Source organism: Aethalodelphis obliquidens, unplaced genomic scaffold (assembly GCF_003676395.1).
Source record: "Aethalodelphis obliquidens isolate GAN/ISIS:26980383/991018 unplaced genomic scaffold, ASM367639v1 scaffold42, whole genome shotgun sequence".
NCBI classification, from domain to species: domain Eukaryota; kingdom Metazoa; phylum Chordata; class Mammalia; order Artiodactyla; family Delphinidae; genus Aethalodelphis; species Aethalodelphis obliquidens.
The window spans coordinates 1,832,574-1,901,167 of record NW_020837986.1 but is presented as its reverse complement, the minus strand read 5'-3'; the positions used below and the strand labels follow the sequence as shown (position 1 = coordinate 1,901,167).

Genomic DNA, 68,594 nt, shown 5'->3' with positions numbered 1-68,594 from the left:
CTGCAACGGGAGAAGCCACAACAGTGAGAGGCCCGCGTACCGCAAAAAAAAAAGTTTGATCTCTTTGAGAATCGGTGGACAAGTTTACCTTAATTCTGAGATCTGCTCCCACCCTTTGTAAAAGATAGTTTCATGTTCTCCTTATCCCCTGAATATCCTCCTTACAGTGTGTATTTGTGTGTGTGAGTGTGGGGGGGGGAGGGGTTTGGTAAAATTCTCTGAGGCCCCAAGTACAAGTACTGTTGGAATTATTGGGGGGGGAGTATTCTATGACAATCAATCAGTGCCCAAAGTGCCTAGACTTGGGCACTGATTGATTGTATATATATATGTATATCTATATATATATATATATATACACACACACAACACACACACACCTGTATATATACCATAAAGATATGTGTACATATAATACATATATATATCTATCTTTCTAAGGCTGAAGCATGGCTTCAGAACTGGGGTATTTGGCCTCTGTTGGCACATTATGAATTCATACACAAAGTGGAGACTTGGGAGTAACTTTCCCTCTTCCATACCTTAATTATTATCAAAGGATGAAAATCTTTTTTTTTTTTTTTTGCAGTACACGGGCCTCTCACTGCTGTGGCCTCTCCCATTGCGGAGCACAGGCTCCGGACGCGCAGGCCCAGCCGCTCCGCGGCATGTGGGATCTTCCTGGACCGAGGCACGAACCCGTGTCCCCTGCATCGGCAGGCAGACTCTCAACCACTGCGCCACCAGGGAAGCCCCAAAGGATGAAACTCTTTTGAGGCAGAGAGCCTTGACAGTAAAGCAAGCTTCCAACCCTGATCATGTTTTTCCCTACAGGTTTAAAGGTGAGCAATCAATTTCAGCTTTTCTCAATACTCTTCCTTAGGATTTGGAAATAAACTGAGAAAATAAATGAATTTCAGGTCAGAATAAGAAATCCTTTTGCAAGTCAGATGGTTTTTGCAATCCTTGATTTCCACAGAATGGAAGTAAGGTCTAATCCAGTTGTCAGTATATAGATCATTAAAAATAATTTTTGATGATAGGTCACTATGCAATTTCAGGTATCTGTCATCACATCACTGTAACAACACTCCTTTTGTTCCCACCAACTTCATTAACTGAAGAAGGTTTCTCAGCACTTACCAGCCCTGTGCTGGTAAATGTGTAACAATAGGTTGGGAGAGGCGGGTAGTGCTAATTTGTACCATTGGCCAATTTCTGTGGTGTAAATACTCCCCCAGGGCTGATTTCAAGCTACCAATGTGATGTCACTGAACACAGAGTTGGTTAGAGATAAGCAGTATTTCTACCGCACAGACACAATAGTTGCAGATAATATCAAGAGCATAGATAACAGTAAAATGTAGGGAAATAATTAGTAAGTGATGAGTTTTGAGTACTTATTTCCTTTGTTTTAAATACAGTTCATTTAACTGTAAGTTTATATAATTTAATTTTTTGTAATCATTATGTGTTACAACTACCCACAAAATTTCCCCAAATTGAACCAGTACAAGCTGGCTTTGGCACACCATTGTTTGACCGCAAGAAAAAAAGAAAAATGGGCATAAAATTTTTGCTAAAGGGATTCCCTGGTGGCGCAGTGGTTGAGAGTCCGCCTGCCGATGCAGGGGACACAGGTTCGTGCCTCAGTCCGGGAAGATCCCACATGCCGCGGAGCGGCGCGTCCGGAGCCTGTGCTCCGCAACGGGAGAGACCACAACAGACAGAGGCCCGCGTGCCGCAAAAAAAAAAAAAAAAAAAAAAAAAATTTTTGCTAAAAACCTATCTCATTCTAGCACAAGCAATATTCATTCAGGGATATGTGACTCATGGAGCGGGGAACCTCACTTTTTCTGCTTAATAATTATCTAAGTTTGTAAGACAGGTTTCCCAAGTGTATACAGATGTCAAACGGTATGCTTTAAATACATGTCATTTATTTTATGTCAATTATACCTCTATAAGCAGTTAAAATTTTTGTAAAACCTTTTTTTGAATTGTATTTTATTTATTTTTTATACAGCAGGTTCTTATTAGTTATCCATTTTATACATATTAGTGTATACATGTCAATCCCAATCTCCCAATTCATCACACCACCACCACCACCCCCCTCCCCCGCCACTTTTCCCCCTTGGTGTCCATACGTTTGTTCCCTACATCTATGTCTCAATTTCTGCCCTGCACGCTGGTTCATCTGTACCATTTTTCTAGGTTCCACATATATGCATTAATATACAATATTTGTTTTTCTCTTTCTGACTTACTTCACTCTGTATGACAGTCTCTAGATCCATCCATGTCTCTACAAATGACCCAATTTCATTCCTTTTTATGGCTGAGTAATATTCCATTGTATATATGTACCACATCTTCTTTATCCATTCGTCTGTCAATGGGCATTTAGGTTGCTTCCATGACCTGGCTATTGTAAATAGTGCTGCAATGAACATTGTGGTGCCTGTGTCTTTTTGAATTATGGTTTTCTCAGGGTAGTATGCCCAGTAGTGGGATTGCTGGGTCATATGGTAATTCTGTTTTTAGTTTTTTAAGGAACCTCCATATTATTCTCCATAGTGGCTGTATCAATTTACATTCCCACCAACAGTGCAAGAGGGTTCCCTTTTCTCCACATCCTTTCCAGCATTTGTTGTTTGTAGATTTTCTGATGATGCCCATTCTACATAGTTTTTCAATAATCATTAGCGAGTAACTAGCAGAAAGGATTGAAGAGTGCTAAGTTGAGACAGTTAGTGAAAGCTCTTCTATAAATCTATCCTAACCTGAAATTAAGAAATTAATCTCAGCTAACCATCAAAAAAAAAAAAAAAAGAAAGAAAGAAATTAATCTCTGCTTGTCCAAGTTCTGAGAATCTCTCTGAAGGCATCCAACATGTTTGAATGTAGTTATTTGTGAATTTGTGGGATTTTAAACTGTGCTCCTTGGATTGGGGATAAAAGTATGTGGATGGTCCCTACTTCTGTTGGGTATGTGTCTCTATGTAAAGTTTTCTGGGGCATAAAATTTGAGTCTCTCTTCAGATCCACAAAGTCCTGACCCCGGAAGAGTTAAAAACAATTTGACCGGACCCTGGGCCCCTTTAAAAAGTTCTAATCGGTTTTTTCTTGGCTCTCACAAAACAAAATGCAGTAGTCCAAGGTTTGTAGAACTGGACTGAAGTCCCCAATTCCCTGCACCAGACTGAGACACCAAGCTCAAGAAGCTACAACCAATCCTGTGCTTAATGACCCACCTCCAAGGCCTCCTCCTCCAGGAAGCCTTTGAAAATCCCTCATTCTTTCCTTCTACCTCTCATCTCTCCTTCCCCTGAGATAACTTGTATTTCATTTGTCCCTCTCCTTTGGCATACATCCCTTTCTCACTCGTGTTAGAGTTAGAAATTAAGATCCCAGTCTTCAGGGTCAGAAAGATCTGGGCTGTAATCCTGGCTGTGTGACCTGGGGCAGGATACTTTACCTCTCTGTGTCACAGTTTCCTCATTTGTAACTTGGGAGTGGTCATAGTTCCCATATCATGAGTGTTGAGAGTATGGTTCTTAGCACATACCTTGCACATAGATGTTACCCGTTGTTATGATAACAGAGGTCTACCTGTGACAGTCTCGAGTTGGGAAGCTCCCTCCCCAACAGGTCTTCACACACAGTAAACAACAGGGAATCATGTCACTATTTTCAGAACATCTGAGAGAGTGAGTCCTGGGGCCTTCTCTCTCCCAGAATGGCACCAGCCCTCTCTGGTCTTCTTCGCTCCGTGCAAATCTCTCTTCAGCTCCAGATAATGACAACCTGGGGTTTCCAGAGGCTGTGGAATGTCCAGCCGCTGCCTTGCATAGCCACAGAAACTGGGAACACTGGGCTCAGAAGGATTCTCCCAGCCCATTCAATCCAACAGCACTCCCATTGAGACAGGCAAACCAAGGCCCACACAGTGAGTCAGCACCCACAAGGTATGTTAAAGAATTCTCCAAACAGCCCTCCCCTCTTTCAGTCACTCTTTTTCCTTGCTTTGCTTTACTTTTTTTGTCATAACACTTCTCTTACCTGACATCATATATTGATCCTTTTTCTTGTTTATCATCCACTTCAACTTCAGACATAAGCTTCACGAGAGCAGGGATATTGTCTTGTCCACGGAGAGATTCCTGGCACCTTGTCCAAGATCTGGCGCAAGTGGATATTCGGTGACTCTTTGCTCTTTGCTCTGTGGATAAATGGATAAATGCCATTTGAATGTTTTTCCATAGGGGCTCAGACACAGAAATTCACTCATTTGGTCATTTATGTAATAAACTTTTTTTTCTTTTCTTTTCTTTTTTTGGCTGCGTTGGGTCTTCGTTGCTGTGCGCAGGCGTTCTCTAGTTGTGGCGAGCGGGGGCTATTCTTCGCTGTGGTGCGTGGCCTTCTCATTGAGGTGGCTTCTCTTGTTGTGGAGCACAGGCTCTAGGGGCGTGGGCTTCAGTAGTTGTGGCACGCAGGCTTAGCTGCTCCGTGGCGTGTGGGATCTTCCCGGACCAGAGCTCGAACCCCTGTCCCCTGCATTGGCAGGCAGATTCTTAACCACTGCGCCACCAGAGAAGTCCTGTAATAAACATTTGATGAACATCTTCCATGTGAGAGGCCTTTTGAAAAACCATGGTGGATGAGACCCCATCCCTGCTCTTAAGCAGCTCCTTGATTAGTGAACAGTAGCTACCAGGGGCCAAGAACATAGTATATGCCAAGCTCAGGGCTAGCAACTTTATATGCATCTTCTCCGTGTTAGTGCAATGCTTCCAAGTGCAGGGAGCAATGTCTCACTCAGGACTCTTTAAGAAAAAAGGGTTTGGGGGTTATTAGAGGGATATAGGGGGGCCAAAGACTGAAACTGAAAGGAAGATATCAATAGCTGAGGTGATTCCAGGGGCTGGCAGACTTATCTTCAGCTCTTGAAGCCTGCCTCATCTTTATTTGAGGGTATCTCCTCTTCCTGGATGTGTGCCTCTGTCTCTTTTACTGACTTACTGGCTCTCTATTCTAGTCTGAATTTGGGGGACAGCCAGTCTGATTGGCTTGGCCAGTAGCCTTCATTGTCTCCTAGAGTGAGAGCTTTCAGGTCAGACCACTTCTTGGATTACTAGTGGGTCTAGAGGGTGAACGTCATCTAGCTTCTAACATATCCTGAACAGAGGGTTTGTTTAGTTAAAAGGGAAGGTTGAACATCATCCTCACTCTGACCCTGTAAAGTAGTATTACTTCTATTTTACAGATGAGAAAACAGGCTCAGAGAGGAGAAATGACAGCAAAGCTGTAACAAAGCTGCCCTGGCTGACCTACAAACCCACCATTGAGAAATACATGCTGATTGCCCCTGAGATTTGGGGGTTGTTTGTTATGCAGCAACAGCTGACTAATACAGGATTGAAATCCGGTTTCATTGATTCTGTCTCACTGTGTTGTCCCACTGAGTTCGCAGCTCTCATTCCTGTTCTCCCCTCAAAAACATCTTTGAAGTATACTGTCCCCAAGGGAGCAGAGAGGAAGATGCTAGAAAAGAGGTTGAGAGATTGGTCCCTGAGAACCTCCTGCATACTGCTTCCCCTGCAGTCCCCTACTCTGACAGCTAGAGAAAGGCATAGATATTAGTAATTCCAACCATTCACAGAGTACTATGTAGTTCTACAAAGAGATTTCATCTAGGTTATTGCATCTATACACCCCAAACAGTCCTAGAGGGTAGCCAGGGCTGGTGTTACTATAACCATTTAAAAACGAAAGCTCAGAGAGATGAAGTGAGTTTCCCAGGTTACGAAGCTTTCATCTAAACCCAGATCCCTTGGTTTCTAGCCCTGGGCTCTTCCCACAACACCCTATTGCTTCTGAGTCCCTGATAGAGAGCATCCTCTGAGCACTTAGATGTGGTTGGCTTAGTGCCATGTGATTCACACCCGGCAGCACCAAGGGCTGGAGTGCAGCGCACAGAGCAGGGCACTTCCATCCTCAGCCCATCACCTCCCTTCACCAATCATTCAGCTCAACTTACAATTTTCTCCCATCTTTCCTTGTTTCCATGAGGTCTTTTTCCCCTGCCTCTAGCCACGTCTAGTCAAGGCAGAGATAGCACAATTATTTTCTAGATGCCACAGCCATCAGAATCTGCTCTTCGCAAACAGCAAAAGCTATTGGTGCAACAGAAGGTAACAGGGCGGGGAGGTAAAGAACCTCGGTGGAAGCCTGGCTTGGCCATTTGATTTATCACATGGGCGATTGACATCCCATGTCTCAAGACTGTTTTCTCCTTTAATAAACGAGAATCATTGTGTGATGACATAGGGACTGGTATAAATGCGCTGACACATCCTTGTCCTGGCTAACTCCACTCATCTTTCAGGGCTACTCCTTTCATACTACTTCCTCAAACAGACCTACCCCTGAGGCCAAATTATGTTCCTGCCCAAATTCTTTTACGTGGCTTCTTTTATCACATCTACTGCGATTTATCTTTATTCAATTATTTCTTGATTTTCCTGCTTCATTGTGTATCTCCCCCGCTAGATCAGAAGATCCCTGAAGGGAGGAGCTATGTCTGTTTTGGATACCTATAGGCTAACACAGCGCTTGCTACCTAGTAAGCACTCAATAAATATTTGTGGGGACTTCCCCGGCAGTCCAGTGGTTAGGACTCCACGCTTCTACTGCAGGGGGCCTGGGTTTGATCCCTGGTCAGCAAACTAAGTTCCCGCAATTTGTGTGGCACGGCCCACCCCCCAATTTTTTTGTTATTAAAAAAATAATAAATAAATAAATATTTGTGAACGAGTGAATCTGCCCCCTCTTCCCATCCCTCCCACCTACCCCCACCCAGCTACCCCACTCACCTCCCAGGGGTGTTGTAAGTTGAAAATAAACTGTAAGCTGTCCATTCTTGGTCAAGGGTGATGGGGTAACCTCCGTTCCTCCCTCTGTTCACTCAGATCCTGCCACACTGGCCTCCTTGCTCTACCGTGAATATGCCAATCTCATTCCTGCCTGAGGGCTTTGCCCTTGAGTTCCCTCTATCTGGAATATTCTCCCCAGATATCCAGTTGGCTTCATCCTTTGCTTCAGTCAGATCTCTGCTTCAATGCCACCTCTTCTGGGAAGGCTTTGCTGACTGCCATTTCTGAAGTGACAGCTCTCACCCTCCATCCTCTACTGCCTCTGTCCCCTGACCCTCATTTTTACTCATAGTGCTTCTCACTGCTTGATGTTCAATTTTACATTGTTGGTTGACTTGTTTATTGTCTCTCTCCTCCATGAGAAAATAAATTCTACGAGGGCAGAGATTTTTCTCTTTATTCTTTTTTGGCTGCGCCGTACGGCTTGCGAGATCTTAGTTCCCCAACCAGGGATTGAACACACGCCCTCAGCAGTGAAATGGCAGAGTCCTAACTGCTGGACCGCCAGGGAAGTCCCCACTTTATTCATCTCTATCTGTATACTCGGACCGGTTCTTGGCACATAGTAAATGCTCAATGAATATTTATCAAATGAATGATTGCATGACTGACTGAGTGAATGAAGACGAAAAGGAAAGTGAAGAAAACATCTTTTCTTCTTAAAATAAAGCCCTGAATCCTTCAACGTCAGAGTAAGGAGTAATTTCTAGGGAGGGGCAGAGTATAGTACACGGTGGGGTCAGAAAACCTGAGGGGCTGGGGTAACTGTTTCAGAAAATCTCACTTATCTCCAGGGTGTCTTTGGCCTGGGTAACCAATCCCTGGAAAAGAGTTCTTGATTCAAGAGAAACACCCTCTGCTCGGAGGCCCAGCCACCCACTGGAATGCTTGGCATCGTCCATCCTCCACAGAGAGGTGATTTGTAGAAACCACTGACCACTGAGCACAGAACACAGAAAACCAGTTCCTCGACCCCCTCTGGTGTAAGGAAGTGGGAGGCTGGAGTGGAAAGATTAAAGCTCCAGAGGCTTCTTAACCCTGATCATTCCAACCGACAAGACCAACCGCACCTCAGCTGTATACTGAGCTGAGTCACTTCTTTCTCTGAGCCTCAGTTTCTTCATCTGTAAAATGGGGAAAGTGTATATACCCACCTCCCCAGAGCTGTTGGGATGATAAGATCATGTAGTTGAAAGCTCTATGTAAACTGTAAAGTCCAGTGCACTTTCTATTGTGCACTGGGAAGAGGTATGTGTGGAGTCAGGCTGACCTGGGTTGGAGTTCAAGCTCTACCAGTGTGGTCTTGGGTAAACTGTCCTTTTCCTCAGCCGAGGTTCTTCATCTGTTAAGTAGCACCATTCGTTATACCTACAATTCACAGGCTCGTTTTGGAAATTAAATAAAGATTAAATGGGGACTTCCCTGGCGGTCCAGTGTTTAAGACGCGGGCTCCCAATGCAGGGGGCATGGGTTCCACCCCTGGTCGGGCTGCGCAGCGTGGCCAAAAAAAAAAAAGAAAAGATTCAATGTGATAATATGTGTCTGGCACACAGTAGGTGCTCAGCAAATATCCTTCCCCAGAAACAGAGGCACACGCAGCCCTTAAAACAGTGGAGGTAACAAAGGGTTCTCAGTCCAGAGGAAAAAACAAGCAGGCAATGAATGAACTCTCTCTGGTTTTCCTTCTAAGAGAGTGACTCACTGGCCAGAGCCCAGGATGATCACCAATGCAGAGGACAGGCAGCCAAACACTAGCCTCCCACGTGGAGTTTCCAAAAAATGTAAGCACAGAGTTGCATAACCTGAGACATGTGTCTCCCTTAAGTGTTTTCCTGCAAACCTTCCCTGAAAAAGATCACGGAGCGGAGGCTGTAGGGCAGCCTTGGGAGGGAAGAAGGGAGAAGTTGGGGGGTGGGGGTTGGAGAACTCAGGGGTGGGATGGGATTAGGAAGAGAAGGTACCACATTTACTGAGCTCCTATTATGTGCCAGGTAATAGGAGCTCACTCTGTCTGTTATCTACTTAGATCCTTGCCATAAATCTGAGAGAACAGCTATTACCACTCCCACATTCCAAGGGAAGAAATAATAACAGTAATTAATTTGCTAATGTTTATATAATGCTGACCACATATCCCGCAGTGAGACAATGCCCGGCACACATTTGATTCTCAGGAAAGCCCAGGACATGGGTAATATTCTGACCCCCATTTCATAGAGGAGGAAACTGAGACTCAGATAAAGTAACTTCCCTAAGGTCACCCAGTAAGACAGTAGTAGAGCCAGTGTTCAAAGACAAGAAGGGTTCCAAAGTCCATAGACCTCTAAGAGGGCATTTCCCAAGGGATTTACAGCGGTGGATCTAGAAAGTGCCCCTAGCAGGAGTTGTCTTTATGTGCTCACAGTGGGAGCCCAATGTGAGAGTGACGTCAATGACCAAGTGACCAGAGGCAGTCTCTTCTTCTGCGCCCAGAGGACAGTTTGTCCCAGCTTGTGGCTTTTTGTCATTCTGCCTCTGACCCAAAGTTTAAAGTTTCATTCATAAGTTTGAAAACTACAAACTTGGCAGCGTGGGAAAGGCCCTTGGAGATCAGCTATTTTAGTCCAACCCACTCATATTACAGACAGGGGAAGAAAACCCTGAGGCCCAAAGAGAGCCGTGGACATGGCAAGGTCACAGCACAATTTTCTGTTAGCAGCAGAGTTAGTTTGAGGTCAATTACAGATCATCTTGTTCTGTAATTATCAAAGGTGGATGTTCCTCTGAATCACTTGGGAAGCTCTTTACAGATTTCTGTACTCTGCTCCTGGAGATTCAGACTTCGGTTTGCAGCAAGGCTTGAGAATCTGACTGTATATGTTCCTCAGGTGACTCAGATGGCTCAGGGCCATGGACTGCGTTTGGAAGTTGGAGTCCAACGAACCTCTTTGATTTTATAGTTTGGGATACTAAGATCCAGCATGGGACTTGCCCAAGGTCACATGGCAAGTTGGCGGGGCCCTAGCACAGGCTTTGTGGTCTGAACCCAAAGTTCATTTTCCTTTTCCAGGCCACCTGTAGTCAAATTCTCAAAATGGGTCACGAAGACTGGCCAAGAGTATTTACCGTGGTTTTCCTCAGCTTAGTTTCCTTCTCGTAGCCAAATTAAGACTTGGGACACTGCCCATTTCCGGGGCTTGGAAAGGTAGGAATTCAAGAGCTGAAATTCTACAGGGAAAAGGAAACTGCTGTCTGGCAGGCCCATGGGGGTTTCCCAAAGGCAAGCTCCAGGATCCAGGGATGACTCAGACACCAGCTATCCACCAGTCCCAACGCCTCAGGGCTACCTGCATTTTCCAGGAAGGAAGGTGTTCCCTCCCCTTTCTTCTGTGGGAGAGATGGGGTGGAGAAGGCCCAGATGTGACTTGAGGGGGCCCAACTCAGGAAGAGACACACCATCTAGCACCTGGAAGAAAGGAAGCTGCCTGCCGAAACTAAGTTGAACCTCTAGAGCACTTTTCCTGAGCCTCTCTTCCAACCTCTCCGTAATCCCTCACCCTGAACCACTTAAGCCTAGAGATTCACTGCTCCTTCCCCACTTCCCACTATCCCACACATATTTCACTGTCTTCTTCCTTTCTTTCTTTTTTCTTTTTTAAAATTCTGGAATGGTATCTTGGTGTTTGGAGTCAGGTGTCCTGGGTTTGAATCCCAGCTCAGCTTCCTATGAGCTCTCTGACCTAGGTAGAGTCACGCCCCACTCTCAGAGCCTCAGTTTCCTCACCTTTAAAGTGGGGGATAATATCTATCTTCTCTGATGATGATGATGATTTTGGCCACTGTGGGATCTTAGTTCCCCGACCAGGGATCGAACCCAGGCCCTCGGCAGTGAAAGTGCAGAGTCCTAACCATTGGACCGCCAGGGAGTTCCCATACCTTCTCTGATTATGAGGATGAAACAAGATCACATAGACACTTAATAAACAGAAGATGTTTTCTCAGAAGCACTAGATCATGTAAGTCATTAATACACCAGAGAGATTTGGTGAGCTGAAATGAGGTGCCTAAAAGAATAGTCGAACTGGAAATCACCTCAGAAATCTTTGAGCCTTAATGACTTCCAAGCTGGAGTCCAAGTGAACTGTTTACAATATTTCCAAACGATAAGGGAAATCACACACTTACTCTTGATAGCGTCTCAGGTTTCTTTACCTTTGTCTGGAATTGTAACAACTCAAGGTGATAACATGGTTAACGCATGCTGTTCAGAAGTTCTGACTGGCAAGTTACATAGATCTTTGATAAGCTTTTTTTAATGGGAAAATAATTAGTGGAGGGCAGATTAAATGATGGAAAACATTAATCTTGTCTAACTCCTCATTTCATAAACAGGGAAGCTGAGGTTTAAAGAAGAAAGTGGCTTGCTAATCACACAGCTAGTAGAGCAGGCTAGAAAACCTGGACTCTTCCTGGAACCAGTTACTTCCCTTCTTTCCATTCCGGAGAAGGAGAACCTAGGATCAAGGAAATCGATGGGTTTCGGTCGGCTGAGGCAGGAGTGAAATGACTCATCAATTTGCTGTTGCCCTTTCTCTATTCTTGACTCATCCAGCACGTATTTACTGACTGTCCACACTATTTGGACTCAGAAGAGAAGGCAGAGAGAAATAGCTATGGCGGCAGGCAGCATCGGGATCTGCTTCCAGGTATGACTTCAGAACCTGGGCTTTTTTCCCCCATTTTAAATATATATATATATATATATATATATATATATATGGATATCCACATTATAAAACACCCACTACTCTGCCTTCTAATACAGTTAGGTTGTGTCTGAGGGCAGGGGCTGTCTCATTCGAACGTGTGCAAATTTTCCTGGCACTCAGTAGGGCACGAAATCAGTGCTGTGGTATTGGAAATACTTGAACTCTAATTCTGACTGCCACTAATTCTATGTCTTTGAGACAGTATATTCCTTTCCCTCTCTGGCCCTTAGTTTTACCATCTGTAACCCAGAAACAGTGGCAAAATCATGTGTGGAATTGCCGGCAAGTTCAAGTTATCCCAGGATTTAACTAGGAGAAAGAAAACGTTGGGAATCTAGGCTGAAAACAGAGTCGACGTTATCACCTCGTTAATTCCCAAACATCTTTCCCTCGCCCTTGACCCCTCCTCTTACCTTCTACCCTAGCCTTCCTCCTTTTCTTCAAGATTTCCCTCTAGAGGGCACGCTAGCTCTACCGTTCTGGTGCCCCACTTCCGTTCGCCTTCATTTTTTTCTTCTGCGCATGTGCACACTTCGCTTCCGGGCTTCCCTACTCTCGTTTAGGTGGCTCAACCGAAGACTGCACCCGCTACGCCTGCGCAATGTCAGCCCCGCCCCTCCACCGCTGTCCCCGGAAACGCTTCCTTCCTACGCAGCGGCTACAGTCGCAGCAGCAGCTGGAGCTTTGCCTCTCTAGGCCGGTAGGGCCTCTCCTCCATGGTCCTGCCTGTCAGCACCGTTCCGGGGGCCAGTCGTTGAGGCTGGGCTGCGCTCGAAAGCTTCGATCCTCGAGTCCGTCACCCGGTGAGTGAACCCCACAGGAGCTCGAGTACGAGCGGGGCCCGAGCAGCTGCTGGAACGGGCAGGATTTCCCCTCACTCCGGGAATGGGTCTGTCCGCCCCGGCCTCCCCCCCAACTCCCGGAATGGGCTCGCCCCCTCGGTCCCAGTCCCTCCTCCCGACTGGGCGACGTTGCCATGGTGACGGCCGGCGGGCTGAGGCCCGGCGTGTGTCCTCTCAGGTGCTGGGGCGGCCCGGGGCCCATGGCGCGGCGGTGGCGCTGACCCAGGCCCGGGCGGCGGCCGGGCCCCGCGGGCCGGCATGGCGGGCCAGTTCCGCAGCTACGTGTGGGACCCGTTGCTGATCCTGTCGCAGATCGTCCTCATGCAGACCGTGTATTACGGCTCGCTGGGCCTGTGGCTGGCGCTGGTGGACGGGCTGGTGCGCAGCAGCCCCTCGCTGGACCAGATGTTCGACGCCGAGGTATGGTCCCCGGGCCGGCGCGGGCGGCGTCTCGGCCTCACCGGGTGGTCTGACAATACTGGGCTCTAGACCTGGCTGGGCCACCTTCTCGTTTTGTGGCCCTGGGAAAGGGATATCACCTTTCTGAGCCTCGGCTGTCCTATCCATAAAATGGAATGACAGAGAGGCAGATTAGTACAAAGGAAGGGGCCTGCGTTCCAGGCAACCTGATACATCTCCTTTCTGACACTGAAAAAGTGACTTCACTTCTCTGAGCCCCAGATTCTCGGGTGCCAAATTGGGGACGGGGGGATGGATAAAAGAGCATTCACGGAGTATAATGGGAACTTCCTGGACTTTGGAGTCAGGTCTCTAAGTTCCATGTACTAGCTGTGTGATCTGGGGCGAGTGTTGTCATCTCTCTGAACCTCAGTTTTCCTGTCTGCAAAATCATGAGACCGCAGGCATAGAGGTCGTGGACTGCAGTACAAAGAGCCTGGCTTTGGATTCAGAAATGCTTAGTGTCCAATGTAGGCTGAAACATACCAGCTGTGGGATTTGGGGCAAGTTGCTCTATCTTTCTGAGCCTGTTTCCTCTTCTGGAATAGAATAATCCTCAGCAAAATGTTATGAGGGCCAGAGGGGCCTAGGAGTAAGAAAGTGCCTTATAAAGTGTAATGGGAGGGTGGAGAGGTGTTTTGCTTCAGAGAGGCAGCTGTGGTATATGGTAATAAGCACAGTTCTTGGAGCCAGGAGATCTGGGATGGAATCTTTCCTCCTGTTGCTTATTCTCTATGTAGCCCTTGGGCAAGTTATTATCCAAAAAAAGGTAATAATAAGCAAGTTATTATCCAAAAAGAGGTAACAGTAACAACAATAACAACTTTATGAGGTTGTTGTGAGGATGATATGAGATAATGAATGTCAAGGCCTTTGAAAGCTGAAAGTGCAGATGTTTGGTATTGGATAGTACCGTATGGACAGTGGTGGAGGTCACTCACCCACCAGGTGCCTAGTAGTACCTTCTTAGGAGCCTTGCTGAACCCCGTTCTAACTCTTTTGCTGTTTATTTACCCTGTCACTTTGGGCAAGTGACTTAACTTCTTTGAATTTTTATTCCTCCTTTGTAAAATGAGGATAATGATCCCTTCCCGGCTGCTGTGAGGGGTCAGATGAGATACAGTGGTGGATGTCTGTAAAAGCAGCTTGGTGGAAGTAGGCTGCCATACAGATGAAGAGGCCTGTTGGCTTCTGTGGTCCTGGAATGATGTTTGTTCCTGAGCGGGGCTGCTGGGGTCCTGGAGCCTGGGGCTCTGCCAGGTCACTTCTCCAGCATATTTCCATTTGTGATTCCCCCTCAGATCCTGGGCTTTTCCACCCCTCCAGGCCGGCTCTCCACGATGTCCTTCGTCCTCAACGCCCTCACCTGGTGAGTATCACCAGTTTTGCTATCCAGCTTTTGGGGTCTTAGCACTGGAACTAAATTCCTAAATTCGGACGTGAAACAGACTGGCACTTGTTCCTGGGCAGTGGTGGACTAAAATGGGTGGCAGAGGCCAGTTCTGGGACTGGCTCCACTGTAGGGTTTCTTTGATCGCTGTTTTGACTTAGCTGGAAAGCTCTTATGTCACTCTGTGCATGCTGCCTTGGGACAGCTTTCATCTCAGACCACTTCCCTGATGTGGAATCAGATGAGGAAAGGATTGCACCGGGAGTCAGTCTATTCTTGGCCCATGTGCCATTGGCCAAGTTCCTTCCCTTCTCTCTAGGTCTTGGGTCCTCATCTGTACCCTGAGGGCTTTGACTGAGAGGTGGTTTAGGGAAGTGACTAAGAGCTTAGGCTCGGGAAGCCGACTCACTTGGCTTTGACTCTCAGCTTTACCACTAGTCTAGTGACTGTGGACAAGTTAATCTGTCTAAGCCCCAGTTTCCTCATCAGTAAAATCAGGCTAATAATATTACCCACCTCATAGTGGTAAGGGTTCCATGAGTTAATTCACAGGAGGTACTTAGAACGATGCCTTTCACATTACTGTTCTTGACCTTACACTGGAGGTTGAAAACTGGTGGGGTGACTTTGACCTGAATTTGGCTCCCAGATATGTTCTGTTTGGCTTACACAGTTGTCAACCCATGCAGGGTGTTTAAGACTTTTTTCACTTAGTTGAAAATCAGGATATTTTATGTTAAAAATACAGATTTCTGGCTTCTCTTAAAAAATGGGATGATCGATTGATTCCAGGCCAGCATTCTAGCATGGTGACTTGCCTAGCTGCAGGCCGCACTTTAGATGAAACAGGTATGCTTCATGCTGCCACAGTCCCCACCAATCGCTGGGATCCCTCTGAGTGGCAGCTGCATTGATCATCAAGCTCGTACTCTTTCCTTCTCCCCAGCCTGATCCACTCTCAGCATCACCTGCCAGGTTCCTCTGGGCATCTGATAATGTAACCCCTGCCTCCCACTTCTCTCGCTTGCTTCTGACCACTGTGCTGTCATCCTAATTGTCCCTGCTCCCCCAAATAACCTAATCTAAGGCCAGGACAACCCAGTGACAACTCACTGCTGTCCTCTCCCCACAGTGCCCTGGGCTTGCTGTACTTCATCCGGCGAGGGAAGCAGTGTCTGGATTTCACTGTCACTGTCCATTTCTTTCACCTCCTGGGCTGCTGGTTCTACAGCTCCCGTTTCCCCTCGGCGCTGACCTGGTGGCTGGTCCAGGCCGTGTGCATTGCACTCATGGCTGTCATCGGGGAGTACCTGTGCATGCGGTCGGAGCTCAAGGAGATCCCCCTCAACTCAGCCCCGAAGTCCAGTGTCTAGAGTCAGGTCCTTTGGACACCCAGCTGGGCACTTGACACCTTGGGCTGCTCCAACTGTCCTGATGAGGTCCAGCCCAGGCCTGAGAGGAACCCGGGAAATGTGAAGTCTCTGTTGGTGTGGGAGAGAGAGTGAGGCCCCGTCAAGAAGGCAGGTAGCAGGCAGGATCACAGCTGCAAGAACGGCCCCCGTTCACTGAAGCCTTGGTATCTGGGAGGTCGGCAAGGGGGACCTCTTTCAGGGTAATAACAGAATCAGAACCATGCCACTCTTGAGCCACCATACCTGTCACCAGCCTGTTATTTTAAAAAGGAAAAAAAATAATAATCAAGGGTATCTGATCACAGCGAACCACTCTTCTAGCCACCTGTCTTACCTCCCTGGGACAGCTGTTAGCTTTGCCATGCTGCTGGACTGCAGCTGTTCTGTTTGGAGCAACACTGGGTTTCTGGATCCAGAGCCACAGAAAGATGTAGGCGCAAAGTAGCAGGCTGCTGTCAGTGAGAGGATGGCAGGTGGAGGCATCAAGCAGAAAGAAAACGCACAACCTGTGTCCTGCTACACACATGTGTGTGTACACCAGTGAACCCATGACTGACTTTCTTCCGGTTCTCTCTACTGGGCCTCCACCCTGCTGCCAGCTTTCAACATTGCAGGCCGTAGGACCCAGAGAAGAATCTTAGCGTCGCTCCCCATCTAACCTTCGAACTAGAGTCACTGCCTGTTCTCTAGGAATGACCGGGCATCCCAGCTCCCACGGACCTCCGTTCTGGCAATAGTTCCCTTTTCCCGCCTTGTTTGGAATTACACAGTGGGAAGGGTACAGTGGGCGCCCAGACACAGGAAGCCCAGCCTTCCAGCTTGAGGTGCACTTGATAGTGCCGAGGGAGATAGGAATTTGCTACTAAGATTTTTCTTCGGGGTGGAGTGTCCTCTGTGAGGGGCTTACAGCTGCCCTTCCCGTGTACATAAATACAGTATTTTCCACGGTTCTGCCTGTGCTTATTTTGTAATGCTGTGCTCGGGAGCTATACAGAATGATTAGGCCACCTTCTTTTTTTCCTGAACCCAAGTATTCCTCCACCTGGTTAAAACACTAAGTGCCGGGGACACCTGTGTCCCACCCCCGCCTGCAGCCTTCTCCGCCACGCCTTGGGTGAACTGCCATGACGCTCAGGGTACCTTTGCCATTTGCCAGTGACTTCTGAACGTGCCCAGTGGAATGCACTGGTCTAGACCCATTTCTGCCTGGAAACCATTGCTGCTCCCCTTTGGGTCCTCCAGAGCCTGCCTGAGAGAGCTGTCAGTGCTCAGCTTTCAGCGTTAGGGCTACACGGTTGGGGACTTTTGCCATCTCCCCAGGAAGCCTTTCTAGCCTCCTGGCTCCCAGCCCTGCAGAATAGGAAGTTGAGGCCGACAGGATGAAGGGTTAAGAGTGAACATGCCTGGGCAGAGGCTGGGAAAATGCTCGGGTGAGGCACCTCAGTAACTCAGGGAACTCTAGCCAAGCTGGGAGGAAGCAGGTTGTTAATGAGATTCTAATCCTGGCTGCGGGGTCCAGGAGGTATGACCAGCTGAAATGGCTTCCCCTGGGTGGATGGATTTCCCCCCAGACTCTAAAGGCAGGTGATTAACTTTATTTTGAGGCAAGCCTCAGAGCACTCACATCGTGTGGCCGCAGGCTCCCGTGGCCAGCTCTGGTGGTGGTAGCTCCAGCTGTGTTGGCACACCTCTTTGGGAGTTTCCCACAAAGGCTGGTGCTGTCCTGCACATCTTCGATGACAGATCTCTGCCCCTTGAGTGTCAGTTGGATTTATGAAAACTGCCAAAGGTCAGGGGAGCCAAGGTGGGTTTTTTTTGTTTTTTAATAATATCATGACTAAGCTGAATGACAGTTGGGGGTCAAACATATGTGAGTTTCCTGAGATTTTTATGAATTCTAAAGTGACAAAGCAGTGTCTAGAGGCAAGTTCCAGAGAGGACTGGGCAATGGAAGTAATAAATAACATCCATTGAGTGCTTCCTAAAGAGATGTCCAGCAGTAGACTAAGTGCTCTGCACCTCCTTGCTCACTTAATCTTCACAACAACCCTCTGAAGTAGGAAATAGCATCATCTGTATCTTACAGATGAGGAAACTGTAAGGAACTTGCTCAAGGTTACATGTTAGGAGCTGGCAGAGCCAGGATTTGGGTTCCGGTAGTGACATTAATAAACTCATTCTGAAGAGATTAATAGTTAAAGATGTTTAAGTTCTTAGTGGTTAAACAATCTGCACCTTATAATCATACTTTCTCATCCTACTGTATTGTTTTAAATACTAAGGATGTAAACTGTGTAAATATTACTTGCTTTCCAAGAAAAACTGATAGGCAGTACATTAAATATGGCCACAGATTTCCAAGTGAACATAGGAATGTTGGAAATATTTTTATTTCCAAAGGATAAAGGAAAGTACCTAGATCCGAAAGTTACCGCCACCCTACCACTGAGTTGGTGTAGCTCTTGACTTTCTAGGGGTCTGACGTCTAGACGCCCCCCCCCCGCCCCGCCCCATCCCGTCCACTACCATTTGGAGAGACAAGTGGAGACTAGTGCATAGCTGGTGCTCAGAATAGTTTATAACCCGCAAGAAGGACGGGAAAGGAGAAAGGGATGTCTAGCTCAGAGGGTGCCTCTAACCCCTAGTTCTAGGCAGGCCTGCCCAGATCAGAGCCACATGGGGGTCAGAATGGCAGCCAGCAGGCACCAGTGAGGCGGGAAGCTCCAGGTCCCCGTGAGTCTTATGTGAGGCACAGCTCAAACAGGTTAGATTCCCCTGGAAGCAGAGTCTTAGCCTCTCTTCAACAACTCCCGGATCAGGGTAGCTTCCTTCTCGCAGTCCCCGGGGGCAGTCAGCCTGTAACCCAGGGACTACAGCCTCAGGGGCAGGGGAAGGAGAGGCCAGTTCTGGGCACAAGAGAGGTTCTTTGTGGAGAGGGAATTAAGAGCTACTGCGTGCTTGAGGTTTTCTGTAGGAAAGTAGCAAAGGATGGTAGAACAACATTGAAGCAAGGGGAGCAGAGGGAGCTGAGAGTTTTAATCCCTGACCTGCCTACCTGGCCAAGCCAGGGAGACTTCTAGGGGCCCAATGTCAGAAGGCTATAGAGAGCTGCAACGGAGTGCAAGGTTAAGTCCTGGAGTCCCATTACCAGCTCTGAGACCTTGGATAAGCTACTTAACCTTCCCTGGGTTGAACTTCCCTGAGTTTTTGTGAGGATTCAGTGAGATGTCATAATGTAAAGCATTTAGTGCTGTGCCTGACCTATAAGAAAGTGATCCATGAATCTAAGCAGTTAGAATTATGGGACCGCTGCCCCCTTCCCATTTTACAGAGGAGATATCTTTCTTCAAAGCCTCAGCTGTTAGGTGGGGGACAGGCTTGCCCATGACCTAGGTACAGCCACCAAGTATTGAGCTCCTATGTGCCATGCACTGTAAAGTGATTTATGTTTCTAACTTAACCCAATGAGATAGGCACCACCGTTTTCCCCATTTTGCAGACAATGAAACTGAGGCTTAGGAGTAAACAGCTTTCCCCAGCATCAAACAGCTGATAAGAAGCTAGGCCTGTCTGCCTCAGCAACCTCAGCCCCATTCATCCACCAATCATGTTTAAGTGGTACATGGCCCAGATTGGGAGAGGGACAGTCTCCGGGATCCAGATGCTATTTTGTGAATGTGAACATAAGATTGGCTTTTTAAACAAGCAGCTAGTTCCCTAAAGGTGGGCAGTTAGGCAGCCGCTCATAAGTGAGAAACAGGGCCAGTACTGGCTTTATTACAGCAAGGAGGCCTGGAAAACAGGCCGAATGTTCAACGTCCCACAAACTGGTTTCAACTACATCAAGCCTGATTTGCGCAAAGCCCTCTGGAATGGCTACTAGTATCCCTCTTTTAATAAACAGATGGAATACGCTCTGAGAGGTCGTGTGACTTGTTAAAATTCAAACATTAAAAAATTTCCCCCAGTTAACTGTTAGGGAGCCATTTCTCCTGCGGTCTCTTATCCCTGAGATTATGGGTTGCAGCATCCTGCCCAAATCAGGATCTGACTGAGCCCTGAAGAGGGGCCTCAGGTTGAAGTGGTTAAACAATGGGAGAATGGTAGTGGGGAGACCCTAGTCCTGGGGTTATGGGAGGCAGGTTGCCTGAGCCTAATGCCAGCAGGTGGAAGGGATAAGGCTGGAAGGAGTGCACTGCTGGAAGTCATTCACATGCATGAGGCCTGCATCCTTGCTTCCCCAGCGGCACCCTGGCCACGCTGGGTCCCAGCCTAGGCACACAGGCTTCTGTCTGCTCACTTGATGGCATTGCCCGTGGGAAGCTGGGGCCCAGCTCTGGCTCCCAATTGGGCAAAGCAGAAATTGCCAACCTCGCCTAGGCTCAGGCCATTCGGGCCCCCACTTGGGGCTCCCCGGGGAAGGTTCCCATGAAGCCTAGTGCATGCCCCCACCCTCACCCCGCCACACACACAGGGTTTGGCTTTTTGTTTGGGAGTGCGCTGCCCTAATCGCCCGCTGATAGAGCACGCTGGACAGAAGTTTACTTGAAGGTTGATGGAACGGAAGGTGCTTGGGAGGAAAGATCGAATAGAGGGTTGGTGTGATTGATGATGCCCAGCGAGGGAACCGAAATGGAGACTACCCAGGAAATGGGCTGGATTGCAAGCTTAGCGGGAAGACAGCTTGAAGTGGTTACGGGAGTGGAGGTTGCGCGGAGGGGGCGGGGCGGGGTGCTCGGGAAGGGAGCGCCGCGCCTGGGTGGCCGCAGGTAGGGAGCGCGCTGCGGGGGGCGTTAGGTCGCCATTCCCGAGGCTGAGCAGTGCGGTGCAGAGCGGTCCAGCGCCAGGCCCCGCTCAGGCTGTTCTCGCGGCCCGGTTTCCGCTGGCGGCCTCCTGGCGGATGCTCAGTCAGGGTGCTAAGCCCCAGTGGAGAGGAGGGGTGCGAGCCGGCCGGTTTAGCGGGAGCCTTTCCCATCCTTCTCTCTCCCTCCCAATCTGAGGATCTCCATCAGTGTCCTGGCTCCCTGGGAGTGAGGGTGGAGGGCTCTGCGCCCCTCGATGGCTCTGCTGCTCTCCCGAGGGCGCCCGCTGCACACAGCCTGTCTCCAGGGGAATACGGAGGACCAGGATCATAGTCTTTGTGCAGAGAAAGCCTGGGCCCCCTCTGTTTTCCTCTCCCCAACTGCATATTCAGGGCCCTGTGGCTCCTACCGGACTCGGGGTTGGAGGATGGACGCGCTGTGTCCCACGGGAGCAGTAGGACGAAGTACCAGTTCCCCGCCTGACTCGGTGCTTTCCGTGACCCAGGCGGGGCACATTTCACATTTCCGGCTGGCATTTATTGACACCCGGAGCCGTGATAATCAGGGCGCAATGCACGTGCGTGACGGGCTGGATGCTGCGTTGCACCTTTTCCCCTTCTTCGGGAAATGGAACGGGGAGCAGCCAGGAGACCTAGATTAGAGTTCTTGCTGTGCCACTTCCCAGCGGCGTGAGCCTGCGCAAGACCTCAGCTTCTCGGCGCCGCGGAGGTTTCCTCCTCTCCTTGGCCTGCAGGGCCATTGTGAGGCACCTGGCACCCGGGAAGCGCACAACCAACGCCCCCCTTCTATGACTTCATGGAGAGCACCGCTCAGGAGGCCAGCTTGCAGAGGCGGGGGAGGGGAGCAGCCCGCTTGCTTCTTTGTTACGGCTTCTACACTGACCGTAGGGACCTGGGGATGGAGTGGAATTAACCTGAAGTCGTGATTCACACTCTTCCCCACTCCCCCACCTTACCTCCGCGGAGGGCCTCTTTCCTCCAGCCTTTCCAGCCCCAGATAAAGAGGCAGAGCCAGCGGCAGTATTCTTCAGCGCCATATGGGAGATTTTATTTGTAGACTCGCGAATTTTCCCGCCCGTCCCTCCCGTTGAGATGGTTGCGCGATCTCCGCCCTCTCCGCACACCTCTGGCTCCCATCCAAGGTCACACCTGCGAGCAGAGACCTCAGCGTCAGTTAGGAGCTAAGACCGCCCCCAGAGGGCGCTGGCGTCCAGGGAGAGGGCTCAGGGACCAGGGCGCTGCGGTGTCTGGCAGATTGGCGATGCCCGGTTTGCTGAAGGGGCAGCTTCCCATTCAGCTGGACCCCCAGGCCCATCACCCCCTTCCTTTCTTGGGACCTCAGTGGAGGGGCTGGAGTATTTCTACTTTTTCTTTTGCTAAGGAACTTTTGTTCAGAGTAGGTCTTATTTGAGGCACGAATAAATAAAACAAATGCAGAGTTTATCTAAGAGGGGGTGAGATGCAGAAGAGCCTTACTTGACCACGCCCCCTCCCCTTAGCCCCACATTTGGAAATCCCTAAACTCACTTACTCAGACTTCTGTGAGATTCTGAGCCATAGCAGATGGCCCCTCCTGAGGCCTCCAGGCAGTGGATGACCCACCTCAGAACCACACTCCCAGTGCCCTCCTTCCCCAGAGCCCCTACTTGGGTCCTGAGAGGACCCAGCCTGGCCACTGCCCTGCTGTGTGGACTTGGTCAATGGCTTCCGCCTCTCTGGGCTTCCCTCTCTGGGCATGAAGGTAGGGCCTCCCAGCACCGCCAGCCACAGCCCCCAAGACTCTGGATCCTAAGCCCTCTGACTCTGGGCCCAGCTCAGGGCCTGGCTTGGGGCTTGTGTCTCACCCTAGCCTGGCAGTGGCATTGTCACATCTTGTATGGACGGACCATTGGCAGCTCAAGTGATGCTGAGCAGAGGCGGGTGCAGCAGCGCTTGACCGAGCGCAGGGCGGATGGTCTGCACATCACCCGGGGCCCTGGGAGGTGGACTCGTGTGGGCAGCCCCTCACACCAGATCCACTGGTCTGCTGTGTCCAACTGTTTCATGTCCTCCATGGGAGTTCTGTACTGGTGGGTCTTCAGGAAGACGACCCGGGGGTCCACAGTGGGTGATTGCCTCTCCTGGGCTCCAGGGCCAGTGGGCAGGCCACGACCCTTTGACGTCACGGGGACCTCAGGCTCCGGCCGCTCCTCCTCGTGCGGCACTGCTTGCTGTGCCGTGTGCCCCTTCCGCAGTGCCGCCTTGGGCCTTGACTGCTCCGGGTCCTCAGGCTCCCTCAGGGGCTCTGATTTCTTGGAGTCCAGTTTCTTGTTGGGACACCCAGCCTCCTGAAGATCTTTGTTATTTTGTTCTACTGTATCCCAGACGTCTTCGTGGCTGGCAGGGAGAGGAGCGGCAGTCAGCAGAGCAAGACCAAGGTCCTGGGCCTCCAGCTAGACCGAGACAACGGTTCTGCAGTCAGCTCAGGGAGCCTGTCAGGAAAGCTAGAGAGGGCCTGAAAAGAAGCTTCTCTACCACTCAGAGGTCTTGTTCCTGGGGGCAGGGGGTGTGGTGATAAGGACCGGCAGGCAGAAGGGATGTGAGAGGTTGGAAAGGCCTGAGGCAATGGCTAGTAGTTAGGATACCTAGAAATATATATTGCCTGCATCGGCCACTAGGTTAGGGTTCTGCCTCTTTGGATTTCAACTGATGGAGTGGACTGGTCCAGTGTTTTGTTTTTGGGTTTTTTTTTTTTCATATTGTGTTCCAAGAAATCTTAGAAAATATCTCAAATGACCACCCCCCACCCCTGGAGGGGCAGGGTGAGGGGCAGGATAGCTTCCCTCCAACGACACAGTTGGGGCTTGGGGACAGAAATTTGAAGAGTGGCTCTGCTGCTTTAAAAAGGCTTGGAAATCTCTGGGACTAGATGATCCTGACCCTTCTGGTTCAGTGTTTCCTGAGCACCTGCATCGGGGAGGACGCCAACTCAGAGGGAGGAGCCAGAGGGGTGGAGTTACCTAGAGGGGTTAGGAGACTTTCCCCAGGGGTGTCTGTCGTAGACTGAGTCCCCTGCAATGTGGCAGCCCCCGTCCTAGCTGAGTGTGTGTGGAGAGAGAGAGGCCTCAGGCTCAGGATAATGACAATACAGAGGATAATAATGGCCACTGCCGATTGGGTGCCCACTGGGTGTCAGGCCCAGGACCCTCACAACAGTCCTGCAAAGCAGGAGGCAGGGAAGAGGCAGAGCGGCTTGGAGAGCACAGGCTTTGGAGACAAACTGGGATTCACATTTGCTTCTGCCTCTTACCATCTGTGTGATTTGGGGCAAGAAAGGTAACCTGTCAGAGCCTTAGTTTCCTCATCTGTAAAACTGGGGTAATTCCTTCTACCTAACAGGATTTTTGTGAAGAATAAACTAAGTGGGAAAATGCTTTGCATGGTACCTGGCACTTAGCGGGTGCCTCATGTCAGCTTTCTTAGCATCCTGATGTGACTTGTGAGGAAACTGAGCCTCAGCAGAATGACTAGTTTGCAGGTGAATCTCTGCGTGGTGTTGACTTGGGAGAGGCAGAAGGGGTGGCCCCGCGTGCTCAGAGCACCAGGTGGTGGTTAGTCCCGTGGTTGGATGATTATGACCAGGGTTATGACAACAGCTCTGATATCAGCTGGGAACGGCTTCAAATCCTAGCTCTGCCACTTACCAGTCCAGTTAACGGGATAAGTTACAACATCTCTTGAGCCTCAGCTCCTCAGTAAAATAGGGCTAATAAATAACTACCTTTCTGCCAGAGCCTAGTCAAAATGCAGGTTGCGAAATTCCTTAGCATAGTGCCCGTTCCTAGTAAAGGTGGCTATTGGGCCCATGATAGGGGCCGCGGGTGGGCCATGCTCACCCAGAGGAGACCCTGCGGATCTTCGGAACTCTGAGCAGGGAATTCCAACACCTTTTGGCCAGGTTATGCAGTTCTTGGGTCCGAGGGTTCGAGCTCTCAAGCAGCTTCAAGAGCGCCAAGTTTTTTAGCACCTGCCAGGGGCGAGGAGCCAGAAAAACTGAAGCTTCAGCTTTCCTGGGCTAGCGTCCCACCCCGCTACCCGGACTTTGGCTCAGCTCAGCTCAGGGCAGGGCCAGGTGACTCCTCCCGGGTCACTCGGCCTGGCAGCCAGGAGCAACACTGCATGGGGGCTCAGGCTCTCCTAAGCAGACACCAAAACGGGGCGCCTCACCGCTTTAAGTCGGTTCCGCGCAATTACTTTGCTGACAGGCTGCTGTATCTTGTCCCGTGGTTCCTCATCTTGCATCTGACAGAGAGAGAGAGAGAGAGAGAGGGAGAGAGAGAGAGAGAGGGAATGCTAACACAGTAGGAACCCCCCGAACGCCTCCATAATGCCTCTCCATTGGGCTGGGCTTGGTGTGACCAACCCTAGACTGGGAGTTTTGTCACCTTGGTTTGGGGGTGGAAACAGGGAGCCCATTCTAACTCTCCTGACCTCCCTTCACCCTTCACCTCTCCCTCTTCCCCCCAGGCTGGAAGGTCCCCATCCTGGGCATGGTTGGACTCTTTGTTGAGACCCCCACTGGGTCTAGTCCCAAATCCAACCTTGGAAACCACTGTATTCTTGAGCCTCTTCTTTGCTGATGGACTCATGCTGGAGCTGTGAGGCCTCAGAGACAGATGGAGCAAGGCACCGCCTTCCCCCCCGCCTCTCTCAGCTCAGCCAGCGCTCAGGCTGGGCATGGGGATGATTGTGCTGGGGCTCCCAGGGAGGGGGCTGTGACATCACTGAAATGTGTGACAGTGGCAGGGCTGTCTCCGAGGAGTATGTGGATGGCAGGGGTGGAGGGTGAGGAGGAAACTCCTGTCTGTGGAGAAACCTGGTAGGTGCCGGGCAGAGGCATATATTGTCACCATCTCCCTGTGAGGTAGGAAGATTCCCCCGTCTTTTCGTTTGTTTGTTTTAATAAAGAACCCAGGGTTCAAAGAAATTAAATAATTTATCCACACAGCTGGATAATGTTGGAGCTGGAAACGTAAGGTCTGACCGTCAACCCATGAAACGTGGGTTCCCAACTATGCTCATATGTTGATTCATGTCACATATGTTGACTGTGTATCTGCTATGTGTTAGGTGTGTTCTAAGCGCTGGATTAAAAAAAAAAAACAATTCCTACCATCAAGGAACTTACATTCTAGTGGAGAATGTGTGTGCTTGTAAAGGTTTAACAATAGGCTCTCTGAAACAAAGTGTGTATATGTGTGTGTGAATGTGTGTTTATCATAAATTTTACTGAAAGAAACCTAATAAAATTCTACAATACTCTTTATTGTGAATTCGGTATAGCCAGTTTATTCTTACAGTATACTTTTCTTGAATTTTGCCTAACTCTTGCATCCATAGTCAACCTATGGTTATAACTGATGAACAAGTGTAGTTCCAACATGAATGTTGATGTAAGAAAGTGAAAAAGTGAAAGAACAAAGATGTTGGAATTCAACTCATTTCTCAATGACCTGATCGACTTCTCTGCTGTATTAGGTCACAGTTTTCAAACACCCGGAGTATATTTGCTCAGCTTTTTTTGCGCGTGTGTGGCTATTTTCAATGTACAGGCATACCTCAGAGATATGGCAGGTTCGGTTCCAGACCACTGCAATACAGCGAGCTACCTGAATCTTTTGGTTTCCCAGTGCATATGAAAGTTATGTTTACACTATACTGTAGTCTGTTAAGTGTGCAATAATAGCATTATGTCTAAAAAAATGTACATCCCTTAATTTAAAAATACTTAATTGCTAAAAAACACTGATCATCATCTGAGCCTTCAGCAAGTCGTAGCAGCAACATCAAAGGTCACAGATCACTGTAACAAGTATAATAGTGAAAAAGTTTGAAATATTGTGAAAATTACCAAAATGTGACACAGTGACATGAAGCAAGCAAATGCTGTTGAAAAAATGGTGCCTATGGACTTGTTCAACTAGGGTTTCCACAAACCTTCAATTTGTAAATACCGCACTATCTGTGAAGTGCAGTAAAGCGAAATAAAATGAGATCTGCCTGTAGCAGCTACAGACAGAACATATTTACATTTAATCTACATTATTAACATTTCCTCCGTTACTTTCTTAAGGCTAGACCGGGGGTAGGCAAATTTCTTCTGTAAGGAATAAGACAGTAAATATGTTAGACTTTGCAGGCCATGTAGTTGCAACTACTCAACTGCTCTTGGGATGTGAAAGCAGCCACAGATATGGAAATGAGTGGGCCTGGCTGTGTTGCAATAAAGTTTATTTACAGAAATAGTTGGTGGGCTGGATTTGGCCCATGGCCAACTGCTGGTCTAGACAATCAACAGAACAATAAATCAAAACCTGAGTTATCATACTTGCCTATTTCTGTGGTGTAAATACTCCTACCAGGGCCGATTTCAAGCTACCAGTGTGATGTCAATGAATGCAGAGTTGAAAAGAAATGCACAGTAGCATGCCATTATATATTATATATTTCTACCATATTTCTACAGCTGTAAAGATTCTCAAGGTCATAGATAATAGCAAAAGGTAGTAAAAATTAGAAAGTGATGAGTTTGAGCATTTTTCACCTTTGTTTTTATCTTTTTTTTTTTAAATTAATTTATTTTTTATTTATTTATTTTTGGCTGTGTTGGGTCTGCGTTGCTTCACGCGGGCTTTCTCTAGTTGCGGTGAGCGGGGACTGCTCTTCGTTGCAGTGCGTGGGCTTCTCATTTCGGTGGCTTCTCTTGTGGAGCACGGGCTCTAGGTGCTCGGGCTTTGGTAGTTGTGGCACGTGGGCTCAGTAGTTGTGGTGCATGGGCTTAGTTGCTCTGTGGTATGTGGGATCTTCCCGGACCAGGGTTCGCACCCGTGTCCCCTACATTGGCAGGTGGATTCTTAACCACTGCGCCACCAGGGAAGCCCCTCACCTTTGTTTTTAATATCATTAACTTGATGAAGTTGGTATAATTTAATTTTTAGTGATGGCATTGCTTAACAACCAGCCAACCAAGTTCCTAAAAATGTCATAGGCTTTTGTAAGCCCTCAGAGTCGGTTCCAGCACGCTTCTGTTAACGTTGGATGGGATTAAGTGTGTGGAGAAAAGTAAACAGTGTGGGCCGGAAAGGGAGAACAAAAGTAGAAGCTTTGCTGTATTAAAAAGGAGGGAATGAGGCCATTTCACCGACAAGATGAGATTTGGGGAGAGACCTGGAGGAGGTGAGGGAAGGGGGAAGGAGTGGCGTCAGGAGATGAGGGCAGAGGCGGAGTCGTGGTGAAGGGCTGGGGACAGATGATGGGAGATTTTAACAGCTTAGGCTGCTCTGAGTAATCTGCCCAGCTGGCTGCATCTGAATAATCAGAAGAGCTGGTGAGATCCAGCCTCTCGGGCACCACCTCACTCAGTCAGCCAATCTGGTACCACATCCACACCGTACCCGGGCGGAGGGGTGTGCGTGCATCTGGGGTGCTTAGGTCTGCCTTTTAGGGGTGATGGACCAAGACCAGACTACCGAACAGCTTCTTACATGTACATGCCCTTTATTATTAGGGCAAAGATAAGCGGGTGGTAAAACACTCTGTGGACCAGGGAAGAAACCCAGGAGGTGACTTGGCAGGGAAGGCGCGGAGCACAGCCCCGCCCCTCTCCCTCTGCCTCAGCACTCTCCGTGGCTCCTCTGCTTCCCTCTCCCTGCGCGATTTCAGCTCTTCCTGGACCCTGCTGGACTCTGGTGGGCTGCATCAGGGTCGTCTACCCCCGCCACTCAGCACCTGGGCACCAAGGGCTGGGGCCCCGCTGTGCGCTCCCCACTGAAGATGGCACACAGGCCCAGGGGAGAGGTCCTTCTAGAATATGCGTTCCTCAGGGGCAGGGACTTCTGGCTGTTCTCTTCGTTGCTATCCCCTCAGAGCCTAGAATAGTACCTGGCTGACAATAGGTGCCCACTAAGTATTTCATGAAAAAGTGAAATAAATGGCATTACCTATGGTAAGGGCTGGGGGGCGGGCGCCGCTGGAACACAGAGGAGCAGTGTGGGGAGGCCAGGGAAGTCTTCGCAGAGATGGTGATGAGGAACAAAGGAGGAGTATGGCCTCCAGGCAGAGGGCTGTGGGCTGGGCAGGGCACTCTCAAAAGAGGGGATTTTAAAAGTACAGGTGTGGGAGGGAATTATGAACTGGTGTATGTGCTGGAGTGGAAAGTAGGAGCCCAGAACGGCAGTGACCAAACCCGGAGGAGTGAGCAAGACACAGACTGCTAAGGGCTTGATCACAGGCTCAGGGGCTGGGAGTTTGTCCTGAGGGTCAGAGCATCCTGGGAGCGTTCCAGCAACCGAGGCAACGGGGCTTGATTGAGCTCCAGGGGCTGGCGCGCGCCTCTGCCATTCTGTTCTAGCCTGTTCTTTTCATCGTCATTCACTTCCCTCCCTTTGGAAGCTTGGGGAGTTCATCCCCAAGGGGGCAGGGCATTCTCCCTGACCAGACATTGTACCCCAGCAATGGCTCCTAAAGCAGATTCCCATATTCTGTCTTGTTTGTCTCTTCCGTTTACACAGGAAAAACCATTTATGGGAATAGTGACACCCAAGGACACACAGCTGGTCAGCCTTTTGGACCAAATCCAAGGCACTTGAGTGAGAAACTTCCAGTCTGTTTTTCTTAGTTGTGGTAAATACACATAACAAAATTTACCACCTTAAACATTTTAAGTGGGCAGTTCAGTAGTGTTCAGTACATTCACACTGTTGCGTAACCATCACCGCCATCCATCTCCAGAACTCTTTTCATCTTGCAAAACTGAAACTCAATACTAAATAACAACTCCCCATTCCCAACTCCCCCTCAGCCCTGGCAACCACCCTGCTACCTTCTGTCTCTATGAATTTGACTGCTCTAGGGACCTCATGTGAATGGAATCATACAATATTTGTTTTGCTGTGATGGCTTATTTCACTTAGCATAATATCCTCAAGGTTCATCACGTTATAGCAGAATTCCCTTCCTTTAAGGCTGAATAATATTCTGTTGTATGTATAGACCATATTTTGCTTATCTACTAATCCATTGGTAGGCACTTGGGTTGCTTCCACCTTTTTGGCTACTATGAATAATGCTGCTATGAACATGGGTGTACAAATATCTCTCTTTTTAAAAAAATTTATTTATTTTTGGTTGTGTTGGGTCTTCGTTGCTACACGCGGGCTTTCTCTTCATTGCAGTGTGTGGGCTTCACATGCGGTGGCTTCTCTTGTTGTGGACCATGGGCTCTAGGTGCACAGGCTTCAGTAGTTGTGGCACGTGGGCTCTAGAGCGCAGGCTCAGTAGTTGTGGCACATGGGCTTAGTTGCTCTGCGGCATGTGGGATCTTCTCGGGCCAGGGCTCGAACCCGTGTCCCCTGCTTGGCAGGCGGATTCTTAACTGTGCCACCAGGGGAGCCCCAATATCTCTCTTTAAGACCCTACTTTAAATTCTTTTGAGTGTACACTCACAAGTGGAATTTCTGGGCCATATGGTAATTCTATTTTTAATTTCTTTTAATATTTATTTATTTAGCCTGCGCTGGGTCTTAGTTGCGGCATGTGGACTTCTTAGTTGTGGCATGCAGACTCTTAGTTGAGGCATGAGGGATCTAATTCCCTGACCAGGTATCAAACCTGGGCCTCCTGCATTGGGAGCTCGGAGTCTTACCCACTGGACTACCAGGGAAGTCCCTCTATTTTTAATTTTTTGAGGAACCACCATTCTGTTTTCTATAGTGGCTGCACTATTTTACATTCCCACCAACAGTGCACAGGGTTTCAGTTTGCCACATCCTCACCAACACTTGTTATTTTTCCTCCCTCCCTCCTTTCTTTCTTTCTTTCTTTCTTTCTATAGTAGCTATCCTGATGGCTGTGAGGGTCTACTCTTTTTTCGTCATTGTTTTGTTTCATCTCATAGTTTGTACTTTACTTTCTTTAAAGTTAGGTTTATTGGGGTATATATATATACATATATATATATATTTCAAAGCGGGATACATATTTAATTTTTTTCTTTTGATTTTCTTTTTTTTAAAATAAATTTATTTATTTATTTTTGGCTGCATTGGGTCTTTGTGGCTGCACGTGAGCTTTCTCTAGTTGCGGTGAGCGGGGGGCTACTCTTCGTTGGGTTGCGCGACCATCTCATTGCCCCGTGGCTTCTCTTGTTGTGGCACGGGCTCTAGGCACGCGGGGTTCAGTAGTTGTGGCTCGTGGGCTCTAGAGCGCAGGCTCAGTAACTGTGGCACACGGGTTTAGTTGCTCCGCGGCATGTGGGATCTTCCCGGGCCAGGGCTTGAACCCGTGTCCCCTGCATTGGCAGGCAGATTCTTAACCACTGAGCCACCAGGGAAGTCCCCCATCTCCATTTCTATATTTTTATTATTTCAGGAATGTTACATGTATGAAATCATACAGTATGTAACATTGCAGGCTTGGCTTTTTTTGTACTCAGAATAATGCCCTTGATATCCATCCAGTTGTGTGTATCACTAATTTGTTCCTCTTTTGCCAACTATTATTACACAGTATGGATGTACCACAATTTGTTTAACCATTCACCCACTGAAGAACATTTGGGTTGTTTCTCATTTAGGGCTATTACAAATAAAGCTGACATGAACACTCATATACAGGTTTCACATGGACATAGTTTTAATTTCTCTGTAATCAATGCCAAGGAGTATGATTGCTAGATTTTGTGGTAAGTATATGTTTAGTTTTCTAAGAAACCGCCGAACTTTTTCCAGAGTGACTGTATCATTTTACATTCCACCAGCAATGTTTGGATGATCTAGCTTCTTTGCATCCTGACCTGCTTTTAGTATGGTCACTAATTTTTAATTAACTGGTATAAAATAGATGTGTAGTGATACCTCATCATGCTTTTAGTTTGCATTTCCCTACTGCCTATCGATGTTGAGCATATTTTAATGTGTTTATTTGCCATCTCTATGTCCTCTTTGGTGAAATATCTGTTCAAATCTTTTGCTTATTTTCTAATTGGATTGTTTTTTTACTGTTGAGTTTTGAGAGTTCTTTATATATTCTAGATATGAGTCCTTTGTAAGATGTGTGACTTGCAAATATTTTCTTCCCACATCTGTATACCTTTAATTTCCTTTTCTTATTTTATTGTTCTGGCTATGACTTCCAGTACCATTTTGAATAAAAGTGGTGAAAGCAGACATCCTTGCCTTGTTCTTGATGCTAAGGGGAAAGCATCTTATCTTTCACCATTAAGTATGACGTTAGCTGTAGATCTTCTGTAGGTGGTCTTTATCCAGTTCAAAGTTACCCTCTATTCTTAGTTTCTTGAGTTTTTATCATGAATAGCCATTGAATTTTATGGTTTTTCTGCGGCAGTTGATGTGATCATGTGATTTTTTTCTTTTGGTGATTACTATGGTTGATTACATTAACTGACTTGAATGTTGAACTAGGCTTGCATCTCTAAATAAACCTCACTTGGTTTTGGTGTTTAATTCTTTTTATATTTGCTAGACTCAATTTGCTCATACTTTGTTCAAGTTTTTTTTTTTTTTTTTTTCGGTACGCGGGCCTCTCACTGTTGTGGCCTCCCCTGTTGTGGAGCACAGGCTCAGCGGCCATGGCTCACGGGCCCAGCCGCTCCGCGGCATGTGGGATCTTCCCGGACCGGGGCACGAACCCGTGTCCCCTGCATCGGCAGGCGGACTCTCAACCACTGCGCCACCAGGGAAGCCCTGTTGAAGATTTTTATGTCTATTTTTATGATGGATATAGGTCCTTTTATATGGTACCTGTACTACCCTTGAACTGGTATAGTTTAAGAGTGGACTTAAATTAGTTGTAAACGTATGTTACAAACTAGGGAAACAGCTAAAAATTTTTAAAAAGAAGTACAATTTATAAGCTAAGGAAGGAGAGGAAAATAGAATTTTATAAAATACTTAATTAAAACAAAAGAAGCAGAAAAAGAGGGAAAGAAAGAAAAAGAAACAAAGAACAAGTGCAACAAATAGAAAAGTTATAAACATGGTAGATGTTTATACTAAGTATATCAGTAATCACTTTGCGACTGGCCTAAATATTAAATATTGAAGGACTGAGACTGTCAGAGTAGATAAAAAAAATAAGACCCAACTATATACTGTCTTTAAAACAATCCCACTTTAAATAAAACGACACAAGATAGTTTAAAAGCAAAGGGATGGAGAAAGATGTGCCATGCTAACACCAATCAAAAAAAAAAAAAAAAAAGCTGGAGCAGCTATATCTTAACTTCAGTCAAAGCAGACTTCAGAACAAGGAACATTATCGGGGATGAAGGGCATTAAATAATAATAAAGGAGTCCATTCTCCATGAAGACAAACAATCTTTAATGTGTGTGTGCCTAACAACAGAGTGAAATATGTGAGGTAAAAACTGGTGGAACTCCGGAGACTTCCCTGGTGGTCCAGTGGCTAAGACTCCGCGCTCCCAATGCAGGGAGCCCAGGTTCGATCCCTGGTCAGGGAACTGGATCCCACATGCCACAACCAAGATTTCCCATGCTGCAACTAAAAGATCCCGCATGCTGCAACGAAGATCCTGCACGTGGCAACGAAGATCCCGCGAGCCGCAACTAAGACCCGGCGCAGACAAATAAATAAATAAATAGTTTTAAAAAAACATCCCCCAAAAGTGGTGGAACGCCATAGAGAAATAAACAAATCCACTACTACAGTTGGAGACTTCAACACCATTCTTTCAATACTTGATAAATCAAGCAGGCAGAAAATCAGTGAGGATATAGTTGAACACCACCATCAGTCAACTTGATCTAGTTGGCCTTTATACTATAAAATTCTATAAAATTTATAGAATACTTCATCCAAGAACAGCAGAATACTCATTCTTTTCAAGCTCATATGGAACGTTCAAGATAAACCACATTCTGGGCCATAAAGCCTACCTGATCAGATTTTTTAAAGTAGGAATCATACAAAGTGTGTTCTCAAGCCAAAATGGAAACAAACTAGAGACCAATAACAGATAGCTGGAAATTCCAAGATATTTGGAGATTAAACAACACACTACTAAATAACACATGGATCAAAGAAGAAATCTCAAGAGGAATTTAAAAATATTTTGAACAATATGAGCATACAGCTTCTCAAAATTTGTGGGATGCAGTGAAAACAGTGCGTAGAGGGAAATTTATAGCACTAAATGTGTATATTAGAAAAGAAGAAAGATCAGAAATCAATCTAAGCTTTCACCTTATAAAACTAGAGAAAGAAGAGCAATTTAAGCCTAAAGCAAGCAAAATAAAAGAAGTAATAAAAATTAGAGGAGAAGTCAATGAAATTGAAAATAGGAAAACAATAGAGAAAATCAATGAAACCAAAAACGGATCCTTTGGAAAAATAAATAAAATTGACAGACCTCTGGCCAGACTAACCAAGAAAAAAAAGAAGACACAAATTACCAATATTAGAAATTTAAGGGAGTTCCCTCGTACCCCAGTGGTTAAGAATCCACCTTCCAATGCAGGGGACCCAGGTTCGATTCCTGGTCGGGGAACTAAGATCCCACGTGCCACGGGGCAACTAAGCCAGCATGCTCTAGAGCCAGCGCACATGGCAGCAAAGATCCCGAGTGTGGCAGCTAAGACCCGATGCAGTCAAATAAGTAAATAAATACATACATATATTTTTTAAAGAAATTCTTTTAAATTTTATTTTATTTTAAATAAATTTTTTATTTTATTTATTTTTTAAATAAATATTTTAAAAAAACGAAATTTAAGAGGGGCCGTCACTACTGATCTCAGGGACATCTAAAGGATAATAAAGGAACATCATGAATAACTCTATGCCCTCAAATCTGTCAACTTAGATGAAATGTGTCTATTGTGTTTTATTTTATTTCAGTACTGTCTTTGTCTGGTTTTGGTATCAAGGTAATACTAGCTTTATAAAACAAGTGGAGAGGTGTTCCCTCCTATTCCATTTTCTGAAAAAGATTGTATAAAATTGGTATTAATTCTTCTAAAAATGTTGTGTAGATTTCTCCAGTGAAACTCTCTGGGCCTGGGGATTTCTTTTTCAAGAATTTTGTGTTTTTTTGGTGTTTTGTTTTTAATTAACTACAAATTCAATTTCTGTAATAGTTATAGAGTTATTTAAATTATCTGTTTCATGTTGGATGAATTTTGGCAGTTTGTACTTTTTAAGGAATTGGTCCTTTTCATCTAAGTTGTCGAATTTATGTGTGTAGAGCTGTTCCTATTGGTCCCTTATTATCTTTACAACATCTGCAGAGTCTGTAGGGATATTTTCTGTTGCACTCATGATATTGAGAGTTTAGGTCACTCTCTCTCTTCTTTTTTCTTTGTTAGTATTGTCAGAGGTTTGTCAATTTTATTGATCTTTTCAAAAGGGAGAATTCAAAAATAGGGAGGGGGTGTAGTTCTTTGTTAAATTTTGGGAAATTTCAGCCATTATTTCTTTGAATGCTTTTTCAGTTCCACTTCTTTTCCCTCCACTTGAGACTCCAGTGACACAAATGTTAAATCTTTTGTTACTGTCTCACAGGTTGCTGAGGCTTTGTCCTTCCTTTTTCCCTTCCTCCCTCCCTCCCTTCTTTCCTTCCTTCCTTCTTCTTTAAAATCTAATTTTCCTTGTTTTTCAGATTGGGTAATTTCTACTGTTCTATCTTGAAATTCACCAATCCTTTCATAAGTTATTTTCATTCTTCTATTGAGCCTATCCAGTGAGGGTTTTTTTTTTAATTTTAAATTAAAAATTTTTAAATTTAAACTAATTTGTGTTAGTTTCACAGGGTTGCTCTAACAAATTACGAGAAACTTGATGGCTTAAAACAACAGAAGTTTACTTTCACACAGTACTGGAAGCCAAAAGTCCAAAAATCAAGGTGTTGGTTCCTTCTGGAACCTCCAAGGGAGAATCTGTTCCATACCTCTTTCCTAGCGTCTGGTGATTGCCAGCGATCCTTGGCATTCCTTGGCTTGCGATCTATCATTCTGATATCTGCCACCATCTTCACATGGTGTTTTCGCCTGTGTGTCTTTTTATGTTTTCACATAGTCTTATAAAGATACCAGTTATTGGACTTAGTGCCCACCCTAATCCAGTACAACACCATCTTAACTAATTACATCTGCAAAGACCCTATTTCCAAATAAGGTCACAATCTGTGGTATTAGGTAGTCGTGAATTTTTGGAGGACACTGTTCGACCCAGTACAGTTACTTTTTCTTCAGTGCTAATATTTCTATGTGGTTCTTCTTTGTATCTTCTATTTGCTTCCCTGAGATTTTTATTTTTTCATTTATTGAGTTGGCCAAAAAGTTCACTTGTGTTTTTCCATAACATCTTTTTGGCCAATCCAGTATTTCAAAAAGTTTGCAATTGCTTGTTTTTTTTTGTTTTAAATAAATAAATTTATTATTTATTTATTTTTGGCTGCATTGGGTCTTTGTTGCCATGCGCGGGCTTTCTCTAGTTGCGGTGAGTGGCGGCTACTCTTCGTTGCAGTGCGCAGGCTTCTCATTGCGGTGGCTTCTCTTGTTGCGGAGCACGGGCTCTAGGCTCACGGGCTTCAGTAGTTGTGTGTCGCGGGCTCTAGAGCGCAGGCTCAGTAGTTGTGGTGCATGGGTTAAGCTGCTCTGCAGCATGTGGGATCTTCCCGGACCAGGGCTTGAACCCGTGTCCCCTGTATTGGCAGACGGACTCTTAACCACTGTGCCACCAGGGAAGTCCTGCAATTGCTTGATGAAGCATTTTTATAATGACTGTTTTTAAATCCCTGTCAGGTCATTCCAACAGCACTGTGATCCACTAGCATCTGTTGATTGTCTTTACTTGTTGAAGTTCAGATTTTCCTGGCTCTTGGTATGGTGAATTATTTTCATTTATGACCTGGATATTTCAGAAGTTATGTGGTGAGACTCTGGATCTCATTTAACTCTTCTGTGTTGGTAGGCCTCTATTGTCCTGGGCCAGTGAGATAGGGGCACCAACTTTTTACCACCAGGTGGGAGTGCAGAAAGTCCAGGCTGCCCACATGGCCCCCACTGACACCACCCTGTAGGGGGAGGGGAGGGTTGGAAGGTTGGTTCCCTCATTACTGCTGGGCGGAGGTGAACATCTAGGCTCCACTCTTGGCCACCTTTATGTTGAGGGGAGGGAGCGGTGCCTCCTTACTGTTGGATGGGGAGGGCAGCCTACCTCCCCACATGCCCTCCACTGACATCATGGAAATTGTGGGGAGGGGTACTTGCTACTGCTGAGCACTGATGAAGCCCAGGCTCCCCATTCCGCCTCCTCTCACATAACACCATCTGGAGGTGAGAGGGAGAGGTGCCTTGTTACCATGAGACAAAGACTGGGAGTGAGGCTTCTCCTCTAGGATTTTGCTGGAAGGGTCACTTCATGTCAAAAGATTTCCGTCTTGCTAGGGTGCCTCTTTCCCAATCCTTTGACAAGAGAGAGCAGGCTTTTCATGGGGGCGATTTTTGTCTGTGCCTGTTTGGCTTCTCCAGAGCTCTAGCAAAAAGAAAACCCAGGGACTCACTGCTATGTCATTTGTGTTCTTGGGTTCCTAGCTCGTCTGCCAACTATGTTTACGTTTGTTTTATATATATAATGCCCAGCATGTTAAGCTGCACTTAGTGGGAGGGAAAGAGAGGAAGGCATCTAATCCATCTTGTTCAGAACTAGAAATCCTTTTTTTTCATTTTATACTCTCTTTATCCCTCTAAGTCCAAGTGGAGATGTTTCTGGATATAGAATCCTTTTAAGAACTTGTGGGTCACTCTGAATCTTATTCAGATCCACACTATTAGACAAAAGCCATGCCCCAAATTTCTCTGAGATAAGCCCTTCTCTCTATGAGGCTTCTGCTGAATTGGCTAAGGGGCAACACCCTTAAGCTTTCTAGAATCCTTCTTGCTTGATTCAAAGGATCTGTGAGGCACACCCATCATTTCTTTAGGGGTCTTTTATCTGACAGAAGAGTACTCTGATGCATTGTCTTGAATCTTCCTGAGATGCAAACAAAAGATTTGATAGTCACATTCTCGGACCATGTTCTTCTGGTAATGCTCTGGATTTGAGCTTTGCTAGGAAACCTTTTTTTTTTTTAATTAATTTTTATTGGAGTAGAGTTGCTTTACAATGTTGTGTTAGTTTCTACTGTACAGCAAAATGAATCAGCTCTACATATACATATATCCCCTCTTTTTTCAATTTAGGAAACCATTTTTTAACTTGACTATCATTTGCCATTTAGAGAGAGTGAGAATTTTCTACCATGAAGTCCTGGCTCCTCCATATTTAACAGTCCTTCCTCTTAGTTCAGGATTTCTCAACCTCAGCACTACTGACATTTCAGGCAGGATAATTCTTTTTTGTGGAGGGAGGAGGTGGTGGGTGGTAAGAGGGTTTTGTCTTGTGCATTATAAAATGTTTAGCAGCATCCCTGGCCTCTACTAATTAGATGCCAGTAGCAACCTCTCAAGATTTTTTTTTTTTTGGCCTTGCCATGCGACATGTGGGATCTTAGTTCCCTGACCAGGGATCTAACCCACACCCCCTGAATTGGAACCACGGAGTCTTAACCACTGGACCGGCCAGGGAAGTCCCCTCTCCAGTTTTGACAACCAGAAATGTCTCCAGACATTGCCAAATGTCCACACACACACACACACACACACACACACACACACACACCCGCGCTCCCCCGCCGCCTCACACACACACACACACACACACACACACACACACCCGCGCTCCCCCGCCGCCTCCCTGCCCCAGGCGCCATCACTCATTTGAGAGCTGCTGCTTTAGTTTCTCTCTCCCCTCTTGCGTTTTACTGTAAGGAGCAAGAAGACACCAGGTGGCACCTTCAACACTTGATTTGGAAATGTCCTTAGCCAGATCCCAACTCATTGGGCACGTTTTCTGCTTTCCGCTTGACCACAGGCAACAGGGTTGCTAACCTGTGCCACAGCATAACAGGAATTCCTCTTTCCCCAGTTCCCAATAGTGTTTACCTGACTTTCCTGTATACCCTGGCTGCAATCTTATCAAAGGCACGAGGCTTCTTTTAAGAGCTTTCTCAAGGCATTTTGGGCTTTGAGTACACTCTTCCCAAGTCTATGGCCAGTCCACTGCCGGCCCCATATTTCAGAGTGCTGTGATAGTGGCACCCTGTTCAATACCAAAATCCCTATGTGTTACTTATTGCTGCATAGCAAATCATCCCCAAATTTAGCAGTTTAAAAAAAAGAATTATTATCATCTCAAAGGTTTTGAGCATCAGGAATCCAGGACTGCTCTAGCTGATGGTTCTGCCATAGTCTCTCCAGAGGTTGCACTCAAGCTGCTGGCCTGGGCTGCAGTCATTCCAAAGGCTCTACTGGGGCCAGTGAATCTGTTTCCATAATCACTCATGAGGTTGCTGGCCGGCCTCTGTTCTTCACTGGCTGTTGGCTGGAACCTTCAGTTCCTAGGTACATGGGCCTCTCTGTAGGGCTGTAGACAACATAATAGCCTGCTTCCCCCAGAGTGAGTGATCCAAGCAATAGAGAGAACACACACCCAAGATGGAAGCTCTGGGTTTTCCAATTTTTTTAATCCTAATTTTGGACGTGATGTACCATCATCTGCCATGTCTTATTGACCACATAAAGTAACCTTGATACAGTGCAGAAGAGGACGACACAAAAGTATGAATAAACAGAAGGCAAGGAACATTGGGAGCTTTTTTGGTGGCTGGTTGCTACATTTCACTTTTATTCATTCAAGATATTTCTCTAATTTCCTTTTGGACTTCATCTTTGACTCACGGGTTATTTGGAAGTGTTGTGTTTTATTTCCAAGTATTGGGGTGTTTTCCAGATCTCTTTCTGTTTTTATTTATATTTTCATTCTTTTATAGTCATAAAACATATTTTGTATGATTTAAGTTCTTTTAAATTTGTTGAGGTTTGTTTCATGGCCCAGAAGATGTATCTTGGTGAATGTTTTATGTGCAGTTGAAAAGAATGTTTATTCTGCTGGTAAAAGTGCTATAAAAGTGTCAGTCAGAACAAGCTAGTTGGTAGTGTTCAGGTTTTCTGTATCCTTACTTTTTTTTCCTACTTGTTTTATTGATTACTGAGAGAGAAGCGCTGAATCCTCTAACTGTATTATGGATTTTTCTCTTTCTTATTTTAGGTCTATTTTTATCTCGTGTTTTTGAAGCTCTGTTAACAGATGTACACATACACATTTATGATTGTTAAGTCTTCTTGGTGAAATGAACAACATTTTATCATTATGTAATGTCCCTCTTCATCCCTGGTAATAGTCCTTCTTTTGAAGTCTACTTTTTCTGATATTAATGTCTCTATTCCAATTTACTATGATTAGTGTTTGCATGGTGTATCTTATTCCATCTATTTACCTTTGATTCATATATATCCTTATAGTTAAACTGGGTTTCTTGTAGACGGCATATTATTGCCTCTTGCTTTATTTTTCCCCAGTCTACTAACCTGTCTTTTAATTGGTTGCTGTTCATTCACACAATTGGATGAAAATCTTCCATCGCACTATTTGTTTTCTATTTTTTCATCTGTGCATTCTTTTTGTTTCTCCTCTTTTTCCCCCCTTACTTTGGATTAATTGATTATGCTTTGTCAGAGAAAAACCTCATGGGTACCAAAAAGAGACAATAGGCTTCCCTGGTGGCGCAGTGGTTGAGAGTCCGCCTGCCAATGCAGGGGACGCGGGTTCGTGCCCCGGTCCGGGAAGATCCCACATGCAGCGGAGCGGCTGCGCCTGTGAGCCATGGCCGCTGAGCCTGCGCGTCTGGAGCCTGTGCTCCGCGACGGGAGAGGCCACAGCGGTGAGAGGCCCGCGTACCGCAAAAAAAAAAAAAAAAAAAAAAAAAAAAGAGAGACAATAAGACTTACTGCATCCAATCAAGACAGTTTATTACTCATAGAACATCAAACAACATGAACATCAGCATAGTTTTGTGTTGATTCCTTCAGCCCGAAGTTCAACAAGTGATACAGCGGTCCCAGATGCACGGTACACACACAGTGGCTTTGCATCATGGCTGAGGAACCCAGGCCCAGCACTTTTATAGCGAGCAGTCAGCAAGCCTGCCTTTGTCTGAGAAAGACCTGGTCTTATTTCTCAGAGCTGCCAGCTGTATTAATACTGAGCAAGGGCCCAGGTGAAAGAGAAGTCAGATCCTTGCAATCTTGACATGTTGAACACAAAGAGGCCCAGGGAGGATGCCTCCCAATACTTTTATGACTCTATTTTGTCTCCACTATTGGCTTGTTATCTATACCTCTTTAAACATTTTTTTAGTGGGTTGCCCTTGCATTTACAATATATATCTTCAGTTAGTCATAGTCAATCTTCAAATAATATTATACCACTTCTTATATAGCAGAAGGACTCTTTCACAGTGTGTTTCCAATTCCCATCATTTTTACTACTGTGATTGTCATACATTTTACTTTAATATGTGCTCTACATCCACCACGTATTGCTACTCTTTTGCTTTAGACACTTATCTTTTTTTTAATAAATTTATTTATTTTTAAAATTTATTATATTTTTGTCTGCGTTGGGTCTTCGTTGCTGCGTGCGGGCTTTCTCTAGTTGCGGCAAGTGGGGGCCACTCTTTGTTGTGGTGCGCAGGCTTCTCATTGCGGTGGCTTCTCTTGTTGCAGACCATGGGCTCTAGGCATGCGGGCTTCAGTAGTTGTGGCAAGCAGGCTTCAGTAGTTGTGGCTCGCAGGCTCAGTAGTTGTGGCACACGGGCTTAGTTGCTCCACGGCATGTGGTATCTTCCGGGACCAGGGCTCAAACCTGTGTCCCCTGCATTGGCAGGCAGATTCCTAACCACTGTGCCACCAGGGAAGCCCAGTTATCTTTTAAGATGATTAAAAAACAAAAGTCTCATATTTACCTTTATTCCATCCATTTCTGGAGATCTTCATTTCTTTATGTAGGTCCAGGTTTTTCTCTGGTATCATATTCTTTCTGCCTTGAGAACTTCTACCATTTTTTGTAATGCTGATCTGCTGGTAATGAATTTTCTGTTTCTGATCATCTGAAAAGAATTATTATATCACCTTCATGTTTGAGAGAGTTTCTTGCTGAGTATAGAATTGCAAGTTGACAGTCTTTTTTTCTTCCAGCATTTTAAAGATATCATTCTATTATCTTCTAGTCATATAATTTCTTCTCGAATGAGAAATCTGCTGTAATTCTTATCTTTGTTCCTCTGTAGGTACTCTGTCGTTTTCCTCTTGATGCCTTCAAGATTTTCTCTTTGTCTTGGGTTTTCAGCAGTTTGAATATGATAGATCATATTGTGTGTGTGTGTGTTTGTCTGTTGGTATTTAATGGTTTTTTTTTTTTGATTCTATGATTTTCTTCGCTCTGTGGTTCTTTCATTATTTTTGGAAAATTGTTGACCATTATTTCTACAAATGTGTGTGTGTGTGTGTGTGTGTGTATGTGTGTGTGTGTTCCTATCTCTATCTCTTCTCTTTCTGGGATTCAAATTATGCACATGTTAGCTTTGGATCTTCTGGGGGTTTTGTTCTGTTTTGTTTCACTCTTCTTTTTCTCTTTCTGTTTCAGTTTGGGTAGTCTCTGTTGACCTATCTTCAAGTTCACTGATTCTTTCCTCAGCTGTGTTGAGTTTACTGATGAGGCTGTCAAAGGCATTCTTCATCTCTGTTACAGGTTTTTAAAATTTCTAGCATTTTCCATATGACTCCTTTTTATAGTCCCCATCTCTCTGCTAAAACTCCCCTTCTGTTTATGCATGTTGTCCATATTTTCCAACAGAGCCTTTCACATATTGTTATAGTTGTTTTAAATTTTCTGGCAGGTAACTCCAGAGAGTTATCTGGTTCTGTTGATTGCTTTGTCTCTTGACAATAGGGTTTTTTTTTGTTTGTTTGTTTTTCTTAAACTGCTTTTGATGTGCGTGTTATAATTTTTGATTCCTGGACATAATGTGTAGAACAGTAGAGGCTGAGGTCAATATGATTTTTGCCTGGAAATTGTCATATCTCTTCTCTTCTTAGGCCATTAGTGTTGAGAATTGAGCCAGTCTTGTCAGGAGTTGAACAAAGTTTGGTTTTGTTGTTTCTATGATTACTTTTAGTGTCTGTGACTCCCAAGGATTCTATACTCTCATGCTAGCCACACCTGGCCTTTAGCAATAAAAAGTGTAGCTGAACTCTCCTTACCTGTTTGCACGGAAACCTTGCCTTCCTCCTACTTCAGAGGTGTGCCGTGCCTACATCCTATTTCTTCTTGGAGGTGCCTGTCCTTCTTTGGAATTCAGGTTAATTGGTTGCTCTGCAGCCTTAGCTCACTGCTGGGTTTGACGAAAGTAATACTTTTATAATTACCTAACAGTTTAAAAAAATTATTAGTGTGGTAATGATGCTCTTCCCAGCTTTGGCATCCTAGATGGAACCCAGAAGTCTAAGCCATCTACTTTTTCACTGATCCTTTCAACTCCTTTTGCCATCCACCCTTGGGTCTGCTGCCTGGGCCTCTCTCTTGGCTAATACCCTTCCAGCTTAGCCCTGTGAATTATTTCTAACTTGGATGCTTTTTCCTCTTCCACCCTTGTATGTGGCAAATATCTGGCAAAGGGACAGAGAGGTTCCTGATCTGTCACCATCTTGGGGACGGCTCAAAATAATCCATGCAGTTCTGTTCCCAGGGATAGGCCTGAAAAGGGGGGAGGTGACTTTGGGAGCTGAGCTCTCATCCACTGTACTTTTGACTTGGCCTCATTCCTCTGTGCTAGAAAACGGGACCAAGTATCTACTCCATCCATTAATGAGGAATAAGAATCAGACTGAGCAAAACATTTCTCGGAAGATGAAAGCTGCAACGGGATAAAAGCGGAGCAGGCTGGGAGCCATGGTTATAAGCACAGTCTCTGGAAGCAGCCTACTTGGGTTTGAATTTCCGCTCCATCACTTAGTTGCTGTAAGGCCTTGGACGAGTTCCTTCACCTCTCTATATCTCAGTCTCTGTATCTGTAAAATGGAAGTAAAAATAGTATTTACCTCACAGGATTATTAAGAGGATTAAAAGAGTTAATACATGCAAAGCACTTAGAACAGTGACAGGCACATAATAAGCTCTGTAGAAGGTTAGAGCCTACTTCCTATAATTTCAGAAATTCATGGAAGAAAGCAGTTTCCTCCCTTTCTCAGAATCGATTACAGTCAAAACAACTAGTGTTTATTGTTTACTGAGCATCTCCAGAGTGCCCAAGTCCTGTACTAAGCATTTTATATGAATTATCTCATAGGAGGTGGGGATTAATTATTCCTACCTAATAGGCAAAGAAATCAAGGATCAGAGAAATTGTTTACACAGCTGGCTAGACACCAGAGCTAGGTTTCCCACCCAAGGAATTCAGGTCCAAAGCCCACATCCTTAACCTATAAGATAGATATTCTCTTACTTAAAACTGCTAGGAGACTCCCAGGCCTGTGCTCCTAACCACTGCACTTTTTGCCTCCCACAAACTGGTTTCCTTGCTTGTAAAATAATGGGAAAGCTGCTTGCTGTACTTATCTCACAGGATTGTTTAGGGATCTCAGTAACAATAGAAGAGGCAGAGCTTTAGGTATTTGTACTGAGTGCTGGTCTCCTGACAGGGAAGCCTGAATATGTCCGGACTTTTCACACCTCTGTCCCTTTGTACATGCCCTTCCCCCTCTTCTCTGCTTGTTGAACTCATTTCTTTAAGACTCAGCTCAGAGGTCAGCACCCGGATTTCATTCTAACAAAGGAGGGATTTAAGCAGGGGGTGGCACATCGGACCTGCGTTTTTGAAATGACTGCTGTGGGGTTCCATGGTTAGCACTCTCGATTCTACAGTGACGACTAACTGCTGTGGGGATGGAGCGCCGCAGGACCAGAGTACAAGAAAACCAGAGAGAAGGTTTCCGTAGGAGCCAAGGGAGAGATGGTGGTGGAAACGGAGAGAAGCGGCGGATTGAAAAGATATTTAGGAAAGAGAATCGACAGTTAATGGAGATGTGTTTTAATGTGGGCATTGAAAGACAGGGAGATGCCAAGGATGACTCCTAGTTTCTGGCTTGCTCGTGGATGTTTGTTGAATGAATGATCGAGTGACCCCACGGCAGAAGCATCTCCGACAGACGCCCCCCTACCCTGCCACCCCGCCGTTTCTGGAGCTACGTACGGGCACAGGGTGGAAGGGAGGAGGAGGAAAATAAGCACAGTGCCTCGATCCAGGAGACTTGTGGCCCTGGTCTGAGCCAGGAGGCACTGCGAGAGGGGCAAGCGTTTCCCCTCTGGGCCCACAGTTTCCGCTTCGCTCCTCCACCCCCGCCAGGCGGGACGCGCAGCGTCCCTCTTGGCACCCCGGAGGAGTTGGCTTCCCGCCGGCGTCCACCCCCCACCCCGCCCCGTCCCCGCGCCCACCCCGCCCAGTGCGCTGGAAGGCTGGACGGCGGCCCTGCCCATCCCGGAGCCGGGAACCGGGGGCTGCGGGGTGAGTCCCAGGGTAAGGGGGCCTCCGCCACAGTGCACCTGCCCTGATGGGCGGCAGCGAGTCCCCAGTCCCTCTGACCCTGCATACGCCTTCTCGAGGGGTGTGCGTCTAAGCGTGCCGAACGTGGCCGAGGGTGCTGGGGAGTCCGGGTGCCGGCGCGTGGAGCTTGCGTCGGGGCTGCCCGGGAGTCGGGGAGCAGCCGGGAGCAGGGGCTGAGAGCCCGCGTATGGGAGCGCGCGGAGCCGGGCGGAGCGCCGAGGGGCCCGACGGGTCGCGGGGAGGAGGGATGCGTGCCGGGAACTTTTTGCCCGCCCTGGAACTGCGAACGATCGCGCCCGCAGGGGCTCCTTGCGGCCGCCGGGCGACCGGCAGAAGCGTGTGTGCCCGCCGCCGCCCCTCCCCCACTTCCGCCTCCCGCCGCTTCCTCGTTCCCGGCTCCCAGGGCCAGTCCGTCCCGGGGGAGACCCGGAGGCGCAGCCCCACCCCGGCCAGCGCTGCCCGGTACCACGCCCCCACCGCCGTCGCGCCGCAGCGGACAGCCTGAGTCAGCGGGGGCTCTGGGCGCGGCAGGTAGGGGCTCCGCTGGGCGGGCGCAGGTGCAGCGGGAGGCCGGGGGGGAGCGCGAGCGGAACGGCCGGGGGACCCCTCCGCCTTCCCCCCCTTCCCCCGCGGTCGCGGCGTGTCCCCTTTTAGGGAATTCTTTCGCTCTCGCTGACTCCAGTGCGGGTGGGGCAGCACGAAGAGGGAGCGCTCCATTCCACTGGCCGGGCCCCTGGCCGCCTCCGGCCACCCAAATCTCTACAGCTCTCTCCACCCCTCTCCCCTGCACCTTCAGTTATGTAAACACCCCCCTTCCTCTCCCCAGCGCTTAGCTCCGCACCTACCCAGGGGGCAGCCCCTCCAGTTTCCTGAGGTTGATGGGGTGAGGGGGAAAGAGAGGGGGCGTCCCGGAGCCCGTGGTCCCCTCCAGTTCCCCGACCCCCGACCCTCTTTGTCGCCCTTCCCCGCCCCCAGACAGCCCCAGAGGCCCTGGGTATTTTTAGTATTGTGACCTGGGCGGCAGCGCTAAGAGCCTTTCCCAGGAATCGGCGTCAGCGCCTCCCTCCTCCGCTCCCAGCCCCGGCCACATGGTCTCCCCACACTTCCTTGGCCCTGCCTGGCCCACTTGGGTTTGGGTCTCTCGCGGCCCACCCCAGCGCCGGTGGAGCCGGCCAGGGTCTCAGATATGCCGAGTCCAGATGAGGTGGGGAAGGCAGTAGGCGGAGGATGATGATCTGGTCCTCAAGCTTGATACTCCCTTGCCTCCGGTGATGGGCTCAGGAACGGAATGGAGCGAATCCGAGTGAATGGCGTTCTGGAAAGCTCTCGGCACTGGGGGCCGGAAGGCCTGGTCTGAATTGCACCCTTCCGATTGCTACTCGATGCCTAGTGGGGAGAGCAGACATTGAGATGTGTCAGAGGAGAGGAGCTCAAAGAAAGAGCTGTGGGGGGCAGCGAAGAGATGGTGTCCTGTAAATAGCACGGGGACCAGAGCTTTCCGTTTTGCAGAGCACCTTCACCGCCTGTGTCTTGTGCTGGAGGCAGGTAGGAGGATGATGCCATTTTCAGATGCGGAGACTGAGGCTGGAAAGCTGACTTCCTTAGGGGCAGAGCCAAGCCTAGAAGTCTGTGATTAAAGAGCAGGGTTTGGAGGGGATGCTGGTGGTGGTGGTGGTGTGTGTGTGTGTGTGTGTGTGTGTGTGTGTGTGTGTAGAGAGAGAGGGAGAGTAGGGGAGGGGGTACTTTAGCTTTCGTCTGGGTTTTGAAGAATGGCCAGGAACCAGAGCTGCAGCCTGGAGGAAGGGACCTTCCTCTCTGTCCTCTTCCCCAGCCTTCTGAGGAGAGGCTGGGTCCATTGAGCGGAAGACGTGCCTCCCCCATTTGAGCTGAACCAGCCCTTCCAACCCCTCTCCGAAGGGCATGATGCTGAGACTTGGCCATTGACCGCGTTCCCTGAATACAGAGGAGCCTCTTTTGCTGTGCCTGGAACTGGCATCCCCTTTGTGGAGCTAGGGTCAGCCCCGCCTCTGCGTGAGACTTGAAGTTTGTGGTAATGGACTTTGTTTTAGGAAAGGGGAGGAGGTAGTCAAGTCGAGAGGCTCCAGTGCTGGGATGCTGGCTGCAGGGGGGCTCCCCAAGCCCAGGCCCCCACGGAATCCCCTCTCAACTTCATAGCTGTACTTGCTCTTCCAGGAGCTGACATGGACCCAAATCCGCGGGCAGCCCTGGAGCGCCAGCAGCTCCGCCTTCGGGAGCGGCAGAAATTCTTTGAGGACATTTTACAGCCTGAGACAGAGTTTGTCTTCCCCCTGTCCCACTTGCATCTCGAGTCACACAGACGTAAGTTCTGAATCCTGGGGAGAGGGACTAGGGTGGGGCAGGGAGGAAGTCCTATAGGTCCTGAATCTTGGTACCTCCCCCCTGGTTTTCTTGGCCCCCTAAACGTCTTATCTCCAGACCTGACATATGTCTCTGACCATCCTGTCAGTTCTGGCCTGGCTCCTCCTGACTTGCCCCCTTCTTGATCTGCAGCCCCCATAGGTAGTATCTCATCCATGGAGGTGAATGTGGACACACTTGAGCAAGTAGAACTTATCGACCTGGGGGATCAGGACGGAGCTGACGTGTTCTTGCCTTGCGAAGATCCTCCACCGACCCCGCAGACATCTGGTATGCCCCTTTACTTCGGGCACTTGGGCACCGGTTAGCCAGAGCCGGATGTCAGGGCTCTGAAGTGAGGTTGCAAGGCTGGACTGGGGAAGTGTGCATGTAGGGGCTGGGAGTGGGCATTTCCACCCATGAAACAGCTGTCTGTTCTGATTTTAGGGAAGTTGACCTTGAGGGAAGCTGGGTTACAGATTCCTAATCCAAAACTCTAGGAAGGCCCAACCCCCTCAGCCTTTGTCAATTTTATATTTGTGAAATTAATGTAGTTAATTAACATAATTAAAATAACATAAAAATATGATTTTTATATTAGACAACTTAAGCAGTTTTAGTCATCTTAATATTTATTTTGCACTTTATTAGGTTTCTAATACTGTGCTAAGCTATTTTACATATATTATCTCAGTCCTTTCAATGTCCTATGAGGGCAGGTGGGATTATTCCCATCTTGTAAAGAAGGACATTAGAGGGACTTCCCTGGTGGTCCAGTGGTCAAGACTCCAAGCTTCCAATGCAAGGGGCGTGGGTTCGATCCCTGGTCAGGAAACTAAGTTCCCACATGGCATGCGGCCAAAAAAAAAATATATATATATATATATATATATATATATATATATAAAAGAGGGACATCAGACTCAGAGATATTGTTGTCACATAGCCAGAAAGTAGAGAAGCTGGATTCGAACCAGAGCTATCTGACTCCAAAGCCCACATCCTTAACCTATAAGATAGATATTCTCTTACTTAAAACTGCTATTGGGCTTCCCTGGTGGCGCAGTGGTTGAGAGTCCGCCTGCCGATGCAGGGGACGCCGGTTTGTGCCCCAGTCCGGGAAGATCCCACATGTTGCAGAGCGGCTGGGCCCATGAGCCATGGCCGCTGAGCCTGCGCGTCCAGAGCCTGTGCTCCGCGACAGGAGAGGCCACAGCAGGGAGAGGCCCGCGTACCGCAAACAAAACAAAAACAAAATAAAAAAGAAAACCTGCTATTTATTGGTGGTCTATGTGCCAGACAGTTTATGAGCATTCTCAGATTTCATCCTCAAAACCCTCTGGAATGTCGGGGTCCCTTTTTTACAGAGGAGGGGCAGAGTCCTTGAGAGGGAAAGTAAGTGACTTGCCCAAAACTACTCAGTAGCAAGGAAGTGACGTAGGTAGAATTTGAACTCTTGACTTGATTGACCAGACTCTAGATCCCAGATGTGGTGTGGTGAAGTGGAAGGAACTGGGAGTCAGGAGCCTGGCCGGGTGACTGGTCAAGTCCCTGCTCCCCTCTGGGCCTCAGTGTCTCCTGGCCAGAGCGCCTCTAAGAGTCCTCTGAAGCCCTGTTCGTGGCCCTGACGGGCTCTTCTCTCTGGGCAGGGGTGGACGACCGTCCCGAGGAGCCGAGCCTGCCAATGCCCATGGCAGACAGGACCACATCCCGCACTTTCTCCTCGTCCTCTGACTCCTCCACCAATCCGCACAGCCCGGATGTCAGTGATGGCGGAGCAGACACGCCCTTGGCACAGTCTGACGAGGAGGAGGATGGGGGAGATGGCGGGGCAGAGCCTGGAGCCTGCAGCTAGCAGTGGGCCCACACCTACAGACTGATTGAGCTGCCTATTCTCCACTTGAGACCGCAGGCCCAGCCAGAGCGCTTCGGAGAAGACCAGACTCTTTACCTGCAGTAGGCACCAGAGGGGGGAAAGGACGGTGGGTGGTGTACCTTTCTGGGAATTAACCCGCTCCTGCTTGACTGCTAACCTTTCCCTGCTGCAACCTCCCTGCCAGGTTTTGGCTTACTCCTGAGGTAGGGCCTGCAAGTGAGGAGATGGAAGACGAGATAGGACAAGATGCCACTGCTTTTCTTAGCACTCTTCCCTCCTCCAATCTATCCTGCAGTCTCCTGATAGCGTCTCCTAAACCAGTGTCTCTAAATGGATGTGAACTCCTTAACACTCCCAGTGAGATGGTACTCCAGCCATCCTGCTTCCTTACATCCTTTTCGGAACAGGGCACGGTATGAATAATAAACAGATAATAATATGCCAACCATTCCATTTCATCTGTTCACATTGTACAGATATCAAACCCAATACATTTCTTTAGCTCTCTGACCAATACCATATTCCCATGACTCATTTACTCCATGTATTCAAGAAGTCGTTATTTGGAATTAGCTGCAGATTTGGAATACAGTTTTGAACAAGACAGGCTGCCTGCCTTCATGGAGGAGAAAATCAAGTCAGCACCACAATTCACAGCGTAATAAGTAGCATGCCGAGGAACTGTTCTGTTACCGGAAAATGGTAACAACTCCCTTAACCTGGCTTTTATGGTCGTTGAAGAGGTGACTTTTAAGCTGGGTTGCAGAGGCTGAGGAGGAGTTAGCCAGGTGGGGCTGTAACCCAGGCAGAAAGAGCAGCTTGGAAAGACTTTAAATGGAGAGAAAAGTCCCGAGGAACTGACAAACATTCAGCTTGACTGAATTGTTGAATTTGAGCAGATGAAGGGAGAGGCAAGATTGACAAAGGTCAGGTCATGAAACGCTTTGAAGCCTGTATCAAGTTTCAGTTTGCTGGTAAAATATCAGTGACTTAAGGTATAAACCTGGTTTCCTCATGTAAAGGAAGTCCAAAGCACAGGGCGATGTGGTCGCTCCACAGTTATTGGACACCAGGGTCCTTCTGGGCTCTTTTTGTGCAGCCATCTAAGGCCCATGGCTGGAATTCTCATTGACACCTCGTGGCTGAAATGGCTGTTGAGGCCCCAGCCACCATGTCTCTGAAGCTGGTGGAAAGAAGGAGAAGAGATTAAGGATGGGCAAAAAAGGCCCGGCCTGCTGCCGAGTCCCATCTCGACAAGCATTTCTGGAAGTTCTAACCAATAGCGTCCACTTACATCTCATTGGCCAGAACTTGGTAACCTGAGGGATGTTTCATTTACAGATGTTTTATAGACTTAGGGACACAACATTATCTAGAAGAAAGGAAATTCTGGCGTTTGGAAAGACAATAACCCTTCAAGTTTCAATTACCAATGCGTCTGATTCCTATACTTCCTGTCAGACCTCTCAGAAGCACCCTGGCTACTGCAGAGGCTGGGGTAGTCCTTTGGTAGGACACCCTGCAGTCTTGATAAAATCAGGGTTATGTTACTGAGAAACAAGGGGACAGCAGTCATTGGGTAGATAACTAGCAGTTTACACGTTACGACTTTGAACTTTATTGGGAGTAATGAAGGATTACAAGTGGTTGATGTTGCTTCCTAAAAAGATAATTCTGGCTGCAGTGTAGAGAACATACTGGAAGAGGACAGGCTCCAGACAGACGTAACACAGTAATCCAGGCAAGAGACAACGGTGGCCTAGAAGATAGTGGTGATGATTAGCTTAACTGGGTTGAGGCAGGGTATGAGCAAATAAATGACATTCATTCAATAAATATTAAATGTCAGTGTTAACATGTGTAAGACACTGAGCTTGGCCTTGGGAATGTGGTAGTGGCACAAAAAAAGAAAAAAAAAAAGACCCCATCCTGCTCTTATGGAGTTCAGGGTCTATTGGGGACCCAAATGTAAAACTGCAACCAGGACTAGTGCTAGGAAGGAGTTAATAGCCTATTAAGAGAGGTCAAGAGGTGTTTGCCTGGAGGAAGTGGTTTTGAGCTGAGATCTGAAAGTGGAGTAGGAGTAGTTTAGGAGGAGAATGGGTGCAAGGACTCCTGGTAGAGATGTACTGATTGGAGGGGACCAGAATGGATGCCTGGAAGCCAGGAGATGATTGTAGCCATCTAGGTAAAAATGGAATAGCGTGGAGGTGGGGCGGCTGTAGAAAAGTGGAAGGAATGGAGAGATATTGGGGAGGCAAATTTCAAACTATTTTCATAGGTAGGTGTGAGAGAGGAAGGGCTCAGGGGTGCCACCCTTGCTTCTGCCCTGTGCTGCAGGGTAATTTGGAGGGTTCTTCATCCAGATGGGGAGTTTAGGAGAGCACTAGGTTTGGGGAAGAGGCCATAAATTGGGTTTTGGACATGTTGAGTTCGAGTTGCTTTTGAGACCAAGAGGACATTTTGAGTAGGCACTTGGACGCATGAGAGTGGAATGTAGATCAGAGGATTGGGCTGGAAAATCAGTAGGTGACTTATCAGTACGTAGGAGGTAAGTTTAGGTATGGGTGCAAGTGAGCTTGCCCAGGGAGAGACTGGAATAAAAGGAGGGTTATAGGACCTAGCCTTAAGGAACATCAAGTCATTTTTCATATTAGAAAAACTAAATCATTCCACCTCCCTTCATACATCAAACCATCCATGGAGTCAGTGACCTTCGGCCTAAATCGCAAAGCTCTTTGTACCATCCAGGCTGAGTGACAGGGGTGCAGTCTTCCCAATAGCCCCATTTTGCTTCCACCCCTGTAGGAGGCCATTGTAAGTGACAGTTCTTAAGTGCTTTTCCTAGCGCTACTGAAAAACTTGTGGGAGTTCTGTGTTCCTTTTGTCTAAAAGTGTCTGTGTCCAAGTTGAGATCATCCACTGTGCTGGGCCAGGGCCCGGCCTCATGTTAAATTTTGTGGTTTTTCTGGGTTGCCGATGACTTTGCTGCACACAGAAGACATGGTCTCCGCCCTCTTGTTCTTTGTCCTCTTGTCCCTTCCTTTGGAGTAGCGAGGCTCAGCCTCCGGTCTGACTGCGGCTGAGCCTTCTCCTGGGGTGCACCCCATAATATCCACAGGTCAGCTCTGAGGGCTTCTCAGCTCCTGGGATCTCCCCATTCTCCTCCAAGGTGAATGATGGGAAGCTAGCCTAGCTTGGTTGCTGTCAGCATGTCAACAACCCCAGGCACACAATGCTAAGATCTGTGGGGTCTGGGGCAGGGAGCCTGTCCAGGGAGAGGGATCGGCAGCCCTCTGGAGAGGTGGAATTGTTTGTGAGCCTACGGGGAGCCTCCAGTTCAGCTGCTATGAGCCCCAGCCCCGCCTGGGAAAATCTAGGGTCAGCTGAGACCCCAGGACCACTTCCTGTTTGGACAATGACCTCTTCTTCTGCCAAACCACAGGGGCTTGGCTGGCCTTCAGAGCCAGAGCCAGCATCTCCAGCTGACTGTTTTATTTGAGGCCACACAGGGCCCTTGGAGATGGGGGATGATTTGGCTCCAACTCCGAGGCAAGCAGCCCAGCTATCAGTCTCCAAGCCACAGTGTGGTGTCTTCTGTCCATTGCATAGACTTGTCATAGACTCTTGAGAGGAGGGAAGAAGACAGACTCCTCCTGTAGAATCCTGTGCTGTGGAGGAAATAGGAGGGACCACATCTCAGGGGAAGATTCCCAGGACGGCTCACACTGTAGTAGTCCCCAGGGGTGCACAGAACTTGATACTGTGAACAGTATGGCGGTGTGGGGACAACATGGAACGGTGTTATGATATTTTCTTGTTTGTTCATTCAAATATTACTGAGCCCCCACTATGTGCTAGCCTCCTTGCTTATGCAACAGAAACACTAAGGTGGCCAAGAGCTCTTCCAGGAAGAGACATGGCTACAGATAATGGAACTATAATGTGGGCTGTAGCACACTAGAGAGGGAGAAGGCAGGTCTTCTCTGGGGGTGGCTGGGTCTTGAGTGATGGGGACAGGCAATTTCAAAAGGAAACAAAGCATAGAAGTACAAGGTAATCATAATCATAACAGCAACTCCCTTAAAAAATTTGTTTTTGAAGTTGATAGTGTGGACTCGAGTTCTGGCTCCATCACTCACTGTGATCTTAGGCAATTATCTCAGTTTCTGTACTCAGTTTACTCATCTGTAAGATGGAGATAATAGTGCCTGCCTCATAGAGCTCTTGGAGTAAAGGTTAGTTGAGGCTATTAAGCACTTACTACATTCCAGATTCTACATGTACCTGATTTCTGATCCTTACAACAACCCTGAAAGCAGGTTTATCTGTTTTACAGAGCAGGAAGAGTGGCACTCAGGTTGCTCATGCTCATATGGATTAAAGGCTGGTGTGGGGATTTGAACCCACGTCTGTCTGACATCTAAGCTCGTGGCCTTCCTTCTATTCCATGTCTAGTGGGGCAGGAACACTGGATGTAAGTAGAATGAGAGCATAATGAGACAAAGACGTCTTTTTGACACTTCCTCTCCAGTTGGTCAGGGGTATATCTAGGCAGACCCGGCAGACACCAAATCTCTGGTTCTTCAGAGCCAGATGGTTGTCAGTTTTACCAAAAGACTCTACAAAATCCTTCATGAATGTGTACCCCATTGGGCAGGTGGAAAAACCAAAGCAGGAATTGCTTGGAACTCCTACAACTCAAGTCAGCACAAAAGGGGAGAGGTGGAAAAAGATTTTAACAGATCTTTCGCAAAAAAGATATGAATGGCCAAGAAGCACATGAAAAGCTGTTCAACATCACTAGGTACCACGGAAATGCAAATTAAAACCACAATGAGATACTACTACAAACACGCCCACGTGGCAAAAACGAAAAAGCCCCGCAAATTAAATGTTCACCAGGATGTGGAGCAATGGGGACTCTCATACATTGTTGGTACAAGTATGAAATGACATGTTTTGGAGAAAGATCTAGCAGTTTCTTGTAAAATTAAACATATACCTATTCTTTGACCACTCCTAAATATTTACCTAAAAGAAATGTAAGCATATGCCTACAAAGAAACTTGTATAGCAGCCTAGCTCATAAGAACTAAAAACTTGAAAGAGCTCAGGTGTACATGGACAGGAGAGCAGATAAACTATGGTATATTCAGACAATGTATGACTACTACACAGAAATGACACACACTGCTGATACATGCAAGAACATGAATGATTCTCCAAAACATTCTTCCCATGAAAGAAGCCTTTTACAAAAAAAGTACACATACTATATGATGATTTCATCTATACGAAGCTCTAGAACAGATTAATCCATTTTCTGGAGAAAAATCAGAACAGTGGTTGCATCTGGAAGGCAGGGGTCACAGACATTGCCTGGCAAGGGGCATTAGCCAACTTTCAGGGATTTTCCAAACATATCTTGAAGAGTTACACAGGTGTATCCATTTGTTGAACTCAATGAATGTGCACCTCAGAGTTGAGCATTTCATTGTTTGTAAATTTTACACCAAAAGAAAAATGTAAACAGCTATGGAACTCTAGTTAATGATATGCATGCTGAACCATTTAAGGGGAAGTGTCCTTATGTCTGAAATTTCTTTGAAATGCATCAAAACATAAGATGAATTGGGGGAGATAGAAGCTGATATGTGATAAAACAAGTGCAGTAACATGTTAATAGTGGAATCTGGGTGATGCGGATACAGATGTTCATTTTAACAGGTATTCATCCTTTCAACTTTGTTGTATGTTTGAAATTTTTCATAATAAAAGGGTGAGTTATTTGAGGGTTTTGCAGTAAAGTTCTTGGCTAGGCTTAGGACAGGGCAAATAGAGACACGAAGCTCAGGGAGACAGTAGCCTGGCAGTGTGACCTTGCAAAAGTAATAATTTTTCAGTCTGTTTCTTCAACTATCACGGAGGCACAATGGCGGTCGGTATTATTAAGAACTTTGTCGTGGGGAAAGGGGGGGTCCTCAATCCAGGTCCCAGCCACGCCACGTGCCCACTGCCCTTCGTGCCCTATCAGCGCCCCTTTACACCCAGCAGCCCTTCAAAGGCCTATCCTGGCAGTCGCTGTCGTAGCCGCACCCCGGCTTCCGGGACGGCACCGGAAGTCGCTTCTCAAACGCTCTTCCTATTGGAAGCCGGCCTTTCGCGGGGGCGGGGCCATTGGGAGGCGGAAACAGCCGCAGCTATGGCGGCGGCAGCGCCGCTTTCTCTGCTGGTGCTGCTGCTTCTCGGGCCGGGCGTCTGGGGCCAGACGGAGCCCCCACGCGACAGCCTGCGGGAGGAGCTCGTCATCACCCCGCTGCCTTCTGGGGACGTAGCCGCCACATTCCAGTTCCGCACGCGCTGGGATTCGGAGCTGCAGCGGGAAGAAGGTGAGAAGAGGACACTGACGGGAGAAAGATATCTGTGGCACCTGCTGGGAGTGGGGTGGAGGCTAGCCTTGGGGGCGAGGACTGATCCTTGGGTGAGGTTCTGGTCCCTGGGCTTGGGGCCTGACACAGATGGTCCTTGTAGAAGGATGGGATAGTTTTTGAAGCATCCCGTTATACCAGTGAAGAAACTGAGCCCCGGAGAGGAGCAGTGACTCTTCCTGACTTCTAGTCCAGTGCTCTCTCCGCAGCTCCAGGCTGCCACTCTAAACATTTAGTTAAAACCCTCTGTTGACAACACTGATGATGATGCTATTGACGGTTACGGTTTATCGTGGGTGCTGGGCACGGTGATAAGTTCTGTGAATGGTTACAAGGAAGAAATTGGAGATATAGAGAGGTAAGGCACCTGTCCAAGATCACATCGCTTGTAAGTGACTGAGTCTGGTCAGGAATCTAGATTCCTCTGACCCCAGAACTGGGGTGTATTGTCTCTTTGGGGTGGCTGAGAACCCTCCCTCCAGGATCATCACTCACCTGCACCTCCTTCTCCAGTATCTCATTATAGGCTCTTCCCCAAAGCACTGGGGCAGTTGATCTCCAAGTATTCTCTACGGGAGCTGCACCTGTCCTTAACCCAAGGCTTCTGGAGGACTCGATACTGGGGGACACCCTTCTTGCAGGCCCCATCAGGTGCAGAGCTGTGGGCCTGGTTCCAAGACACCGTCACTGAGTGAGTGCCCACCTTGAGGCCTGTGGCAGGCTGTGCTGGGAACATGGCAGGGCAGGTGGTGTCCTCCTGCTACTGCCCCTGGGGGCAGCAGTTCCATGGGGGTAAATATGGCGTTGGAAGTAAGAAATATTATGACGTAGTGGCATTCTTGGCTGAATATACTTCCTTCCCCTAATACTTCCAGACCTGAGGTAGCGAATGTGTATATCTACAGATGTAGATAACAAATATGTGAAGCTTACTTAGATGTAAGGCAGTAGGAAGCTGTGGCAAACTGGACAGCGTTTTAAAAGACATTCATTCACATAATAATAACAAAATGCCACAAGGGCCAAACAAAGTATATGTGGGCTAGAATTGGCCTATAAGACACCAGATCTCTGTGTTAGAAAAATTGCTTTTATTTGCGGGGCGGAGGGAGGTGGTTAGGTACTGTGGTTGGACCACAGTATCCTCTTAATCCAACTGTGGGAAATCAGTAGCACGTGTATGATTAAAAAAAAAAAATTGGAGTCAGAATAGGGAGTGATGAGGCCTGTGGCAGAGCTTGGGAGGACAGCTGCTACTCAATCCTATGGATTGTTGCCACGTGGGAATAGGGGCCTAGGGTCGTCAGATACTCTCATTTTTAACAAGTTACCAGCAATCTGGATTTTAATGTGAAAATTGGCAAGTTTAAGTATCAGCAAGTAATTAAAAAATTTAAGAAATGCCACATGGGTTAATGTTGTGCACATCAAATGAAACATGGCTATGGTTTTGGGTAGAGCTTTCAGGCTTCCAGTTTGCAATCTTTATTTGAGGCCTAAGGATTGGAGCAATTGGAAAGCTCTGAACAGAGGACTATTGAAAACCCCCAGGACAGCTCTCAGGTGATGTCAAATGAGGAGCAAACCCCACAGTAGCCAAGGCTTCCTCTCTTGTCTGAACCCTGGCTTCTTTGCCTTTTGTCCCATCTGCTCTGCTGTCACTGTCTCCCCTCATAATTACCTATAATATGGAGGTGATGTTCAGAATTCTAGTTTTATTCTGTTATTAGTATAAAGAGCAAATCTGTTTTGGTATTTCTCTAAGAAAAAAGTCTAATTTAATTTGATGTTTCTGTGGGGTCCTAGAATGCTTGTTTTCCCTTGCTCAGTGAGCCTCTGTAGATGTAAGACTTCCCAACCCTGAGCGTAGAACCAGGACTCACCCAGGGTTTTCACAGGGAAGTATGTCGTTTTGCCCAGCTGAGCACACCTCAGGTTGGATCAGTGAGCTGATCTCAGCCTCTGGCGTGTGGGGCGTTTTGCATAGCATTGTGGGAGGTACGTGGGTGACCCAGACTTGCTCCCTGTCCTCAGGTTGCTCACAGCCTAGTTGAGGAGAAAAGATGCTTAGGACGAGATGCTGTTGCCACCCAGCCATTTCCCAGGAGGACCCTGGTGAGAGGCTCGGATGGTCAGAACTGCAGCAGCCCAGGAGGAGGCTGTGGTTGAGGAGGGCGGCAAGGCTTCCTGGAGGAGGGAACCTCTTCGAAGGGGAGCAGAGAGGAGTTAGGAGGGCATTACTAGGCGGGAGGAGGAACCACCCAAGCAGAGGCCTCTGGGGTTGCAGGGGTGTCCAGAGGGGAGTGAGGAAGCAGACGCAGCCCTGGGACAGTGAGTGGGTTTGTGTCTCCGTTTAGTGTGGATAAGTCCTGGAAGGAGCTCAGTAACGTCCTCTCGGGGATCTTCTGCGCCTCTCTCAACTTCATTGACTCCACCAACACAGTCACGCCCAGCGCCTCCTTCAAACCCCTGGGGCTGGCCAATGGTGAGACAGCCTCCACGGCCCCTTCCTTCTTCCTGTTCCTCCTACCCAAGCCTTTGCCTCCTTTCCCCTCTGCTTCCTTCTTCCTCAGCGGGGCCAGGTCATAAATCCCCTGGGTGTGCAGGCCCCAGAGGAAGGTTTCCCAAGACTCTGCTGTCTCCGCATTGCCTTCTCCCAAAGGGAGGAGGGTGTCCTCCCCGCTTCCCCCTGAGCTGACACTGTTAGGGCGGTGGTACTAGAGAGTATGTGTGGGTCCTGAGGAGGGGCGCCCCGAGAGCCTCCCCAGACAGGCTTCCATCTCTCAGGCACAGATCACTCCTTCCTGCGCTATGCGGTGCTGCCTCGGGAGGTCGTCTGCACTGAGAACCTCACCCCGTGGAAGAAGCTCTTGCCCTGCAGTTCCAAGGTGAGGCCAGAGGGGCCTCAATGTAGGTGGGAGCCCCAGAGAGTGGATGGAGTCGGCAGATGCCCCCTCACTGCCTGACAGATAACCTCGGCCCCATGCCCGGGTGCCCTGCCGTGTGGGACACTGACGTTTTCTCTCTTGCCACCTCCTCCAGGCAGGCCTCTCTGTGCTGCTGAAGGCTGATCGCCTGTTTCACACGAGCTACCACTCCCAGGCAGTGCATATCCGCCCTGTTTGCAGAGTAAGTCACGGGGAACAGGCGATGGGGGCCATCCAGGGGCTCTGAGAGAAGGTGCAGGTAAAGCACATAGCCCAGTGTCTACCGAGGGCTGAGCCAGTAGTCAGTGGGAGATGTGATGATGATGAGTCAGGGCACTGGCCACGCACCAAGGAAACCGAGTGGTTGCCTGGCAAGCATTCACTCAGTCTCCGTCGTGGTTAAGAGTGATAGCCATGTGGGTGCAGCTGCTAGCTCAGCCACTCACCAGCTGACTTGACCTTGAGTGAGTCATTTTAGTTCCCTGGTTTTCTCATCTGTCAAATGAGAATAATAGTAGTATCAGTTCCTCTGGTTGTCGGCGATGGTTCATCCCAGTGATGCGCGTTAAGCTGCCGGCACGAGGGCAAGTGCTCGGTAGTGGGTGGTAGCAAACTGATGGATGGGGAGGTACAGGATGGACAAGGGACTGAGTCCGGGTAGTAGTCCCTGGGGCTGTGCGGCTGGGGGAGTGGCAGGTCCTCACTGCTGCCTTCTGGCCCTCATGGTAGGATGCACGCTGTGCCAGCATCTCCTGGGAGCTGAGGCAGACCCTGTCCGTTGTATTTGATGCCTTCGTCACGGGGCAGGGGAAGCAAGGTAAGCTGCCCACCCACTGCCAGCCCCACCCCATCTACGTGGAGCAGGCCTAGTCCCGCCCCTGCTCAACCCCTCTCTCTGCTCCTCAGACTGGTCCCTCTTTCGGATGTTCTCCCGAACCCTCACAGAGCCCTGCCCCCTGGCTTCGGAGAGCCGAGTCTATGTGGACGTCACCAACTATAGCCAGGTACTAAGACTAAGGCCTCCAGCCACACACATCGCCCCCCCCCCAGCCCCCAAGACCAGCCTGCCCCTCCGCTCGCTTCTCAGCCCTGCCGTTGTGTCCCCAGGACAATGAGACATTGGAGGTGTACCCGGCCCCGCTCACCACGTACCAGGACGTCGTCCTGGGCACCCGGAAGACCTATGCCGTCTACGACCTGCTGGACACGGCCGTGATCAACAGCTCGCGCAGCCTCAACCTCCAGCTCAAGTGGAAGAGACCCCCAGGGAATGGTGGGTGGGAGGTGGGCAGCCGCAGCCCCCATAGGCTACAGAGGGTTCAGCTCGTGGGGGAGACTCACAGTCCTGCCTCTTCACCGCGAGGTAACAGGCTTGTGTTTAGACCCAGAACTCTTGAGTCAGACGTCCTGATTCTAACTCCACCTCTTCTAAGCTCTGTGCCCTTGGCAGGTTCCTAACCTTACTGCCTCGTCTTGAAAGCGGGGACAGTAATACCTAGCGGATCAGGTGAGGTAATTAATGGAAAACATGGAGGTCAATCATGCATTCATTCATTCAGTCAACAAAATTTTTTTTGAAGACAGAAGTACCCTGCTTTCGAGCAACATTAACATCTGATAGTTGAAGCAGGCATCAAACAATTGTGATTATGTTCAGTGTTACCAAGGAAAAATGTGAAATATCGTGAGGAGCACTTGGTTTGGGGGCACAGAGCTCGGCCTGTATAAGTACTTAGTAAATATTAGTAATTCTGTTATCATTGCTGTGGGTTGGGGAAGCCAGGGATGGTTCCAGAATGCAGGTTTCCCAGTTATGATGGCAAAGCATTACCCCCTCCCCTCCCTGGCTTTGAGACTCTGAACCTGGCCCAGGCAGTGAAGGTGGGGAATGATGCTTTTTTTTTTTTTTTTTAAAGGAGTGGTTAACTGTTGACTTTTCTCTGAACAGAGGCCCCACCCACGCCTTTCCTGTACGCCCAGCGGTACGTGAGCGGCTACGGGCTGCATAACGGGGAGCTGAGCACGCTGCTGTATAACACCCACCCGTACCGGGCCTTCCCCGTGCTGTTGCTGGACACTGTGCCCTGGTACCTGCGGCTGTACGTGCACACCCTCACCATCACCTCCAAGGGCAAGGAGAACAAACCAAGTAAGTGCCGAGTCCCGACCCAGCCCCCCACCTCCCCTCCAGGTCCCCCAAAGCCTCAGTTCTCAGCGTCATTCCGGAAGTGCCTCGGCAGTCTACACAGGCATCACGAGTTAGGAATAGTTTGAGAAATGGAAAGGGTAACCTCACCAATGCCAGATCTGGAAGTATTTATAAAGCCAAAAGAGTTAAACCACGTAGTTCTGGTGACTCTTAATAGGACTTGATAAGGGCAGGAGTTTCCATATCTTTTTCATTTGCTTCCTGGTGCTCTGGGCACATGTTTTTGTTTTCTGATGATTCATAGGCTCTTTCAGGTGGAGAATGGGTTAGCAAGAAAAACAGAGTACTGGAAACAAAGAAGATAACAGCTGGAATAGATGGTTTTGCTTCCTCGGGTGGGGTAAAGAGGTGTGATTTTTAAAATTTGTTTTTATTTTCTATTATTTTTCTAAGGAAGAGTTAATATTTACTGAGTGCTTTCTAAGAGATGCCAGGCATAGCACAAAAGCACTTGTTTTCGTTTGGAGTGGAGGGAGACTAGTAATACAGAAGACGACTTCCTAGGAAGAGGTTACAGCACATCCCAAACAGCTAGACTTACAATCTTCTCTAAACCCCTCTGTTGTTTACCATATTTTCAAGCCTGTGGTTAATAGTTTTACTTATTTTCAGCTCCACTATCTGTACCACCTTCAAAATCTCTACTTCGAACATCCTACCAATGTATTTTGTAGGATTTTCGGGGTTTTTTTGTTTCTTTTGTTTTTTTAACCGTTCGCTCTGGAAAATTTCAAACGCATACCCAAATGGAATAGTGTAATGAACCCCCCATGTACCCATTATCCAGCCTCAGCGGTCTCCAGCTTCATATACTATTTTTTGTTTGTTGTTGTTGTTGATGTCTTTCTTCCAGTTTTATTGAGATATAATTGACATATAGCACATTATAAGTTCAAGGTGTTCAGCATACTTATTTAACTTACATCTATCATGAAATGATGACCACAGTAAGTTTAGTGAACACCCACCATCTTGTACAGATACAGAATTAAAGAAATAGAAAAAAAATTGTTTTTTCCTTGTGATGAGGACTCTTAGGATTTACTCATAACAGCTTTCATACATAATGCACAACAGTGCCTATTATATTTACCACGTGGTACATGACATCCCTAATTCTTTTTTTTTTTTCCTAATTCTTATCTTAGAACTCGAAGATTGTGCCTTTTGACTGCCTTCATCCAATTCCCCTTCCCCCTACCCCTCACCTCTAGTAACCACAAATCTGATCTCTTTTTCTATGAGTTCGTTTATTTCTTTATTTTTTTAATTTATTTATTTATTTGGCTGCAGTGGGTCTTAGTTGCGGCACGCGGGATCTTTGTTGCCGTGTGCGGGATCTTCATTGCGGCATGCAGGACCTTTAGTTGCGGCATGTGGGGTCTAGTTCCCTGACCAGGGATGGAACCCGGGCCCCCTGCATTGGGAGCGCGGAGCCTTAGCCACTGGACCACCAGGGAAGTCCCCTTTTTTGTTTATTTTTGAAGTATAATTGACCTATAACACTATGTTAGTTCCTGGTGCATAACATAGTGATTTAGTGTTTCTGTACATTTCAAAATCGCCGTCATGATAAGTCTAGTTACCATCTGTCACCATACAAATATTATACGTAGTTATTGACTATATTCCCCACACTGTGCATTTCATACCTATGATTCATTTATTTTGCAACTGAAAATTTGTACCTCTTACCCTCCCTCACCTATTTCTCTCCTCGCCCCCCACCCCCCCAGCCTCTGGCAACCACCTGTTTGTTCTCTGTATCTCTGACTGTTTCTGTTTGGTTATGTTCGTTCATTTGTTTTTATTTTTTAGAGTCCACATATAAGTGATATCATACAGTATTTGTCTGATTTATCTCACTTAGTGTAAGATCCTCTAGGTCCTTCCACGTTGTTGCAAATGTCGAGATTTCCTTCTTTTTTATGGCTAATATTCCATTGTTTATATGTACCACATCTTCTTTATCCATTTGTCTATCGATGGGCACGTATGTTGTTTCCATATCTTGACTATTGTGAATAATGTTTCAGTAAACGTTGGGGTGCATATATCTTTTTGAATTAATGTTTTCATTTTCTTCAGATAAATACCCATGAGTGGAATTGCTGGATTGTATGGTCGTTCTATTTTTAATTTTTTGAGGACTCTCCCTGCTGTTTTCCATAGTGGCTACACCAATTTACGTTCCCAGTGCAGTGCACTGGGGTTCCCTTTTCTCCACATACTCACCAACACTTGTCATTTGTTGTCGTTTTTTTTTTTTTTTTTTTTTTTTTGTCTGCATTGGGTCTTTGTGGCTGCACACGGGCTTTTCTCTAGTTGTGGTAAGTGGGGGCTACTCTTCATTGCAGTGCGCGGGCTTCTCATTGCGGTGGCTTCTCTTGTTGCGGAGCATGGGCTCTAGGCACATGGGCTTCAGTAGCTGTGGCTCACGGGCTCAGTAGTTGTGGCTTGTGGTCTCAGTTGTTGTGGGTCACAGGCTTCAGCAGTTGTGGCACCTGGGCTCAGTAGTTGTGGCTCGTGGGCTCTAGAGCACAGGCTCAGTAGTTGTGGTGCATGGGCTTAGTCGTTCCACAGCACGTGGGATCTTCCCAGACCAGGGCTCGAACCCATGTCCCCTGCATTGGCAGGTGGATTCTTAACGACTGTGCCACCAGGGAAGTCCCTGTTTGCTGTCTTTTTGATGACAGCCATTCTGACAGGTGTGAGGTGATAATCTCATTGTGGTTTTGATTTGCATCTCCCTGATGATCAGTGATGTTGAACATTTTTTTGTGTGCCTGTTGGCCATCTGTATGCCTTCTTTGGAAAAATGTCTGTTCAGGTCCTCTGCCCAGTTTGTAATTTTGGGGTTTTTTTTTATGTTGAGTTGTATGTGTTCTTTGTATAGTTTGCATATTAACCCTGTATCGGATATATCATTTGCAAATACCTTTCCCATTCAGTAGGCTGTCTTTTCATTTTGTTGATAGTTTCCTTTGCTGTGCAAAAGCTTTTTAATTTAATGTAACCTCATTTGTTTATTTTTGCTTTTGTTTTCCTTGCCCGAGGAGACATACCCCCCAAAATATTGCCAGGTCAAAGAGCATACTGCCTATGTTTTCTTCTAGAAGTTTTATCATTTCAGGTTTTACATTTAAGTCTTTAATCCATTTTGAGGGGTTTTTTTGTATATGGTGTGAGAAAGTAGTCCAGTTTGATTCTTTTGCATGTAGCTATCTAGTTTTACCAATACCATTTATTGAAGGGGCTGTCTTTTCCTCATTGTATATCCTTGCCTCCTTTGTCATAGATTAATTGCCCATATAAGTGTGGGTTCATTTCTGAGCTCTCTATTCTGTTCCACAGCTTCCCGTCATTTTTGTTTCATCTCTCCCTTTATTTATTTATTTTTTGGTTTGGTTATGTTTCTGCTGGAGTATCTTAAATTCTAGACATTGTATCAATTCACCTTTAAATACTAAAGTACACAAATATATAATCTATCATTGTCACTCCTGCTTCCCCAGTGTTCTTGAAAATAATTTTATAGTTGGTTTGTTTGAATTGGACCAAAGTAACCTCGTCACATTACATTTGCTTGATATGCTCTTAACTTTCTCTCTCTCTCTTTTTTAAGGTAATAGACTTTTAGGTTTTAGGTTTATAGAGAAGTTGAGCAGAAAGTACAGGGCTCCCGTATACACTCCCCCTCACCCCCATTTCCCTTGTTATTCACGTCTTGATTAGTGTGGTACTCTTAAATCTCCTTTAACCTATAAAACAGTTCCCAGGCTTTTTTTTTTTTTTTTAATTTATTTGTTGGCAAAACTGGGTCATTTGTTGTATAGGATGTTCTGCATTCTGGATTTGCCCATGTTTAGCATGTTCCTGTCCCTTGTGTATTCTTGAGTATCAGTGGTTAGATTTAGAAATTTGATTAGATTCAGGTCTTATATTTTTGGCAAGAAAACTTCCCAGGTGGTTCTGTGGACTGCCTTTCGCATCACGTGAGGCACCTGATGTCTGGTGGCCCAGTTTTCATGATGTGAAGATGGATTAGGTTGAACACGTCCTGGGATGGCAGCTGCCCTGGAAACACCTTTTCCCTTTTCTGCGATCCTCCTCCCTCCTGTGAGCCTGCCTGGCTTCTGTGATCCAAAGCCCTCCTTCTGGGCACCCCGATCCAGGCCCCAAGGCCTTGATAGGTAGGGATGAGAGGTGCAGGTAGTCTGAGCCCAGGAAAGAGCTGTGGGTGGGATTTCCCTGGTGGCGCAGTGGTTAAGAATCCACCTGCCAATGCAGGGGACACAGGTTTGAGCCCTGGTCCGGGAAGATCCCACATGCCGCGGAGCAGCTAAGCCCGTGCGCCACAACTACTGAGCCTGCGCTGTAGAGCCCACGAGCCACAACTACTGAAGCCCACGCGCCTAGAGCCCGTGCTCCACAACAAGAGAAGCCACCTCAATGAGAAAGCCACGCACCGCAATGAAGACTAGCCCCCGCTCGCTGCAACTAGAGAAAGCCTGCGCACAGCAACATAGACCCAATGCAGCCATAACTAACTAACTAACTAACTAACTAACAAAAAAAGAGCTATGGGTGGCCCCTACCTCTCCCCCAGGTTACATCCACTACCAGCCTGCCCAGGACCGGATGCAGCCCCACCTCCTGGAGATGCTGATTCAGCTACCGGCCAGCTCGGTCACCAAGGTCTCCATCCAGTTTGAGCGGGCGCTGCTTAAGTGGACCGAGTACACCCCGGACCCCAACCACGGCTTCTACGTCAGGTGGGCTCCCCCGACCTGCTGCCCCCACCCTCCTGACCCACCCTCTCTGCCACTTACCCTTGATGGAGGAGCTGTGAGGAACACGGCTCACAGAATATCTGTCTGCTTCTCTGCAGCCCATCTGTCCTCAGTGCCCTCGTGCCCAGCGAGGTGGCCGCCCAACCCGTGGACTGGGAAGAGAGTCCCCTCTTCAGCACCCTGTAAGTGTGACCTCAGCCGTGACACCAGCACAGAGGATCAGGTTCCTGCGGGCTGGGCTGGGGCTACATGCTGCCTCTTCCAAAGTAATGAGTAGGTTCCCTCAGTCCTAATTAAAACCCTAGTGGTCTCTAATATTTGTACAGCTTTTATGGAATGTTCCTAAAGAGCTTCTAGGAGAATCAATAGGTGAGAAGCGCAGTATGTATAGCCCAAGTTTACTCATTATTTCCCTTAACAAATATTTAATTGAGCGCTTATCAGATGCCAGGTACTTCAGAGAGCACCATGTGTACCACAGTAAACAAAACAGACTCGCCCCTGCCCTTCCTGTGCTCAGTCTAGAGGGGAGCTGCTAGGTCACTGGGGAGTAGTCTGGTGGGTCATTCAGGAAGGCTGCTTTGAGGAGATGGCCTTTAGGCTGAGACCAGAAGGCTAAGGAAAAGGCAGCCAAGTGGAGGCAGGGCCCCTTCCCTCTCCCTCAGCACCGGAGCTGCTCTCCTGTGATCAGATTTCTGTGTTGAGCTTTAAAAGGCTTTGAGGCTAAGAAGGCTTTGAAAACCCTTACTGCCAAGACTGGCCCAGTGCGGTCCGAGGAGGGGGTGGCGAGACGGCGCGGGTAGCAGCCGGTCCAGCCTCACCTCTCCCTCCCAACCCCCAGCTTCCCAGCCTCCGACAGCTCCAGCTACTTCGTGCGGCTCTACACGGAGCCACTGCTGGTGAGCCTGCCCACGCCGGACTTCAGCATGCCCTACAACGTCATCTGCCTCACGTGCACAGTGGTGGCCGTGTGCTACGGCTCCTTCTACAACCTCCTCACCCGAACCTTCCAGATTGAGGAGCCCAGCAAGGGCGGCCTGGCCAGGCGGCTGGCCAACCTCATCCGGCGCGCCCGAGGCGTCCCCCCGCTCTGAGGCGCGCCCTCCTCACCGCTGGGCTGCTGCTTCTCTCCGAGGTGGGTGGTGACGGACCCCCAGGGCTGCTTCTGCCGCGTGCCCTCCCCCGAGGCAGTTTTTGAACCAAGCTGACCCCTGGATTGGGCCAGGGCCTCAAGTGGCGCTATCAGGACAGTAGCCACTAGCCAGATGTGTGTTTGAATTGAAATTAATTGAAATTGAAAGTGTACTTCCTCAGCCGTACTAGCCCCATTTCAAGTGCTCGGTAACCAAAAGTAATCAGCAGCTGCAGTACTGGGCAGCGAGGACAGATGTTTCCATCACTGCAGAAAGTTCTGTTATACGGTGGCCTGGATAATAGGATGTGCTGAGGAATTCGTATCGTGCAGTAGGTGGAGTTCACTGGGTGTGGAATAAAAAGTGCCTATTTCCTTGGTTCTTTGCCTCCTGTCCCTGAAGCCTGGGAAGAGCTGGGGACTAGGGCGTGTTTGCTGGGTGCCTGAACAGGACCTCCTACCCCATCCCCTCCTCCCCACCAAAGAAACAACCAACCAACCAAATAAAATTCCCCTACCTCCTCCCACCCCTGCCAGAAATTCCTTCCCGTCTCCTGCTTCCCTCCCCGCCCACCATGTCTGACTGTAATTCCCAGAACTCCCTGGGTTTGGCTGGGAGTGTTTTACATCAACATTTCCATGACCATGAAAATGAATCATCCTGCGCCTTTTAGGAGCCCTGAGAACCAGTCCCCATCACCAAGGGTAGGGCTGGAGTGACGGAAGAACTCTGTGTGGTGGTTTTCCAACCAGACTGTGTATTAGAATCATCTGGGGCTCTTGTGAAATAGTGCAGATTCCTGGGGTCCAGACCCTGTGAATTCAGTCGTTCTGGGTGTAGCCTAGACTTCGAGTTTTTATGTTTTTATCAGGCTCCTCTGGAGCTTCTGTTGCAGGTGGTTCTTAGACCACCCACAGGCTTTGAAGCCCACCCCTGCCTACCTCTCCTGGTTGTATAACCCTGGATTCCTATAAAACAAGTCCTTAGGCAGATGTCTGCCCTGCCCCCATCGTCTGTCTCTTCTTCTTACACACTTGGCATCAACTGTATAAGCTACTTGTGGTCTGCCCCTCCCTCCCCCAGTTCTCCCATCATAGTGGTTTGGTGGATTGCCCATCAAACAGAATGCCCTGCTCCACCAACCACATGCCCCCCTCAACTGCTAGGTTCACTCTGACTTACAAAACCAGGTGAGATGTTCCTTCCTCCAGGAATTCTTCCCTGGTACACTGAGCTGCTGTGTGCCCCTCCCCTCCTTGGACTTAGCTTTCATGTTCCTTATCACCCTGGCTGTTACTGTCCTTTAACTTCCATTAGACTAGGAGCTTCCTGGAGGCACAGGGGCTGTCCTCCATCTGGACCTGACTGCACTCAGGACAAGTTGTAAGTGCTGTCAACAGACGTAAATGTATGAATGGGTGTGGGCTATTCTGGCTTGGGGTCTGGGGTCTAGAGGTAGGGATGGGTAGGGTGAGGGGCTTTCTAGAAACCCCACAAGTATGAGTGCAGTCTTTAACACAGTAGGATTGGTCATGTCTGTACAGCTAACATAGATGGGGCTGTTCAGGTTACCTCTGAAGGTTTTCCAAGAGCCTCTAGAACATACAGACGACGTGTGT

The 68,594-nt window shown here is 47.7% G+C and overlaps 4 protein-coding genes across 10 annotated transcripts; 3 read left to right on the top strand and 1 right to left on the bottom strand.

Annotated features, from left to right (window-relative positions):
* The first annotated feature begins 12,321 nt into the window (after positions 1-12,321).
* Positions 12,322-43,563, top strand: SYS1 (SYS1 golgi trafficking protein). Of its 4 annotated transcripts, none has more exons than XM_027078213.1 (4): positions 12,322-12,489; positions 12,686-12,948; positions 14,289-14,356; positions 43,461-43,563. In XM_027078213.1, coding segments are annotated over exons 2-4 (231 nt in total). In that variant the 5' UTR covers positions 12,322-12,489; positions 12,686-12,786; the 3' UTR covers positions 43,462-43,563. The 4 variants fall into 4 exon arrangements, with proteins under 4 accessions (XP_026934014.1, XP_026934015.1, XP_026934013.1 ...); XM_027078214.1 differs by lacking the exon at positions 43,461-43,563 and adding an exon at positions 15,126-15,503; XM_027078212.1 differs by lacking the exon at positions 43,461-43,563 and adding an exon at positions 15,510-16,739 and having other exon boundaries at positions 12,330-12,489; positions 12,707-12,948.
* On the bottom strand, positions 19,582-25,524 carry TP53TG5 (TP53 target 5). Its single transcript, XM_027078092.1, has 5 exons — positions 24,818-25,524; positions 24,487-24,617; positions 23,802-23,808; positions 22,481-23,043; positions 19,582-21,752 (listed from the first exon to the last, which is right to left on the bottom strand). Exons 1-5 carry the CDS (start codon positions 24,890-24,892, stop codon positions 21,659-21,661), a joined length of 870 nt encoding a protein of 289 aa, XP_026933893.1. The 5' UTR covers positions 24,893-25,524; the 3' UTR covers positions 19,582-21,658.
* Positions 43,564-45,098: 1,535 nt separating the features above from the next.
* Positions 45,099-49,927, top strand: DBNDD2 (dysbindin domain containing 2). Of its 3 annotated transcripts, none has more exons than XM_027078216.1 (4): positions 45,099-45,188; positions 47,421-47,567; positions 47,760-47,897; positions 49,256-49,927. In XM_027078216.1, exons 2-4 carry the CDS (start codon positions 47,429-47,431, stop codon positions 49,459-49,461), a joined length of 483 nt encoding a protein of 160 aa, XP_026934017.1. In that variant the 5' UTR covers positions 45,099-45,188; positions 47,421-47,428; the 3' UTR covers positions 49,462-49,927. The 3 variants fall into 3 exon arrangements, with proteins under 3 accessions (XP_026934017.1, XP_026934018.1, XP_026934016.1); XM_027078217.1 differs by lacking the exon at positions 45,099-45,188 and adding an exon at positions 45,435-45,758; XM_027078215.1 differs by lacking the exon at positions 45,099-45,188 and adding an exon at positions 45,811-47,277.
* Positions 49,928-55,606: 5,679 nt separating this feature from the next.
* PIGT (phosphatidylinositol glycan anchor biosynthesis class T) lies at positions 55,607-67,356 on the top strand. Of its 2 annotated transcripts, none has more exons than XM_027078210.1 (12): positions 55,607-55,874; positions 56,427-56,604; positions 58,271-58,398; positions 58,701-58,801; positions 58,956-59,042; positions 59,570-59,657; positions 59,747-59,844; positions 59,948-60,113; positions 60,789-60,989; positions 65,659-65,824; positions 65,941-66,024; positions 66,684-67,356. In XM_027078210.1, the coding sequence occupies exons 1-12, from the start codon at positions 55,688-55,690 to the stop codon at positions 66,934-66,936; spliced, it is 1,737 nt and encodes a 578-aa protein (XP_026934011.1). In that variant the 5' UTR covers positions 55,607-55,687; the 3' UTR covers positions 66,937-67,356. The 2 variants fall into 2 exon arrangements, with proteins under 2 accessions (XP_026934011.1, XP_026934010.1); XM_027078209.1 differs by having other exon boundaries at positions 55,666-55,874; positions 59,948-60,203.
* Positions 67,357-68,594: the final 1,238 nt, after the last annotated feature.

Bases quoted from the DNA above. Each gene is read 5' to 3' on its own strand.
- DBNDD2 (XM_027078216.1), top strand. From the start codon at position 47,429: ATGGACCCAAATCCGCGGGCAGCCCTGGAGCGCCAGCAGCTCCGCCTT. The intron at 47,568-47,759 runs GTAAGTTCTGAA...CTTGATCTGCAG, and splicing joins GCATCTCGAGTCACACAGAC to CCCCCATAGGTAGTATCTCA. The intron at 47,898-49,255 runs GTATGCCCCTTT...CTCTCTGGGCAG, and splicing joins ACCGACCCCGCAGACATCTG to GGGTGGACGACCGTCCCGAG.
- SYS1 (XM_027078212.1), top strand. From the start codon at position 12,787: ATGGCGGGCCAGTTCCGCAGCTACGTGTGGGACCCGTTGCTGATCCTG. The intron at 12,949-14,288 runs GTATGGTCCCCG...ATTCCCCCTCAG, and splicing joins ACCAGATGTTCGACGCCGAG to ATCCTGGGCTTTTCCACCCC. The intron at 14,357-15,509 runs GTGAGTATCACC...CTCTCCCCACAG, and splicing joins GTCCTCAACGCCCTCACCTG to TGCCCTGGGCTTGCTGTACT.
- TP53TG5 (XM_027078092.1), bottom strand. From the start codon at position 24,892: ATGCAAGATGAGGAACCACGGGACAAGATACAGCAGCCTGTCAGCAAA. The intron at 24,618-24,817 runs GTGAGGCGCCCC...CGCCCCTGGCAG, and splicing joins CGCGGAACCGACTTAAAGCG to GTGCTAAAAAACTTGGCGCT. The intron at 21,753-22,480 runs GTGACAATGCCA...GCAGGTGTGACC, and splicing joins ATGGTCCGTCCATACAAGAT to TTGGATGGGAGCCAGAGGTG.
- PIGT (XM_027078209.1), top strand. From the start codon at position 55,688: ATGGCGGCGGCAGCGCCGCTTTCTCTGCTGGTGCTGCTGCTTCTCGGG. The intron at 59,658-59,746 runs GTAAGCTGCCCA...TCTGCTCCTCAG, and splicing joins CACGGGGCAGGGGAAGCAAG to ACTGGTCCCTCTTTCGGATG. The intron at 65,825-65,940 runs GTGGGCTCCCCC...GCTTCTCTGCAG, and splicing joins AACCACGGCTTCTACGTCAG to CCCATCTGTCCTCAGTGCCC.